Source organism: Tasmannia lanceolata, unplaced genomic scaffold (genome assembly GCF_043159265.1).
Source record: "Tasmannia lanceolata isolate RefF3 unplaced genomic scaffold, GAP_Taslan_0.1 ptg000023l, whole genome shotgun sequence".
NCBI lineage: Eukaryota > Viridiplantae > Streptophyta > Magnoliopsida > Canellales > Winteraceae > Tasmannia > Tasmannia lanceolata.
Window position 1 is genome coordinate 19,684,872 of NW_027518700.1, and position 72,089 is coordinate 19,756,960.

The 72,089-nt window shown below is 39.6% G+C and overlaps 3 protein-coding genes across 6 annotated transcripts in view; all 3 read right to left on the bottom strand.

The window, feature by feature from the left end:
* LOC143856300 (Pentatricopeptide repeat (PPR) superfamily protein) overlaps positions 1-294 on the bottom strand; it is a 3,305-nt gene extending 3,011 nt beyond the window's left edge. The window contains exon 1 of the mRNA XM_077366482.1: positions 1-294. This exon is cut by the window's left edge and continues 3,011 nt beyond it. Within this exon, the coding sequence (XP_077222597.1) occupies positions 1-187 (187 nt within the window). The 5' untranslated portion in view covers positions 188-294.
* A 6,127-nt stretch (positions 295-6,421) lies between these two features.
* ROS3 (RNA-binding (RRM/RBD/RNP motifs) family protein) lies at positions 6,422-50,400 on the bottom strand. Of its 4 annotated transcripts, none has more exons than XM_077366189.1 (5): positions 49,980-50,400; positions 49,431-49,678; positions 15,306-15,524; positions 13,706-14,197; positions 6,422-8,061 (listed from the first exon to the last, which is right to left on the bottom strand). In XM_077366189.1, exons 1-5 carry the CDS (start codon positions 50,368-50,370, stop codon positions 6,883-6,885), a joined length of 2,529 nt encoding a protein of 842 aa, XP_077222304.1. In that variant the 5' UTR covers positions 50,371-50,400; the 3' UTR covers positions 6,422-6,882. The 4 variants fall into 4 exon arrangements, with proteins under 4 accessions (XP_077222304.1, XP_077222306.1, XP_077222308.1 ...); XM_077366191.1 differs by having other exon boundaries at positions 49,431-49,754; positions 49,980-50,399; XM_077366193.1 differs by having other exon boundaries at positions 49,431-49,775; positions 49,980-50,399.
* Positions 50,401-64,793: 14,393 nt separating this feature from the next.
* LOC143855920 (protein FAR1-RELATED SEQUENCE 5-like) lies at positions 64,794-65,867 on the bottom strand. The gene has a single exon (XM_077365969.1). The coding sequence runs from the start codon at positions 65,865-65,867 to the stop codon at positions 64,794-64,796; it is 1,074 nt and encodes a 357-aa protein (XP_077222084.1).
* Positions 65,868-72,089: the final 6,222 nt, after the last annotated feature.

Consider the following 72,089-nt stretch of genomic DNA (forward strand, 5'->3'; position numbering starts at 1 on the left):
CTGTTAATATGAGGCTTTTAAGAGAAGAGGAAATTTGGGTGTTTGGAGGAATGGTAAGAGATGGGTTGAAGCAGATGAAAAACTTGTTGAGACTCATGCTCTGAAGAAATTTTGATGCGTTTGGAATCAGGAATAAGATGTTTGTATGTAGAGGGCATTTCGAACATTTTTTAAAAACTAGTGGCATTTCAGGAATAGAATTTTTGAATGGTAAGGCATTTCAATCATATTTCAATATATCAGAACCAGAAAGTGGGGTCCATGTCATTTTGACTTCGGGGTAATCGACTGGATAGTCGTTAAAACGTTGAGGATTATTTTGGGAATGGAGTTGAGATCAGGACCGTTGCTCTGATGGGCCATCAAAAGTGGGGTCCATGTCTAATGCAAAATGGATATAAGGCATACGAAGATCAACTGTATAAATACAACTTTAGAATGACTTTTTCATCATGATTGATCAAAGTTCTAGAATCATCCGGTGAGAGTGGGACTCGTGCTGGCTGGCTGGCAATATTCACAGGCCCTACGCCTTACACGTGGCACATGCAAATATGCAATGGGTCAAAAAGATATTTCCTGTGTGCGCGGAACTATCAAGAAAAGTACTGCATACAGATAGCTTTTCAACTTTCCACAAAAGAAATGGCATGTTGGCTCTTATTATCAAAATACGCACGAATCTAGGGAAAAATACCCTATTGTCTTTTCTGACACATTTAGAGCCTAACGTCAATCATTATTTTTTTTTTATTTCCCATGTCTCTTTTGAATATTTTATTTTATTATTTCTCACATTTCTTTTAGCTAAGAAGGGCTACGTTATTAGTTATACCGTTAATTTTTTCAACTTTTCACAAAATAAAGGGCATGCTGGCTCTTATCATCAAAATACGAACGAATCTTGAAAAGGTGGAGAGAAAAATACCCTATTGTCTTTTCTGACACATTTAGAGCCTAACGTCAATCATTATTATTTTTTTATTTCCCATGTCTCTTTTTAATATTTTATTATTTCTCACATTTCTTTTAGCTAAGAAAGGCTACGTTATTAATTATACCGTTAACGTTCATCGGCCAATCATATCAAAGAAACATCCATCATTCAAACATATCAAATACGCCGCCAGAATATAGAGTACACCGTTAGAGTCTCGAGTACGCTGCCGGAATCTATAGTACGCCGCCGGAATATCGAGTACGCCGCCAAAATATCAAGTACGCTACCAGAATTTATGAGTTCAAACATGTGCTTCAAATATATCGAGTACGCCGTCGAAATCTCGAGCACGCCGCCAGATTCTAGAGTACCCCGCATGAATATCGAGTACGCCGCCGGAATATGAAGTACGCTACCGGAATTTCTCGGTTCAAACATGTGTTTCAAACATATCGAGTACGCCGCCGGAATATCGAGTACACTATCGGAACATCTGAAGTACATGAAAATATATTCACTTGTCAATGATAACGGTCTCTGCTTATTGCTGAGGGCAAAGATTAAAACGAACCCAAAATTTTTTGAGTTCAAACGAACCAAAGGATAAGAGCTAAGGTGAAATACATTAAATGCAGTCCTAGTTTCTCTCGAAGATAATACTAAAATATAAAAAAGGTAATTACTAAGATAATCATGACAAGTACCGATTCTGTCAGGAAGGGCATTAGGCTTTTCTAATCACTTTTTGAAGAATCGTGCGTATTTAGTAGATGAGATGGAAGGTATCCGAGATTCGTAGTATGTGGCAATCATTATCCGTATTCCGTACTTCTCTTGGAACTATCTAAGGGGTGACTATCAGTTTCCATTTTTAAAGCTTTGTAACAGTTGCAGTTCTCCATAGTATAAGTGAACTTTTCAAAGGGAATGAGATGCAGACTGTGGCCCACACGTGGTCAGTTTCCAATTAAAAATATATCTATTTTAGGATTTTGCTACCCAGTGCCCTAATGGTCACTTGTTAAGCATCATATAATTACCTTTGGGAACTTGAATTTACGCATGCTTTTAGACTTCTACACATGTTTTGAGATTTTTCCCTAAAAGTATGGGTAAATTCAAGATCCCCGGGTGATGCAGGTGCATCTCGCCGATGAAAAAAATCAACGGTCAAGATCGTCAGAACCTTGATCAAGATCAGATCGGAAGATATAAGACGGTGTTTCGATCAACAGTCCACGTTGATTACTACAATTCAAGACTTTTAGAGTTAATAGGATTTTTAATTTTTTTTTTTTTTTGTTATCTTGAATTGGACGTCCTAAAGTAGAGAGAGTTTTAGGATTTCTAGGAAATTTAGAGAGATTTTAGGAAAAGATTGGATTTACTAGTTTTTAGGAAGTTGGAGTTTTAAGAGTTTTATGATAAGTTTTACTTCAAGTTGTTTATTGTTTTTTGAAGTCTTTGGGCTTGTGAATTCTTTAGAATTTTTAGGAGATTTAGATACTTTTAGCTATTTTTTAGGATAGAGATTTATTTTGCTTCAACTTCCATACGTTTATTACTGTAATTCAAAGAGGCCACATCCTCTATAAATATGGAAAATATGGAATGGAAAGATAGCTTTATTGATTAAAATTCTTTGCCTTCCCGTTGTTGCTGTTACCGCGAAATTTTTTCGCTAGAGAAAGAGAGCCACCTGCTACTATCTCTACAACAAGCCATCTGCTACTTGTTTTTACCGCCTCAATTCAACCACCGCTGTTGAATATTTCAAATACAAGCTTCCGCTATACGCCCTACGTTATTTGGTATCAAAGCTTTTGCTATACGCCCCTACGTTACCGGGGCAATTAAATGATGCTTAACAAGCTCCCTTAGGGCACTCGTTAGCAAAACCCTTTATTCTAATAAAAATAGGGAAAATGACCAAAAATATGGGATTTTTTCCTGAAATATCGTGTTAGAGGGGCTGTTTTCTAAATGACCAAAAGAGGGTAAAACATGCCTTTTTCAGCTGAGGACAGAAATGCCCTTATGGCTTATTGAAGTCATCTTCAACGGATATTTCACTTTTGCTTTACATTTTACACAGGAAGTGATATAGCTTGACCCATTTTTACTCGGGACAGACCCCTCTAGTGTATTTATGATTTCTCTTTTACACTATAAGGGGATGCCCCAAGGAAAAAATAGGGGGTGAATATATCATTTCACCTTTCTTTATGTTTACACTAGGAAGTGATATATTCGCCCCTTTTTTGCTTGGACAACCCCCTCTAGTGTATTTATGAATTCTCTTTTACATTACGAGGGGATGTCCCAGGTAAAAAATAAGGGGCGAATATATCATTTCACTTTTACTTTATGTTTTACACTTGGAGGTAATATATTCGCCCCCTCTTTTACTTGGGATGGCACTATCTAGTGTATTTATGAATTCTCTTTTACACTATAGCTGGTTGTCCCTCTGAACGACTATTTGGAGCTTCTGAACCATTATTCAGTCAGTTTGAACCAATGTTTAGATAGTTGAACCACTATTTGGACCCTCTGAACCACTATTATACCTATTCATATAGTTTGAACCACTATTTAGACAATCGAACCACTATTTAGTTAGTTTGAACCACTGTTTATAGCCTCTGAACCACTATTAGACCTATTCAAATAGTTTGAACCACTATTTAGACAATTGAACCATTATTTGAGGTATCTGAACCACTATTAGACCTATTCAGACAGTTTCAACCAATATTTAGACAGTTGAACCACAGTTTGAACTAATATTTGGAGCCACTGTTTGGAGCCTCTGAGCCTCTGAACCACTATTAAACATAGGGGTTTTTGCAAAAAGAGTAACCTACTATGCAATATTTGCAAAATGAGTAACATAGTTTGCAAATTTGCAAAAAGAGGAATGGCATTTGGCCAATATTTTGCAACCAGCGTAAAGTTGACGTCTCTTGCCAGTAGGGCTGCAACTTGGGTCGGATTTTACCCGACCCACATCGATCCGACCCGAAAATAGTATGGGTCAGGTTTAGAATTCATGGGTCTTGGGTAGCATAGGGTTTTAAATTGGAAAACCCGAATCAATCTTGGGTAGGGCTGGATTTAAAGAAAAAAAAACTCGAAACCCGAAATCCGACCCGACTCATATGGGTGCGCTGTGACTTTCTTAAATATCTCTTGAATAACATACGAAATTATTTTCCAATATATGGGTACAATTGTTTTGATTGAGGTGATCATGTCTGTTATATGAGAATATAGTGTCCTTCTTAAAGTTATACACTTGATGACATAAATTAAGAAATTTTTGGTGTGAAGATTTTTATTTTTTTTTCTACAATCTTTAAAATTAGTCCCTATCCTACGCTAAAAAATGAAAACCCGACCCGAGATAATTCTCGGGTAGGGTAGGGTTTTGGAAAGCCCAACCCGATCGTTGCACCCCTACTTGCCAGAATTCAAAAGGAAGAAGCTTTTAATTTGAAAATGACAAAAATACCCTTTTATCTAAAGAATATTAGGGCTGGCATTATGATCTTCCCACACCCCCTTGTTTTTAGAGTTTTTTTTTTTTTTGATGGGTTAGCTGTGGTTTTTAGAGTTTTTATATGGTATAAGCACAGTTCAGTATTTTTCAAAACACCATAGGATGGCATAGGTTGCGCCCCAAAATTCATTTTCATAAGATGATCCAAGATTTCCGATCTACAGAGGAACTGCATGTTATGGAAACCTCTATAGATCGGAAGGCTAGGATCATCCTATGGAAGGCTAAGATCATCCGATGGAAATGATTTTTTCCACAACCAATTTACGTTGTGGCCCATCATAATATGTACGGTTTAGATCATCCTATGGTGTGGGCCGTACAGTACTTTTTGAAAATATTGAGCTAAATGGGCTTACACCATATAAAATTGTTGGCTTTTAAATAAGTTAATTTGCTATGGTGTTTCGAAAAATACTGAACTATGCATGCTTATACCATATAAAAAGTCTAAAAGCAAGGGTTGGGGGAAGATCATAATCATAATGCCAAATATGGCCAAATGCCATTCCTCGTTTTTGCAAATTTGCAAACTGTGTTACTCCTTTTGCAAATAATGCACTGTAGGTTAATCTTTCTGCAAAAATCCCTTAAATACATCACTTCCTTAGTTCTTGTATAAAACGTAAAGAAAAAGTGAAATGACTGGCTGAAGATGACTTTAATAAGGCATAAGGGCATTTCGGTCCTCAGGTGGCAAATGTCGGTAATATTTACCCTTTGGTCATTTCGAAAACACCGCCTCTCACACCATATTTAAGGAAAAAGTCAATTTTTTGGTCATTTTCTCATAAAAATATAAATTTTAATATTTCTATTTAAGTTTAATTTTTCTTAAAAAATACGGCGTGTTCGGCAAGGCTTCTCATTCTTGCCAGAATAATCGGGCAGAAACATGATAACAAGAATCTTCCGAAGAGGACCAGAGTCCGCTTCAGAAAATCTCATTAATCCAAAAACGGGCAGAACGGCCCAGTTGCCAAACATTTCTTCATAGGTTTTCAGGATTTCTGATTCGCCACATGGAAGAATTTACGAACAACACCTAAGGGAGCATTCTACTCATTTTTTCATTGCGGAAAATTGAAACAAATGATATTGATGCTCCCCAAAACTGCCTCGTCCCGCCCATTTCTCTCATTTCTATCTTTCAAGCGAAAATTTGCAGTGATTTGCAATGAATTCTAGAAGTAAAGTGAAGAATGAGAAGCTAAACTCAACTCAACTAAGCCTTTGTCCTAAACTAGTTGGGGTCGGCTAATGAATCTTTTAGAAAATGTTCATGAAGAAGGTGAAAGAGTCTACCCGGCTCAAATTGACTAAGTCTAATCCTGACACTAGCTGGGTTCGTCTACATGGATCATTTTCTTCCATTCTCTCCTATACAAGGTCATGTTCTCTGTTACTTTCCTAGCCATCAAGTCTTTGTTCACTGTTTCTACCCAAATTGTTTTCGGTCTGCCCCTTCTTTTTACTCCAACAACTTGGCACGAGTTACTTTTTCTCACTGGAGCATCCAAAGGCCTACGTTGGATATGCCTAAACCATCTTAAGTGGGTGGCGCTCTCTCTTCTCTTCCTCAATTGGTGTCACCCTGACCTTTTTACGGATGTTTTCATTTTTAATTCTATCTAACATTGTGTGGCCGAACATCCATCTAAGCATTTGCACCTCTGCTACACTCATCTTATGCACATTCTGTTTCATATAGAATGAGAAGCATTGAAAAAAAAATCTTACACCCGACTGAAAATCAGGTGTAAGAAAAACAAATTGGGCTCTCTAAACTATCAAAGCAGTTATAAGAAAAAGGTTGCAGTTAATTTTTCCTTGCAGCTATTTTCTGGACCAACATGTGGCATGTGGGCATGATCAGGAACGTTGATCTTACCAGCGAACAAATAGCACTGAAAGACTGATTCCCAGGAAAAAATAATTTCTGGATTGAAAGAGCATTCAGAAAGATCCTGACCACAGAAATGAGCTTGATGGTGACTGAAATCTATTGTCTTGTGTCCTTGTTTTTGCATTGATACTAAAATAACTTTCCTGATGATTTCAGAGAAAGGAACCATGGCTTCCAAAAGTAGCAGCTCAATTACATTCAGAGCTCTTACAAGTAAGGTTCCCATTAATTACTTCACGAAAAACCCACTAAGAATTGTCCCTGCTTCACATCAGCCTTTTTTTACAAAATCAGCAACTTCAGACCTTGACAAAACAGAACTACCAATTCGCTCCTTGCCTCTTCAGTTCTTCAACTTCGTTCTTAAAGAACAATATCTAATAATGATACAAACTATAGAGATAAACTTGATCAAAGTTTTCCTTTCTACGATGCCAGTTTCGGCACTGTTTCAATGCAGAAAGGTCCATGCTTTCAGAAATCACGACTTGACGTGCCTCTGGAATTCTTGGAGGTACTGTCTTCCTTACTTTTCTTCTTAAGCAACCCGCTTAGAGCTGCTTTTGCCTTCGTCCACTCCCTCTCTGAATCAGCGCTCCTCATGAAGGTGCAAACTTCGCCGATACCAACAGCTGCTATAGATGTTTTCAGTACAGAGTCATCTTTCTTTTCAGGTTGTTTACCGCTTGTATTCTGTAAACTCTCTTTCGGAATACTCTGCTCGCCTTCCAAACCAGATTGGACCCTCTCTTCCTTTTCTAATGTTTCCACATTGGAGTTATGGGCAGCAATGGCCGTATCTTTATGGATTCCTGGCTTCTCAACTTCCAAATGTTTAGAACTGTCTCCATTAGGTAGGTTTCCTGTATGCTTTACTGAATTCTGTCCTTTGTTTCCAGCGGACATTACATCAGAATCGCTGGACTTTGGTAATTTCTCAGGAGCAATGTGCGGCAAAATATGTGAGATACTGAATGAACTGTTGCCTGTCTCACCAACGAGTTGTTTCCATGAGGACTCTTGAACCCACGAATGACCTTTGCTTGATTGATGGGTACCAATGGGTTGAGTTTCTGCACGGCTCTCCGGCTTTTTGGAATGGATTTCTGAGCTCTCTTTCTTTCCAGGTCTGGGCAATGCAAACTCATCTACGTTGCTTTCACTTGCCAGAAGTGAAAGTGCACGGGCTTTCTTGTTAGGCCTAGGTTCTGATGTGGACATGACAACATTAGAATCATTGGGTTTTGGTAATTTCTTGGAAGCAATAGTCGGCATAATCTGTGAGATACTGAAAGAACTGTTGCCTGTCTCACCAACAAGTTGTTTCCATGAGGACTTCTGAACCCAGGAAACACCCTTGTTTGATTGAAGGGAACTACCAATGCTTTCAGCTCCGGCAGAGCTCTCCAGCTCCTCTGAGGGGATTTCTGAGCTTCTCTTCTTTCCAGGCTTGGTGGATGCAAGCTCTTCTTTGTTGCTTTCATCAGCCAGAAGTGAAGTTGCACGGGCTTTCTTGTTTGGCATAGGTTCTGAGGAATTTTCCTTGGCAGGCTCCGAGACATTAGTGGAACTGATATTCTTCCTTTCCTGAGCCATTCGCTTCTTTCCAGAAGACCTGTCGTTAGAAGGTTGGAATTTGCTGTATGTTGATCCCTGGAGACCCAAATAAGGAAAAGGAAAGTTGATGACATGCAAGCAGATGAAAGAAAAAGTACTTTATGCCCTGTACAATATATATATATATATATATATATATATATATATATATATATATATATGAGAATAGAGTTCCTGAGCTCGAGCATAGAAACAGGGGGGTGGAGCCATTGGGGGGGTGATCCTAACCAATCATTTGGAAGGCCCCATCATGGATGGGGGCCCTACCAAAAATCAGCTCCATTGGATCACCAATGGGTGTCCATTTGTGGGGCAAAAAATGGGCAGATACTGTTTGTCCACAAATCTGTTCATTTTTTGCCCCACAAATGGACACCCTAAGGTGATCCAATGGAGCTAATTTTTGGTGGACACCCTACCAATGAATGGGCCCGTCAAATGAATTTGGATCCCACCCAAAATGTGGCCCCACCCTGTTTCTGTGCTCGAGAGCAAATAAGCCTATCTGCGCTCGAGCACAGGAACTCTCTCTCTCTGTGTGTGTGTGTGTGTGTGTGTGTATATATATATATATATATATATATATATATATATATATACATATGAGAAAACAGTTCCTACACATGTGTAGAGAGTTCTCTACACACTAGCTTAAAATACAGTGGGGGCCCACATTGTTTGGGTGATCCAAGCCATCCATTTTAAACGCCATCACATAGATAGGGTGTCTACAAAAAATCAGATCCATAGGATCATCCCAACCCTACGATTTGTGGAGGTAAAATGGATGTCTTTAAACCTTCACAAATTAGTCCATTTTTTGCCTCCACAGTTCGAATGGTTAGGATGATCCTATGGATCTGATTTTTTGTGGACACCCTATCTATGTGAGGGCCTTAAAAATGAATGGTTTGGATCACCCAAATAATGTGGCCCCCACTGTATTTTAAGCTAGTGTGTAGATAACTTATCTACACATATGTGTAGGAACCGTTTTCCGTATATATATATATATATATATATATATATATATATAAGAGTATGTGTATCAGATTGAGCTTGAGGGCAAGTCAAAAAGGAAAAAGTTGGAGGTGGATGGAAGGTGGAAAACGAAATCTCAGAGGCAAGGGGATTGGTTTTGCTCATCCTGTGCTTATTATAATTTCAAATGGAGGAATAGGTGTCGATGGTGCCTTCAGAGGAAGAAGGTTTCATCATCCTCAGTGTATTGCCCGGTGGCTATGGTTCAGGACGGAACTAGAATGTTTGATCAGTTCTGGAGACAGCGGTCATGCTCGTCCTGTAATTATTCCAATTTTAAACAACGGTCTAAATGTCGTTGTTGTCACCTGGATCGAAAACAAAACCCTTCATATCCATCCCCCACCACATCAGGGGCTGGAGGCATGATAGCTCCGGAAGCTGATCCATGGCATGATTCTGAGGTAATTTCCGCCTCTCTGGTGGAAGATGGATCTCCGTCGATCTCTATTTCTGGAAATGAGGTAAAAACAAGAATGGATTCTCTAAAGGCATGTTTGGTGGGTAGAAGGAATGATTCGCCTGGATCCCTTCAGGATCTTTGGGAGTGGGCCAAAAAGTCCTGGAATTCTCCCACCCTCCCTTGCCCTTGCTTGCTCTCCAACGAAGAGAACCTTTTTGCTTTTGATTCCGAAGAGGTGGCCTCAAGGGTTTTGGATTTGGGAGTCGATAACTGGGAAGTATTCCTATCGTCTCTTTCACCTTGGTCCCTAGATTACACCCAGGGCTCTGAGACATTATGGGTTAACTTTTTTGGTATTCCATTACATGTGTGGGCCTCATCGATGGTGGAAGCCCTGGGAAATCTCCTTGGGCAGGTGATGGAAGTTAAAATGGAGGGTCTCCATAATTAGCGTAAGTGCTTTGTATCGGCCAAAATCTATGCCCCACGATGGAAGTTTTCTTCCTCTGTGAAGATTCGGATTTCCAACCATTGTTACACAGTTGGAGTTTCCATTCAGGGTTCCAGAGGCCCCTTTTTTATCCCTGGAGTTGGTCAAAGAGTACCGTCGTTGAATGCCCCACCGGTTAATAGGCTGTCGGTGCCCCCCTTGAGCTTCAGACTAGGTGGTCAATTGGTGCACTGGACCCCCATTGTCAGAATTCAAATTTCAAATTTCCAAGGGTCAGATTTGGAAATTTGCAAGGGTCGCTTCCCGAGCCTGGTCTGAAAGGACATCTGAGTTTCAAATCAGGACCGCGAGAGCAGGGTCCTGGATTAGCTTAGAATAATAGATTGAGTAGTGAGTTATATTTGCCCAGGTTTAATCGAGATCCTGGAAATTTTCATCAATCCTTAGAAGAGGGTGGGCCCTCATACGTGGCATGTTCGGTATAAGAGCAAGTTCCTGGGGCAGTCCTTCTTCCTGACATTTAGATTTATTTGATGATTCTGGCGTCTCTCTTTGTGTAGCTATCAAAAAGAGGTTGTATATTGGTGTAAAAGTTTAAAAGGATATCTTGGAAGATTCAGTAGACTTGTCAATCCCAGGAGTTTAAAAGTTATCTTTTTTCCTGGGGAAGTAAAGGGCCTTATGGAATTTTAATTACGGGGGCTTTATTAATGTGTAGCTGTTGAAACGTAATGATGGAGGTGATTGGGAAGTGTAAAAGACATTTGTCGTTTCGAAGTTGGCGGTGGCTCTTATACTGAAGGAAGAAAGTATGGGGTTTATTTTTCCACCAAAGAAAAGAACCAAGGGCAAGTATCTCACTAAAAATGGATGCCCAAGACAGGGATTCATATGATACCCCTTCCCTTCGTCTTCAAGTTGCAGGAAGCGCCCCTTGGAGGTGCTAGAAATTGCGGAGGTTTTATCAACTGTAAAAGCTATGGTCTACAATGAAAAATTGGCGGTTGTGTCCCTACCAACCCCAAGAGAAAAAGTCAATATATTTCTTAAAAGACAGTGGAAATCTTTTAAAGAGGCTGCCAATAGGAGGCCGGCTACATTCTTCGAAATTTCAGGTATGCATAATGTCAAGGAATCATACTCGCCATTACATAAACACCCCCTGTTCACCAAGCTTCTGGGAGATGAAAGGACAGAGCAGTCTCTTCATTGGGAAGAAAAGAGGGTGGCAGGGATTAAGAGATTAAAGGCTTTGATTAGCCGGAAACGGGTTGCCAACGTTGAGGATCGAAAGGAGGATGATTCTGCGGACTCCTTGGTTGAGGAGCAACTAGAAAATGATCTTAGGAAGTGTGCTGAGTAGAAGGGAAGTTTTATTTTTTGGCCCTGCACAGTTGCATGGATTATTGGCGAAGGAGTTTTTTGGGATTTACGTCAAATTGCATTATCTCTATGGGTGATGGGGGGATGCTATATATTTGGGTTACTAGCTGGAGGAGGACTTGTGTTTAGGTTGGCCATAGGAATTGTTGGAATATATAGGGTAGATAGGTAATGGCACCATGGAATATAATTTCACCTTGGTTTTGAATGAGTCCGGTTAAGTATCCTTGTCCCGGTTCTGGGTATGCGGTATGCCCAGTCCAATTCACTGGTATTTTGTAATGCAGGACGGGACCTCTGGTCCCTAATGCCTTTCTAATATCAATGAAAATTGTCATATTTCAAATATATATATATATATATATATATATATATATATATATATATAGTAGAAGAGAATAGGAGAGAATTATTTGAATTTCTCTCAAAATTCTATGAGAATTACACATCACTTTTTTTGACTTTTTTTAACAGAGGCACCCATTCAACCCACATATTTTCAATCCTACCCCCTCCTTTATGATTTTTAACGAAGGCACCCATTAAAACGACATAATTTCAATCCTACCCCCCTCCTTTATGCTTTTTTAATTATGGAAACCTCTATAGATTGGAGAGCTAGGATCAGCCTATGGAAATGATTTTACGGGCACAACCTATTGATGTTGCGTTCCATCACATGGACGGTTTGGATCAACCTATGATGTGGTCCGTACAGTTCTTTATCGGCCTGTGCATCGCACGGGGTTTTGTGGGGTTTTGTACAGTTCTTTGTCGGCCTGTGCATCACACGGGGTTTTTTACTAGTCTAATACTATATAGCATAAGAGAAAAGGGAGAATTATTGTCCATTTAACACGTCAATGTGGATGATTTTGACGTTTTTGCCCCTCCCCACATATCTGTACATGCTATCTATGTGAGGGTAAAATCGTAATCTACATACGCAAAGTACAGACACAGGGTACCTGTCTATGACAATTATGGAAAAAAACTACCAAGAAGAGGTAGAGACATATGACAATGACGAAAGAACTACTTTATATTACTCATGCAGGACACTTGCAAAATATTGACGGATTTCGGGTACCTGAAGAACAACAACAATTATGCAAACCTCTATCGATTGGAGGGCTAGGATCAACCTATGGAAATGATTTTACGGGCACAACCGATTGATGTTGTGTTCCATCACATGGAGGGTTTGGATCAACCTATAAAGCCACATAATTTCAATCTTACCCCCCTCCTTTATGCTTTTTTAATAAAAAATCTATAGGGTGATCTTAACCATCCGATTTAAGAGGAACAACATATTATGGAAACCTCTATAGATTGGAGGGCTAGGATCAGCCTATGGAAATGATTTTTGGAGCACAACCTATTTATGTTGTGTTCCATCACATGGACGGTTTGGATCAACCTATGATGTGGTCCGTACAGTTCTTTGTCGGCCCGTGCATCGCACGGGGTTTTTTACTAGTGTGTGTGTGTATATATATATATATATATATATATATCAATTGCATCAAATCAAATTTTCTGAGAGTTCCAAAGAAGATATCAGAAGAAACAAAGGTGTTGATCATGTGGAAAGATAGAATTACTGATATTTCCTTTTTGCGTGTAAGGGGAAGTAGAGGAGGCTGACTGTTTAATTCGAGAGGGTAAAAATTCAGCACTTAGAGTGGGCCCTTCTTGTATCGTGTTTTCCTTTAGGCTCCATTTCTTTCATCATAAAAATGGACGTAAAATTTGTTTTATGTTGTAAAAATGTACCTAAAACAATTTTTACATCCATTTTTACATAGAAAGAAACAAAGCCTTAGTAAAAATTATTATAGCTTGGAAGAAAAAAGGAATTTGGATGAATCAATCATTTATAAATGCTATGTAAATAATCATTTATAAATGCTACGTAAATAAATCAAGAAAGCTAAAGATTTTTATAAAGAAAAGAAAAGGAGGCATTCTACTCACAAACATGAGGTTTTCATACACGGTGTTGTGAATCTAAACAAGATATCTCGTCCTTTCAAGTAGATAAAAAATTAAAAATAAAAGATCTTATTGCTAGTTTGAACACAAAGAAAAGAGAAGAGAAAGGAAAAATCCTTTGCCCTAGTGAAAGTTTTTATCCATTTTCTCAGTATTTTTACCTTTTTTTTTCTTTTGAATGATAATCATCTTCTCAAAATTCCAATAGAGAAAGTACTGTGTTTAGAGTAATATGCAAACATTTTGCATTCATTTTCATAAAAGAGAATTCAAACCGAGAAAAATGTGCCAGCAGTATTTGGGTCCCCTACAGAGCCTTTAGGCATCTCAAGAAAATCATCAATCATGCAACTCCTTATCCACAAGCAAGGAAAGAAAATGCTTCAACATTTTAACTTACATACCTGATCCGCTGAAGCAATTCCCCATCTATATGTATGCATCAAACCCAAATTAGGGTCATTTCCTGCCATCACTATGTTGGTCACCAGGCCATCCACATCTTCAGCCTGAGTTGCTTCCTTCTCATCATTAGATGCATCATCAATATGGGACTCGGAGTTGTTTCCATCCATAGTTGGCACTATCTTGCTACCTGTGGCCTCAATATGGGACTCAGAATTGTTTCCATCCATAGCTGGCACTATCTTTCTACCTGCGGCCTCCGTATGATCTTCTCTTTCAAAGAGCTTGTTCATCACAGAATTCATGATATTTAATTCTTCATTGTTTATCACTCCAATTTGGGTCTGGAATGAAAGGTCCGCCCTGCCTGAAGTTTCAGAAGCCGCACAATGCTCCTCACAGTCGCAGAAATGGACTGGGAGGGAATGAACATTAATACGTTGAAAACTGTACTTGTGTTTGCCCGTTCCACTGTAAGGCAATGATTTCACCTGTATTACAACTTACAAGCTTCAGTGTTTGCTGCAGAAAAGCTCTAGTCCCAACTATGGTTGTTACAGGTAAAGTTTAATGAGATTTTTTTTTTTCTGGATGATACCGGTCAAGTTCAAAGTTGAAAACCAATTAAGAACATACTTCAAAAAATTTAAAAAAAAAAAAAAAAACAGAATTATTACATCAACCCATAAGGAGCATCTTCGAAGTCAGCGACAGTTTTTTAATCAATCTACAGTTTTACAAGCGCTAACTTAGTGATGGAACCCATAAGCAATGTTTGGAATGACAGCTATTAATTCCTTTTTTTAATGGTGACAGTTATTAATTCCTTTAAGGAGAAAAACTACCTTACTCAAATTTTCATGTTACAGAAATTTTTTTTTTTTTTTAAATATGTTATAGAAAAATCAATGCTTAAAAACTTGAACTCGACTTAAATCTCTCAAATTCCATGTTCAATTAGGCCAAGTCAATTAAAGAGAACCGCCATAATTGATTGACCTAAGTATCGAGAGGATGCCTGTTCCAGTTCTCTAAAACTTATAACCATGCGAGAAACGGATTGATGAGATCTTGGGAGCGACTCCGAGTCGCTCCGTAGAATCCCATCTTTTTAGGGTGTAAAACGCGCAAAAAAGTAAGAAAATTTAGAAACAGGCTTCTGGTGGGTCCGGTGAGTCGAACAAGATTTTAGGGATTCCCATTTTTTTTCGTTCTCTACCCCTAAAAAAGTGGCGAAGTCATCTAGATGGTTGCCGAATGCAACCATAGTTTCTCAAGTGGAGAGAGCGAGGTAGGGAGGGTGAGAGGAGAGACTTGAGAAGGCATGAATGAGTAGAGGGTGAAAGGTTACTAAAAGTAGGGAAAAATAAATCAATCATACTTTGAGTGGAGTTATTTTGTTTCCTTGTTTTTTTCAGCCTTTTCTTACTCCTCCTGCAGTCCCTCTCATGTCTCTCCCTCTCCCAACCTCCATCATTGGGTAAGCTAATATTCCACAGAAAAAGAATTCATAGCAGCCAAAAATGCCTTAAAGTAGGCTCACTCGATTCTGAAACAAGAAGCAGTATATGTTGAAAATCTGTGCATCAATAAGCTTACCTTTCTTAATCTCGGAAAGAAAATCTGCAGCTGCATCTTTTCCTGTGTCATGTGCTTGGAATTTCCTGACGAACCCTTAATTTTATCTGAATGAAGAGCATCAGGTTTGCCCTTTATGGGTTCGGCATCCTCTGCCCACTCCCGCCTCAAGCGGACAAGGTAATGTTCTTTAGCCTTCTCAAGTCTCAGCCGCCCACCTTTCCAAACACAACCATTATACTACACCAATAACAAGTAAAAATTAAGACAACAGCCATATCCAACACACATGAAATATAAGAATCAACCTAAAAATCCTCGAAATATCTACTGAACTCTGTCATACATTCATCAGTAAAACAAAGAAAACATAAAACAATGAATAATGGCATTCATTGAGACCTTTTTTTTTACTTAGCATAATAATGCCAAAAATAAAACAACATTTTCCAGTTGGCTGATTGTGAATTGTGATCATAAGTGCATTTTAAAATTAAAGTCTTGCCAAAGGCACCACCTGCGTATATTCCTAAGAGTGAGTTTGGATGACCATGAAAATAAATGGATATGGAATTTATCACGCTTTAAACTTGGACTTGGATGAGAAACTTAAACAATCAAACCGAGTTGACTCAGGTGAGTCAAAGGATTTTTTATTGACTCGGTGGGGAGAAAATCAGAATCAGACAAGAAACTAGCCCAATGAGAAACTAGTTTGAGTTGACTTAGGCAAGACAATGATTGATTCAGGGAGTATTAAACAACGCAATTTACATAGCAATATTTACGTACATGGGAGGGTTGCTTGACTGCAAAAATACCAAATTTTGAAGGGGAGCACAGTTGCTTCTGCAGGGCACCAAAATGACAGTGCCACATGGGTCACAATATATAATGAGTCCACAATATGGTGGTCTCATCTTGCACACAACAAAAGAAATCTCAGTATTGGGGTTTCTTGGTTATAAGGGTCTATTTGAGGCAATGATCAACTAACGGCATTCTTGTCTTTAGCATTTTCCTTTCGGGAGAGGATAAATCCACCCCATTTTTTCACTCCTACCCTTTTACCGATTGATATTAACAACTGGTAAACCAGTTAAAAATAAAAAGAATTAACTCTCAGGTGCCGCTACAATGAGACAGAGAGAGAGAGAGTAGGTGGTTCAATCAGAGGCAGTTATGTGCTGACGATTGCATCGACACCACATTCCCTGCGTTTTCTAACTTTGCGGGTAAAATTCACCACTATTCATTGTAATTGTCACATCTGACAGTATAATAAATGATGTGATTCATAGCTGCAGGCCCTTCTTAATTTAAAGAAAAAAGGTAGTGGTGGTCCCCCATTCTAAAGCTAAAAAGCTCTAGATTGTTCCCTCCAATAAATCTCTTCTTACTCATTTGATTCAAACCTAGGGTTCGCAGGTTCTTTTAGAGAAATTTAGCAGCACAAAGTGTCTAGAGTTTCAATTAGACCAGCACATTTATTCCACGAACAGATTTAAACATCTAAAAATCATCAACTAGCAACTAGGGTTAGCAAAGATTTATAACTCTTGAATCATTACACAGATAAGTTAAATTCGCCCAAGTATAATTTGCAAACATACAGTCATATTAAGGAAATCAGATCTATAAATGAGGCAAGAGAATAATTTACCAAAAGGTCCACAATGTGAAATAATGTAACATAAGTAAACTAGGGCCCAAAAGGTACTACAGTAAAGGTAGGGTGGTCAAGGTAAAAGTATGGTGGATGAAGGGCTGATCAAAATGAGTAGGACAGCAAAATATATATATGAAAATGAGTAGGCCTGATCTCACACGATCATGAGTGCTTCGACCTAAAATCCCAACATGTAGGAAGTCTCAAGAGGAACAAGAGCACGAACAGCAGCTATGATTCGCCCCAACTGTTGTACCAGCCACCAGTAATGAAGAGCTAGGGAGATGGATGAACGTGCAAGGAAATCAGCAGAGGTATAGGCAGCAACCACAAGGTGATGACGAAGCAAAATAACCGTTGTGACTGCAGTTTTCATAAAGGTTTGTTCCAATCGCCGTAAATATCGTGTAAAACAAACTAAACCCTGTGTGTTCTAATCGATATAGCTGTCTGTTTACGTGGTAAAACTATTTCCGAGAAAATCTTAGTAAAACTTTTACAAACCCGTGCTTTTAACCCACGATCTCGTTTCATTGCCTCTTTTCCCCTCTCCAGCTGTCACACCTTTGCTCATTTTTTATTGTCTTTCTTTTCTTTCTTTTTTTTGAATGGTCTCTTTCTCTGTTTCCATAACTTATCCATTTTAGATTGATCTGATCCGTCTCCAGTTTCATTCCAATCTATAACTCCAGTTTCATTTTCGGTCGTTATGATCTCGTCTCCAGTTTGACGCAAAGGAGAGAAGGATATTTGTTTGACTGTAGTTTTGTGAATGGATTTTGGGATTTTTTTATTTTGGATTTGGATTTTGTGGATGGAATCGTTTGACAAGGGTTTTGGCCCGGTTTCAATTTCATAGTAGATTGATTAATTTAAATGCTCGCATCCTGCAATGTCCACCATCGCATCTCGCTTGCTTTCTTCTATTTTTACTCCACCTTCACAATAATCCTCAAATTACCCTAGACTTGAGATCTATCTGTACCCAACCTAGATTTTTGATGAACACAATTCACAACCAAAAGCGTGATCTGAAATCTACACCATTCATTAAGTGCTCCGTATTGTAGATAAACCAAGATCCATAAATCTTTTAGACGAGAGGATCCTAGCCCACCGGAAAAAATGATCATACAAACAGACGGCTCAGAAAAGTTCGAGTTAAGACGTAAAACTATTGGTCAATGGATCAAAGGAAAAGAAAACCTTTACAATGATGTTCGCAACATATTTCACATGCATGAAAAAGAGAATCACACACATAAAATAAATTGGGATCAAATTTCCCTCTTGCGAGAAGAGGTTTTATTAATTTAGGTAGGGATCGTACACTTCCGGCTCTGTTGGCCGTTAATTACATTTCTTAAAAAAGAAAACACCTCTGATCATCCATCAAGAGGTTCCCTATCTAAATACAACTTTTGATTATCATCCTAAAAAGAAGGTCCTGGAGAGAGAGAGAGAGAATTTGACTCTGATGATTTTTGTTTTAGACTCTTTTGTAAAAGATTCTCCCGGAAGAGATAAACCTTTGAGTCATCCCAGATGATTTTATTTAAACTCTTTTGTAAGAGAGTTCTCCGAAAGAACTCTTTTGAGTCATTTCATCTTTCTCCCGGATCCCAGCAGAGAAAGGTCTTCTTTTCATCTTTCTCCCGGATCCCGGAAGAAAAAGGTCTTCTGGCATCTTTCTCCCATACACCAAAAGAGAAAGGTCTTCTTTTCATCTTTCTCTCGTACACCGGTAGAGAAATGTCTATTTTCATCTTTCTCCCGTACACCAGTGGAGAAAGGTCTTCTATCTTTTCATCTTTCTCCCGTACACCGGTAGAGAAAGGTCTTCTGGCATCTTTCTCCCATACACCGGAAGAGAAAGGTCTTCTGGATTTTCATCTTTCTCCCGTACACCGGTAGATAAAGGTCTTCTGACATCTTTCTTCCATACACCAGAAGAGAAAGGTCTTCTGGCATCTTTCTCCCGTACACCGGTAGAGAAAGGTCTTCTGGCTTTTCATCTTTCTCCCGTACACTGGTAGAGAATGGTCTTCTGGCATCTTTCTCCCGTACACCGGTAGAGAAAGCTCTTCGTTTCATCTTTCTCCTATACACCGGTAAAGAAAGGTCTTCTTCCAGAGACTCAAAAGGACTTCTCTCCTTTTTTAGATGTAGTCTGCAAAAAAATGGTGCATGGGAGAAAGATGCCAGAAGACCTTTCTCCACTAGTGTACAGGAGAAAGATGAAAAGCCAGAAGACCTTTCTCCCGCACACCAGTAGATAAAGGTCTTCTGGCATCTTTCTCCCGTACACCGGTAGAGAAAGGTCTTCTTTTCATCTTTCTCCCGTACACCGGTAAAGAAAGGTCTTCTTCACCTTTTGAGTCTTCTGGAAGAGACTCAAAAGGACTTCTCTCCTTTTTTAGATGTAGTCTGCAAAAAAATGAAAAAAAGAACTATTAGTTTTGGGAAATCTTTAGCTTTCCTTTCTTTCTCCGCTTCCTTCTTTTCCTCTTTCTTTGCGTCACTTCTTTCCTCTAAAGGATGCGATCCTTTTTCTCAAAGATCGGATATCTATTTATAAAAAATCTCTTGAAGTGGTTGGCAACTGCCACCTCATCCCTCATCCCTCAACTTCACGATCTTCACTTCCCCTTTTGTGGGGAGTTACATAACTTCTTGTTTTTTTTTTGTTGAAAAGTAAACGACTCACTTCTTCCTTCACGAAAGTTACTTTATTCCCTACAGTTTAGGGATTTCTCTTCCCTTAGTCGTAGGCTCTTTTTTTTTGTTCTCTTTATTAAAGTACTTTGACTTTATACTCATCATTTTTTCACTTTTGGGGAATAAGTTAACGTGTACTCACCCCTTTTTTCTCTTCTTGATTTACTAAGGGAATTTACTATATTCCCTATTTTATAAAATTTCAAGTCCATCATGCAAAATTTTTACTCTGAAATTTGTTTACGACGGTTTTACTGCGATTGGAACGGACCCTAAAGGAAAATCAAGTAGAGTGAAAAGGAGAGAGAAAATAGGGCTGGATCTGTTGCAACTAGCTGAAATACAACAGAATGAAACGGGACAAGAATAACAATGACTGGTTGTCAAACGGATAGAAGTGAAAACAGCAGATCATTAAGAGCTAAGATCCTTTGTCCCCGGACTGAAAGATGGCCTTTAGCCTTGAGGCTCAGGGATGAGAAAGCGGAGGGATTGGACTTGTACTAAGTGTAGGTATCATAACTTTAGACGGCGAGAAAAATGCCGATGGTGTCCATAAGAAAACCAGATAGTAGGTCTCCCGATGGGTTTGACACCATCCATTCCCCAAACGCCAAAGTCACCGTCTAAGGATGCGGAAGGAATTTGGCCCGACTCAGGTGAGATCATAACCAGTACTGAGGAAGGAGTTCCGGTCATCTCAAAATCGGGAAAGGAAATAGATGAGCGACGACAAATCTTAAACACTTGCTTGATAGGAAGGATAAAGGTGGAGGAATGGAATTTAGATGATCTCTGGATCTGGGCTAAAAACTTCTGGGGTATCCCATCCCTTATTAGACCTGTGTTCTTGCAAAAAATGAAGTCCTCTTCATGTTCGAACACGCGGATCTAGCCTCCAGAATCTTGAAGATGGGAGGAAAGGCCTGTGTTATTTACCTTCTTTCCCTTACAATGTGGGATCCAGAATACCAACAGGGGGCGAAAGCAATCTGGGTCAAATTTTATGGAATTCCTCTCCATGCGTGGGTGACTTCGACTGTTGAAGCATTGGGAAGAATCTTTGGACCGGTACTGAAAAATGAGAATGGAAGGAAGCCATGGTCAATGCATGAGTTATGCTTCGGCAAAAATTTACGCACTGGAATGGAAACTGTCCCGGCCATTTGCTACTCATCTCCGAATTCAAGATAATTGGTTTACTGAGGAATATAAATTCATGACACTCAGTCATTGGAGAAGAAGATGCCTCAATGGGGGAAAAGGCTAAGCCGGCGAGAGTAGATCCACAGCCGGTCGGTTCCAAAACACGCTGGAATCTCGATCAGGTGCGATCTGCGGTGGGGCCGAAGCCAAATCAGGATCCTATAGCTGTCAGGGAGGTAGCCTGTGAGAGGACCATTGATCAAAGGAAACGACAAAATTACTCTGAACTCAAGACCCCATCGGAACCCACAGAGATTTCAAAATTCAAATTTCAAGCTCAAGCGAAAAAGAGTGGTGCGTATCCCAAGGCAGCACTGGAAGATCAATCAGAAGATATCCCTAATCTCTTCGTTGGGGGTATCATGAGGCCGAAAAACAATAGAACTACGCCCAATTGGGTGGAAAGGAGTAGCCCCTCACCACGTCAACATGGCCCTCCCCATGCTGGAAAATACTTGGGTGTATCTGAAGGAGTAAATGCTGGGCAGGTGAAGCACATTCTGGAAAAAAAATCTGGTGAGATAGAGCGAACAGCCCGCAGATTGAAGGCAAAAGTGAAAAGGCACGTGGGATACTCAAAAATGGTAAAGCCGGGGTTAATTCTATAGGAGTGGTCACAAAGGTAAGAAAATCTCAAAAATCCAAGTGGAAGCAGAAACTTGATCATCATCTGTCGGGCTAAGATTAGGGAAAGTGCCTTCGGAAAGAATAATTCCAATCGAGCAAGATCGGACCATAGCAAAAGGGGTCTCCCATCTGACCATCCTAAAGGAAAAATTATTGATTGGGCATCTGAAAGGGTTGATCCTTTTGACCCTTTCAAGAAGGTTGAGGTCCTCTCTTGAGAGGAGATACTGGTCATTGGGAGTTTTTTAATCTTCGCTCCCAATGAAGCTGGGATTCTGGAACATAAGGGGATTGGGGGAAGACAGGAAGATCCAGGCAGTCAAGGATTTTGTCATTCAGCGAAAACTTGACCTGGTGGCAATTGTGGACTAAAAAATAATGGGTGCCACGGATAACCTCATCAACAAAATATGGGGCAGAAACCATCGGGAATGGGTTGCTAAGGAAGCTGTGAGATTAGCGGGAGGAATTATAGTAGTCTGGAAGGAAGGCAGGTTCCTTATGAAAGAACTCAAGGTTGGACGTTTCTCGATCTCGATAATAATCACTTCATCGGGCTGGGATGTGAAGTGGATGCTAATGGTGATTTATGGCTCGGTAAGGGCTAGGGAGAGGAATGAACTGTGGAATGATCTATCTTCTATCCGGGCAAGATGGCAGGGGGTATGGATTGTCGGTGGAGATTTTAATACGATTCGTTTCCCATCGGAAAGGAATACTTCTATTAGAATCACAACAAGTATGAGGAAATTGTCAAGCTTCATTCAGGATATGGACTGCTTGACTTGCCTCCGCAAGGAGCGAGATTTACCTGGTCAAATAATCATGACCGATTAGCAGGCTAGATCGAATTATTATATCTGGTGAGTGGGAAGAGCATTTCCCTCTTCTTAATCAGAGGGATTTCCCCAAAATCCTATCTGATCACAACCCAATTATGCTGAATATTTCTCTGGAGGACCGCGACCTTTCAAATTCGATCTGGATCTTTTAGAAATCCAAGGATTTCACAATAACTTCAAGAAATGGTGGGAGGAGTCTATTGTTCAAGACTGGAAGGGATATATTTTGTGCAAGAAATTGAAGGCGGTGAAATTGAAAATAAAAGAATCACAAAAAATAGCAGATGAGGGTAATAAACGTAGCAAGGAGGAAATTTCTATAGCTCTAGAATTCTTGGAGGGTAAAGAAATTGAGGGCTCCTTTTCGGCTAGCGAGAGAATTGAAAGGTTGAAGCTTCTGGAGGCGTATGAGGAAATTCTAAGGAGAGAAGAAATTAGGTGGAGACAAAAATCAAGAGTCACTTTGGTTAAAGAAGGCGATCTCAAATCAAAATTCTTTCAGCGAGTGGCAAATGGGTGACGTCGAATTAATACTATTATACTTGCTTGAAGGAGGGGGATTCGTTGATAGAAGATATTGACTTAATCAACAAAAGAATCATTGATTTCTACTCAGGGCTATACACAAAATCAGTTGAATAGCGTCCGAAATTAGGGTGTTTACAATTCAAATCAATCAGTCTTGGTCAACGAATTTCACTGGATCGAGATTTCACTAAGGAAGAGGTTGAATAGGCCATTTTCTCCATGAAAAAAGACAGCTTCGGGACCGGATGGGTTCCCCATGGCTTTTTCCAAAGATACTGGGGTATCATGAAGCAAGATATCATGGCTTTTATCTATGAATTTCAGGAGAGAGGAGTTATTAGTGAAGCAGCAAAAGCTACATTTATTGCGCTAATTTCAAAAAAGCAGGGGTGATTGGGATTAAGGATTTCAGACCGATCAGTTTAATTCACAGCGTTCCAAATATTGTATCCAAATTGCTTGCTCGAAGAGTGAAAAGTTGTATGGGGGGCATCATTTCCCATTTTCAGGGTGCGTTTGTCGACTCAAGGCAGATACCGGACAGGGTCCTAATAGCTAATGAGATTATTGACTCTGTCAACAGGGAGGAAGCCCTGGCCTGGTCTTTAAGATTGACATTGAAAAAGCATATGACCATATAGATTGGGAGGTTGTTGATTTTATACAAGAACGGATGGGTTTTGGCATGAGGAGATTTTCGAATTTTGTACTAGAACTGAAAAGTTGAAATTTTATCGTTATAGATTTTGGTCTTGAAACTATTTTTAATAGATTCCAATGGGGGTATTCCGTTATTTACATGTAAAATAGTAAATACATTTACTTAAATGACTTTACATGTAAATATTAAGAACAGTAAAGGAGAAGAGACAAGGAGACAGTTATGATGTAAATTCTTGTGACTTGTATGAGTCCTAAGACTTCGAGTCAACTCAGTCCGACTCGTACGAGTCACCACACGACTAGTAAAAGTTCCCAACACAAGCGAGTCAACCTTCCGAGTTGACTGGAAAAACATATGACTCGATTCGTGAGTCGACTCTTACGAGTCAAACGAGTTTGACAGCTATGCCCGTCACCCAAGCGTCTATGATGTAAACTCTAGCAGTGGAAACAATGAGGAAAGGCTCTGACAAATCTCCTAATTGTCTCCCCGGAGCTGGTCAACAATCACCCTAAACTTCTCATGGCGAGCTCGTAGTCACTTTAACACCACTTGTTACATCTACTTAATGTTATATTGTTATGAATGAGGTCCTCGGCTTCAGCACTACCTCGACTAGGGTAGTACGAAGGTACGAGGGCTATAAGGTAGAGAATGGAGGAGCCAACGATGGTCTCCAAAGGGGTACATCCAGGGAATGGGTAATGGGACTACGGTAAGCAAACTCAGCTTGAGGTAGAATTAAGTCTCATTGATGATGTCTCTCGGGCTCTCGCCTGTTAAGCATCTCAAATAATTCCCATGGTTACGATTGATCACTTTCTATATGTCCATCCGTATGGGGATGATAGGCACTACTAAACTGGAATGTAGTCCTCATTATGCTCCACAAAGTTCTCCAGAAATGACCAAGAGTATCCGAGCTACACAATGATGGGGACCATCCTTAGGCCCATATTCTTATTTGTAAGCGTCTTTTAGGTGTTTTTAAGTCCATTAAGTTAGAGGAGGGGTAACATGGTCTTTTTTCATCAAAATCACTTAAGTTCTTTAAGTTATGAGTATTTAAATATGCACCACACATCTAGTATGATAATTTTAAGTCATTATATTATTAGAGGATATTTTAGTCCAAAAGTGAGTTTTTTGTATAGGACTTTACAATTTTCTAGGTCCCTTTCTTTTTCTTACATATATATATATAGCAGAAGAGAAAAGGTTTGAATTTTCTGAATTATTTGAAAAAGCTGTGGAATTAACACGTCGACGGTAATTTCGAGTCATTCTTTCCTGTCGTTTTCGTTTTTATAGGTATTTGCTAGCCACCTTCTCCAAAGGCTACGTCTCGCCCATCCTTTGCAATTGTATGTGTTCAGAGATTTGTCTTATTAGACGTGGTGAATAGACGTGGTGAAAACTGCACGGAAATACTATTTCTTGAAAGGTGGCTAGCAATAATAAGTACCGAAAGAAGCTACCAATAATAATCATTAGGTACTAAAGTTTTGGAGGAAAATTACAGACAAAGTGCTTGAAAGTCGCAAAATTATGGAAAAAGTACCGAAACGGGTACCTGTATATGACAATTACGGAAAAAACTACAAAGAAGAGGTATAGAAATATGACAATTACAAAAAAACTACTTTTTTTGAATAATTTTTTGAGGATATTACGAATTCAGGATACCTTTAAAAATATTTACGAATTCCAGGCACCTTAAGAGGAAAAACATATTATGGAAACCTCTATAGATTGGAGGGCTAGGATCAGCCTATGGAATGATTTTACGGGCACAACCTATTGATGTTGTGTTCCATCACATGGACGATTTGGATCAACCTATGATGTGGTCTGTACAGTTCTTTGTCGGCTCGTGCATCGCACGGGGTTTTTTACTAGTGTGTGTGTGTGTAGATATATATATATATATATATATATATATATATATATATGAGGAATATGTTGGTGCGCTTAAGTGGTTATAACGCCTCCCATTTGTTTAAATGTTTGGGTCCCGCTTAAGCGAACCAATGAGAGGCGTTATAACCACTTAAGCACACCAAAAAAATGGTGCGCTCAACACCTCTCTCTCTCTCTCTCTCTCTCTCTCTCTCTCTCTCTCTCTATATATATATATATATATATATATATATATATATATATATATATATATATATATATATATATATGGGGTTAGTGTTTCTAGTCTGCCGGCTAGAAAACGTTGTCTAGTTTGTCGGCTAAAAACACATGGGCCCACATTGTTTGGACGATCCATCATTTAAGAGGCCCGGACATAGATAGGGGGTACCCAAAAAATCAACTCCATAAGATCATCCTAACCCTTCGATTTGTGGAGCTAAAAAATGGACAGATTTGTGCAGGTTTAGGGCCGTCCATTTTAAGCTCCACAAATCGTAGGGTTGGGATGATCCTATGGAGCTGATTTTTGGGGCACACCCTATCTATATGTCAGGGCCCATCAAATGAAGGGTTTGCATCACCCAAACAAGGTGGGCCCCCGCTGTTTTTTGGCCGACGGACTAGAAAAGTGTTTCTAGTCGGCAAACTAGAAACACTTTTCACTATATATATATATATATATATATATATATATATATATATATATATATATATATATATATATAATTATATATATATATATATATATGAGAATGGTGTTCCTGCGCAGCTACTCAGATAGCTTATCTGAGCAGCTGCTTCAAAAACTCATGTGGCCAGCCATCTGAGCAGCTGCTTCAAAAACTCATGTGGCCCCACATTTTTTGGGTGATCCAAAGCATTCATTTGGAAGGCCCTTCCATGGATAGGGTGTGTAACAAAAATGAGCCCTTTAGGATCATCCTAACCCTGCCATTTCTCGAGGGAAAAAAAGGTTAGAAACAGTGTCTATCCATTTTCCCCTCCACCTTTGATTGGGTTAGGATGATCCTATAGGGCTGATTTTTGGTACACACCCTATCCATGGAAGGGCCTTTCAAATGAATGCTTTCGATCACCCCAAAAATGTGGGCCACATGAGTTCTTGAAGCAGCTGCTCAGATAAGCTATATGAGCAGCTGCGCAGGAACACTTCTCTCTCTCTCTCTCTCTCTCTCTCTCTCTCTCTCTCTCTCTCTCTCTATGTATATATATATATATAATTATATATATAGAGAGAGAGGAATAGATTGTGCGCTCAAGTCATTATAACGCCACCCATTGGTTCCTGTATGTGGGACCCAGACATTTAAACCAATGGGAAGCGTTATAACGACTTGAGCGCACCAACACTTTTCTGATATAAATATATATATATATAGGGGGGGCGAAGTTTCTGAGGGACACCTCAGAGAAGCTCCAATACAATCGATATCTAACATAACCCAAACAACATAGCTACCTACCCTATTTATATGAGCTTGCTCAAATAGCTATCTGAGGTATCGCTCAGAAACACTTTACTAATATATATATATATATAGCCTCATGGCACTATTCTAGGATGATATGCAATGGAATGAATAAGATTTGAAGCTCTCTCTCTCTCTCTCTCTCTCTCTCTCTCATAAATAAATATGCCTTTTTTTGAATGGTAGATGTAATGCCTTTTGAAGTGTGATGCTTCGTATTAGGCCAGTTTTCTATCCATAAACTCTCTTCCTTTATCTTCTCCTTCTCTTTTCTCCCATCACTTTTCACATCCTTCCTGTTTGGGTTTATAAACCGCTCTCTTTCTATCTCTATCTTTCTCCTTTTCCTGATCTTGATCGCTTTTCTTGATCTTGATATTGATCTCTTTTCATGATATTGATCACTTTTCTTGATCTCGATCCCTTTTCTTGGTCTTGATTCCCTTTTCCTGGCCTTGATTCTTTATTTCCTTTATCTATCCTTCTCTTGATTGTTATAGATTCACATTAATGTGGTATTAGAACCTACAATTTACATCAATTTGGTATGAAAGCCTAGGTTTGAATAGCTACTTGGGATATCAGGAGTATGATGGGAAGATCCCAACCCATTGGTCGTAATCAATACACCTATGAGGATTAGAGGCATACGAAGATTTTCTGGATTTACTAAAAAAGAATGTCTTGATTGGGTAGAAGTATTGGACTCATATTTATGGCTGCATAACCCAAGCGATGACCAAATGATTTCCATTACCAGGACAACTCTGGTCGGCATACCTTAGACCGGTGGCTAGCACTGACGCAAAAACGACGTGTAATGGAAAAATTACCTATCACTTGTTGGTGTGACATGAGGGATCTAATTTGGGAAAAGTTTGAGCCTAAGACTTTTCACGAATGTAAAATAATGCGAGTTAGAATGATTCGAAAGGAACATTTTGAAAAAAAATGATTCAAGAGGAAAAAGCCAAGGCACAAGCAGTGAAGCAATCCACATATCTGACGATCGAGAAACTTGGCGAAAGTACCGGACTAAGCAAGTGTACAAGAAACAAATCACTTTAGCCATCCAGATTCAGGCTTCTGTGTGAGGATTGATAGCGCAGGAAATGCCCGACATCAAGCAACACACTAGAGCTACAGTCATCATCTATAGTCAATTCGGATAGTATGTCGCTCACTCACGATACTTAAGGATACAGAAAGTAGTCATCATCAATCAAAGTGGGTTCAGTTAGAAGATAGCCTGTGAATATTACATGGGGATCAAGAGGGCAACAACCGGCATCAAACTTGCTTGGAAGAGGAAAGTTATTGGCGATAATAAGCAAGAGCTTCGGATCACTCCAACAAAGTCATTAATCATAGTATTTGGAAGCCTCTTGGATTCATGGTTTTAAATTTCGGCCGAAATGAAACGAAATAGCCGAAGTTTTGGCCACGGCCGAAACGAAATTTACATGAAGTCACTCATTTTTAGCCCTTCGTATCCACCGAAATTTTAAAAAAAAATCCGCTAAAATTTATGAAATTTCAACCAAAATAGCTGAAATTTCCACCGAAATCGCCGAAATTTACACCGAAAGTTTAGACATTTCGGTAGAAGTTTTTATAAAATAAAAAAAAGCGAAATCATTATGATATGTTTTTTACATGATTTCGGCCGAAGTGGCCAAAACCGACACCGAAACCGAAATTTAAAACCTTGCTCGGATTTTTGCTACTTAATCGGGTCAGCACTAGCGAGCATCTACACATCTAAGCAAACAGAAGAATCATAGGGTTTCCAGCCTATGTTGTCACGGTACAAGGAGTCCATCGAAGGTGGACCTTGTGATCACATTACTTCAAACCTACAACACAATTGCCCAAAGCTTATCGTGGGTTCAAAATATTTTGTTCTCTAGAAAAGACACCCGTTTATAGATTGTGCGAGGATCAAAGCCAATAAACCCCCACCTGTTGTGCCAATAATTATATTCGATAGGATCGAATCTTTACAAGCCGGGGACTGTGATGGAGACCATCCTAGGGCCCATATTCTAATTTTTAAGTTCGTTGTAGGTATTTTTAAGCCCATCAAAATATAGGCGGGGTACCACACTCTTTTTCCATCAAAAGCACTTAAGTTCTTTAAGTTATGAGTATTTAAATAGGCCCTACACATGAATTATGAACATTTTAAGTCATTAAGTTAATAGAGGATATTTTAGTCCAAAAGTGAGTTTTTTGTTTAGGGTTTTAGAACTTTCTAGTTCTCTTTCTTTTTTTAATATATATATATGTAGTCTCAGAGCATTTCTAGGATGCTATGCAATGGAATGAATACCGATTTGACGTTCTCTCTTGTGTGGATGTAATGCATTTTGACATGTGATGTTTTATATTAGGTCAGTTTTCTAGTTTTCTATTTTTAAGCTCATCTTTCTCTCTTTCTTTATCTTCTGCTCATTTCTCCTATCACTTTGCTCACCCTTCCCGGTTGGGTTTATAAACCCCTCTTTCTCACTTTCTCCTTTTTCTTGATCTTGATCTCTTTCCTTGATCTTGATTTCCCATCTTGATCTTGATCTCATTTCTCAATCTTGATTTCACATCTTGATCTAGATCACTTTTCTTGATCTTGATCTCTTTTATTGGTCTTGATTCCTTTTTCTTTATCTTGATTCTATAATTTCTTTCTCTCACTCTTGGCTATCAATATCACGTATTCACATCAATTTGGTATCAGAGCATAGGGTTTACATCAACAAATATGTGTGAAATGAGACTTCTCAAAGACACTAACAACAATGGCAAAGATGGACTCAGCCCTTGTAACAGTCTTGATCAAAGATGAATCACATCACATCCCGACGGGGGCTAACAACACCAAGTAACAGATAGGTCATAGGACCAAATAATGGAACTATAGAGTACAGGTACACAAGAAATCCAAAAGGAAACCTCTGACAAGCCATGACAGGCCATAAAAAACTGACATCGACACTTAAGTAATGTTAGTCTCTCACCAAGGAGTCTAGCATCTACATTCATTGTCGCTAAAGATGTCACACATCCTTCTATGGACTAAGGGCATCCCTTACCGGTCTTGTCGTCCTTAATGAAGGAATACGTCTTCTTTTCACCATCAAGTGTGGGCTTACAATCAAATTGCCAAGAGTGCCCTAGTAGAATAATACACACCTCTAATGGAGTGACATCACACCAAACCGAGTCTTTACAAACATTTCCAAAGGAAAAGTTTACAAGATATAAGTTTTGACCGAGACCTTGACCCCGCCTTTGATCCATGCGATGCCATATCAACGGATTAACATCTCAGTCTTAAATTGTAACTGTTCTACCATCATGATAGAGACCAAGTTATCAGAGCATCCACTATCAATAATAATAATGCATATATTTCCACCTGTCATACAAGTGGTGTGGAAAAAATTGTTTCTCAACAACGCATCCATGCCTAGGTATGAGGGGATAAATCATCACGATGAATCACACAAACGGCCTCACATGATCCCCATCCAGGATAGCCTCATCATGCTCTCCCACAAACTTGTATGTCAGCCCTTGTCGAGCATTTTAATCATGGGAAGCGTGTTCTTCTTCAAACTTGATCTTATCCTCACCATCTACGAGTTCTAAGGATTGAATGCCCTAAGTGGGCAATCAGATGACCTTTGACCTGTGGTTCGCCAAACTTAAAGCATTTAAAGGTGTTAATAAGTGGTGTGGGTCCTAGAAGCCCATGTCCCACGTTTGTCTCACCTACATGAACTTTTGTAACATTGCTCTTAGCAAGAAGAGAAAAGTTTAGCCGACTAGTCATAGGAACCCTAGCAGTCGAACTAGAGAGGCCTCTATCGGTGTCCTTTAGTTTAATGGGTCATCTTCTCAGCCTTTAGGGCAAATCAGAAGGTGTCATCAATGGTGAGGAGGGTGTAAAGGGAAACCAAATCCTAGATCTAAAATAGCAGCCCATTGATGTATCGACCAGTAGCCCACTCTCCATCTTCAACCAATGTATTACGGGCTGTCAAAAGATGGAACTCTTCCGTGTCTTTCCTCACAGGTGGGGCTCCTTGCTTAAGGCCGAGCAATCTCTAGTAGAGGGTGACCTAAGATCAGATAGCAAGTACGAAATGCATAAACCAAAATCGTAAGTGTAATAATCATATACTACATTAGTATGTATTATATAATTATATTTAAATGAAGTGAATCCAAAATGTGGTGCATGCATCATTTATAAATATTTATATGAATTACATGTGAAATTTGGCCGGTACTAAATTGTTTGATATGTGCGACAATGCATGTCATTACGTATTTGATGGTTTTAAACCATTATGGATGGTTATCTTGCTTATAGGATGATTTCTGAGTGTGTATTTCTGCTTATTCTAGCCTTTCCTGAAGTTCATCTTCAAATTCCATCATTTGCATATGTTTTCATATGTTTCCTTGATTTTACAGGATTTTCCACCAAAATTTCCAACCAAAACCGAAACATTTTCCGTGACAACCGAAATCGAAGCCAAAACTGAAATTTAAAACCTTGAGGACAGGCCACACAGGTTGACTAATCCTACAACTTTTGACACAAAGAAGCTATGTTAGCTAAGAAGCTAAGTACGACAGGTGTATACTATTGGTATATCTTTGGGTAAGTGCTGAAGGTTGTATCATACGATTTGAAGCTTCTAAAGGGTACGTTTAACAAGTGCTACAATTATAATCATACACAAACATGGTTTAAAATTTCGGCCAGGGCCGACACCGAAAGTACATGACTTCGGTGTCTGCCTGGATTTCGGCCGAAATTTCAGCATTTTCTATTTTTTTAATTTTTCTGAAAATTTTGGGTTGTTACAGGACAGGAATTTTTTTTCCGATGACTGAATTTCGGCCGAAATGTCAGTTTCGGCCACTGCCGAAACCGAAATTTTAAACCCTGTTCACAAAAAGCATGCTGGAACCATAGAATTAAAACCAAACAAGAAATTGATTATTACAAAAGAATTGCATTAAATTAACACCTACAATTGACACCTTAAGAGTGCCAAATAAGGATTTAATAGAAATGGATTGGAAACTTCATTGATATTCTAAAAGTGTAGTCCCCTATAAAGTTTAAATAGTAAATCCAAATTAGACTTGCAGTTCACAACCTCAAATGGAGAGCAAACAACACTCCAATATGGAGGATTTGACCTTTCAAAGGCAAATTCCAAGGGAAAAAGTTAAAATTTAGGGATTTTAGCTTTAAAACAATTAGCTAAAAGTAGCAATGGATTTGCGAGGCAATTTCGAGGAAAGCCGTTTTGTGGCTTACTTTTGCAAAACAGAACAGCCACCTCATATGAATTAAATGAATACGACAAAATCTGCCACAAGGTGGTTGTTGTCTCGTGCAAAACTGAGACGGGAAATGGCTTTCCACAAAATTGCCTAGCAAATCCCAAGTAGCAAGAGGTTTTTAAGAAGGCTTAAAGATGATCCAAAATTTAATTTTGAAATTTATTTTCAATTTGGGGTGGATTTGACAAATTGGGGTACAAGGGCGAGCCTTGGCGCAGCGCTAAGGTTGCTCCATTGTGACTTGGTGGTCACCGGTTCAAGTCACGGAAACAGCCTCTCTGCAAAGGGTAAGGCTGCGTACATCTAGCCCTCCCCAGAACCTGCAATGGCGGGAGCCTCGTGCATTGGGCCGCCCTTTTGATAAAAAGGAAAGAACGGGAGAAGATTAGAAGAAAACATTTAAGAAAGATAAGAATGAATTTTGACCAAATTGTGAGTTTGAAATCAAGAATTTAAGAAAGATAAGGAATATTGAAAGAGAAGATAGAGACGTGATTAAGAAATACATGATTTCACTCAAAAATCCATGATCTCAAACCAAGGAATCCTGGGTTCCATACCAAGAAATCTGCAAAGAGTCACACCCTGTAAGAAAGTGAGAGGTTCACCCAAAATTCTATATTCCTTTCATCATTCCAAAATTGTACAATGATTTCTCTTTTTATGGGATGGGGAGTTTTGGTAGTTACATAACTACTTGAGACTTTCCTTTTAAAAGAAAGAATGCCACATAGAAATGAGTGATTTTGGTAGGAGATAATTGTGAGAGGATATGCCCTAAAAAGCAGTAGAATGACATTTATTAATTAATAAAGGTTTATTTCATGACATGTAATTATATTAATGAATGTGTGTGATGTGCTTGTTTATTGACACATGTTCGTCCTTAGATAGCATAGTAGAAATGACATGCTCAAAGGATTCACAGATCCAAGGGAGCAAGGAGATATGGCATCTTGGTTCTATGCAAGCCTTAACAGTTCCTAGTTGGGAAAGAGACTGGACATATCTTTCTGTATACAACTAGCATCAGTCTTGCCTACATGTACATGTCGTGAGGTGACTTATCTCGGTCATCTGGGTAGTAGACCCTAAGCAAGAAGAGTGGGTGCGATGATTGGATCGCGCAACCGAACCGGATCAAATAAAGAACAACTTGTGGACAAGACAGTATAAAATTGTTCTTCCAGACAGGACCCTTCACATGTCCTTAAACCTGAGGGATCTTATTGGTCTGTCGGCCCGTTCTAGGGTCTTAGTCTATTTTATAGTGATTCTATTTTAGAGTCACATTCGGATAGAGTTATATCCTAGAGCAAACCCTCGAGACCCATAGTGATACTCAACAAGGGATTCTTCGCCCTAAAATTTAGGGATTGACATCTACAATTTTGTCAGAGCGGTAGGCCTATTAAATAGCCTGGCCAGGCGGATTTGATAAAATGTTTATCGGAAAGTTTTATGAAACATTGAATTGTTTTCAAAGGATTTTACAAATGCATTTGGAGGCCGAACACCGCTTGACCAAAATGGTATACCAAGAGTGGGCCAAGGTGGTAAATGGTGTCCACCTCCTGTATGACTCAACTCAGTAGATGTAGTTACAAAGAAAGGACTTGCACATACATGATGTGATTAGAGGTAGGATGATCTGATGGTCATCTTCAGGGTTACGTCTCGATGGAGGCCACAGACCTAATGCGAGTGTAATTTAACTACAAAGCGAGATCGTTGTGGGGCCCACCATAGGGTTCTGCAGGATTTACCGTCGGATCCCTGCGACGATCCCACTCATAACTCGAATGACCCGATAACATCCAAACAGATCAGGGTTCCGCATTTTATGTAATTGCACGAACGGATATGATCCGTTAGATTAATATGGATATTAATTAATTATATATATATATATGTTGAAATATGTATATATACATGTCTTTGTTAAGTAAGTAACAAGAGACAATAAGAGAATTTTTCGAAGACAAATTGGAGCCGAAACAACTCCCATTGGATGTGAGTTATTAATCAATTAAATTGTTAATTAATTATTTAATTATTATACATTATTATGTATTATTAATTTGATTAATAATAAGCATAATAATGTGTAATCCAAATGATGATAGTTATTCCCAAACCGGTTTTGCAAAAGTTGCGGAATTGGAACAGAATTAGGAATTGGGATAGGACTACACATTTGGATAAGGTTTGTGGGGCCCACCACACTCCCAAATCAGTTGGAGAGCTGAGGAAAAGAGTCCCAATTGCTCAAGGACTTTGAGTTGCACTCAAATTCCTTGTTGGATAAGAATTGCTAAATTGTAGGATCTTCAAAGCAGGCAATTTGTTTCCAACACCAACTCTTATGAGATAAGGCAACAAGGGCTGGAGAGAGACTTCATACACGTTCTCCCATGTATCTTAGGTGTCCCCACATAGCCTTGGAGGTTTGGGAGAGTCCCAATGGCTCGAGGAGTCTCAATTCAAGTTAGTTTCTCAATTGGATAGGAATTGGGAAGAGAAACAAGGATTTATGAAACCAAAACTCTATTTTCTATAAATGAGAGAGGGCTGAACGAATTTTATGTGAGGAATACTCCAAAATTCGTTCTCCCTTGCTTCCCCCTTTGGAAAATCGTTTTCCATCTCTCTCTCTCTCTCTCTCTCTCTCTCTCTCTCTCTCTCTCCAAATTGAAATAGTTTCAAAGAGAAAGGCTTCCAATCAATTTCTCTGTTTTCTACAACAAATTACTGATTAGATCAGACCTTAAGGGTGCGTTTGGATCGCTGGAATTAGGAATAAGAATGGGTATCCCAATCCGTCTCCCCAGATTCAATTGTTTGGGTTGTAATTTGGTAACGAAATGAGGAGGACGGGCTGAATTTTCGCGGGATGATCCAGGGGATTACGATACCCACCCCAAGAGGTGATATTCTGATTCCCGTCTCTCTCTTCACGCGTATTTCACCGAAAATCACTCTCCATCTCAACGTCATCGTCCCCAAAACCTAACCTTGAAAAAATCAGAGTCCCCAAAACCCATCTCAGAAGACTCTTTACAAAACCCATCTCAGGGCCAACCCAAAACCCATCTCAGAAGACTGTTTAAAAAACTCATCTCAAAGGCCAACCCAAAACCCAAACAAAGAGGACTAGAGAGGATCAGAAAAAATATTGTTCAAACCAAACCCATCATGGAGGCCATCTTCTTCTTTGGTTTGCACATCAGCTTCTTCGTTTTGCCCTGAAAAAATGCATAAAACCCATCTCACAGTGAAGGAGGGCTAGGGTTTGTTGTTGTTGTTGCTGTCAGTGTTGTTGTTCTTGAGAATGGTGTTATTGGGGTTTTAGATATTAGGCGTAGAAATGTTGTTGGGGAATTTGAGATTGGGTGTATAAATGGGGTGGTGAAGATGGGAGGAGATGATGGCGATGCGAAATATGGTGGTGAAGATACCGTCCATTGCCTCTACATCCCATTCCTAATTCTTACCCAAACATTAGAATAGGAATCGAGATTCCCTTTGACATGAGAATTGGAATTGGAATTGGAATTGGAATTGGAATTGGAATGTGAATTCCGATTCCTTATTCCTGCAACCCAAACGCACCCTAAAGAGGTGAATAAGAGTTATTCACATCCACAATAATCCGAGCAAAAAGAATCAATCGATTCAACTTGCGGGGTTCGCGGCATTCAGAACGATCGCAACCGTTCTAGGAGTAGATCAAGCAGCGTGGCTCATTGATTTCTTCTTCAAAGAGGTATTTCTTTATGTTTGATTAACATAACTAACTAATCTAGACTCTTGGATCTTGGGCAATTGCAAGATCGAAAGGAAAAATTTAAAGTTCTATGCGATTTTTATTCCGCTGCGTACAGCAATCTTGCCGGAAGGGGATAACCTTCCTTCAGTAACTACTTAGGTAACTACTTAGGCAACTACTTAGACTCTCTCATTTAAAAGAGAGAATGACACATGCCAATGGCAGTTTTTGTACAACATAGCTACATGGGCAACTACTTAAAACGCTTTAAAAGAGAGTATGACACATGCAATGGTAGTTTTTGTAGGAAATAACTACTTGGGCAACTACTTAGGACTCTTTCTTAAAAGAGAGAATGATATGTGGCCAAGAGTAATTTTTGTACGATTTAACTACTTGTGGTGTTCTCTTTAAAAGATAGAATGACACATGACACCTCATAATTGTCTCAATACCAAATTACAAACTTACAAAATAAATAAATAGATAAGACATCAAAAAAACATTACAACGCACGGTGTCCTAATAGTAGCCTAACACAAATAATAAATAATCTAATGATCTATGAAACTATGAACAATTGTATTTTTCTTTTTCTTGTGTTAGCAGGCTGGGCTTGGAGTGGTTTGATTACCTCCCGCCGTAAATTGTATTTTTCTTTTTCTTGTGTTTAACCCTTCTGTAATGTTTGTGGACCATCTCGGTTCCCTTTAATTCAATATATCACTATTTCAAAAAAATGAAACTATGGACAATTTGTTCTACGATCCATCTCAATCAAAGCTTGGAAATCCATCACCTCGAACCAAAAGGAGGTAATGGTTGGATATTGGCACCCCCATCTACGCTGGTATACTCGAAATCCTAGCTGGATGCCCTCATCAACTCTCCCTGATTTGGAGAGACTCACCTCCGGTGTAATAAAACTCCAGTATCACTCGTACAAATCGGGGTTGAGTCGTTGAAGCTCGTCTGACATGATTCTCTGGTTCTCCACTCTCCTTGAGTTTGGCAAATGATTAACTTCAAATCTCCATATACGTCAAGATTCTCTATGCCTAAGGCCAATGCGGCCTCAAGCCCAACAATGCATGCTTCATACTCTGCCATATTGTTGGTGCAATTAAATTGTAACTTAACGGCAAGGGGAACATGCTCATTTCGGGGTGACACAAGCAATGCCCCTACTCCTTGCCCTGTTTGGTTTGCTGCACCATCAAAATACTCCATGCTCATCCACGCCACTTCACCAAGAATTTCCAGTAACTTCCAGCACGAGCGGTGACTATTTGCTCAACAAGGATATACTCAATTTTTTGTCTTTTCTTGGGGAATGTGGGTAGAAGTGATAAAGGAGATGGGGCTAGTAGTGAGAAGGGAGTGGGCAGATTTGATGTGGTAGCTCCGTCACCATGAGTTGATCCGCCAGTGAAAGAATTTAATGGAAGAAGGGTAAGGTTTAAACAAGCAGTTTAGAAGACTACACCAAGATCAGGTGCAGAAGGTGGTCCCTTGAAAGATACTAGGTCCTGCACATTAAAAATGGTGTTGATGCCTAATTCTGAAGGTTGTTCGAGGACATGCATTGGCACTAATCTTCTTTAACACTTAAATGGACTTGCACTTTGGGCATGTAGCTTCTTTACTGTGCCCATAGGGAACCACTCGAGTCAGCAGGGGAATCATTACCATGTCACCTTCTTTGAACTCATGACGCATGGGGTGTACATCTGCAAAAAAATTGTAATATTCGTTGCTAGCAGATATCTTCTTCTGATTTCAGCATGCAATTCATGAATGTGTCAGGAAAAGGATTATGCTGATTCGGATGGCCTAGAGCCAGGTGAAATAGGAATGAGATCAGAGGGTTTCCTATGTTGATATTGTAACTATCTCTAAAGGGCGGCAACCTGTAGACCAGTTGACTGGTAAGCGAACTCGGAAGTAGGAAGGAGTCATGTGTCCCGCATCGCTTCTATCACTTGCTTCCCACTCTGGCAACTATGGGAAAGACATGATCCCGGGTAGAAACATGATCACCCACAAGACATTTAAAAAGATCCCTGACACTTCGGTTAACGACCTCTATCTGGCCATCTGTCTTGGGATAGAATGCCAAATAAAATTGAAGCTTGGTGCCTAACTAATGGAGAGGAGCAAGAAGGAAAAAACACGTCGGTTAACGACCTCTGTCTGGCCACTGTAACTATCTCTATTTTGTCATCTCTTGCTTCAACCATCAGATTGTTGCCGCGCCTTCCTCTAGGTCTTCTTGCCGCCATGGAAGAAAGACAATGAAGAAACGCCGCCCAAGAACTAATCTCAACCTCCGATACCAAATAATGGAGAGAAGAACAAGAGGGAAAAAAACACACAAGAGAACTTGAGGAAGGAGGATCAAATAATGGGAGTCAACCACAATATTTTCTTTACTTCATTCAAATATTTTCTTCAATGGTTCAACATACATAGATCAACCCCCTTTTACATATTTTTCCACTACCTAAACAATTTACTCCAATTACAACTTTGAACCATACTATTAATAACCTAAGACTTTGAACCTACTTTTTTTTTTGAAAGGTAACAACTTTATTGATTAAAAACAGAAAGAGGGGACAAGATGTCCCCTACAATACAGAGACCGATCAGCCCAGAACATATAACAACTAATTCATAATGTAAATCCTACCCAGCCCCCACCCCATTACATTTCACGGGATAATGATGCACATTGAATGTAAATCCTACCCAGACTTTGAACCTACTTGGAAACTATAAAAAAAAAACAACTTTCAAAACACCTTATAACTCTAATCTCCTAGGTTCCAATGCAACAACTTCCAAAAAACTAATACTTTGACCACAATTATAACACTAAAATCAAGATCCACCATTCTAGGCATGCATGCATGCCACCATTTGAGCTACATCACTAACACTTGCCACAATGTCTTTCAAAAATGACAGGTGAACTTGGCATCACGGTCTGATATCATGGTTTTAGGCAATCCATGTTACCGAACAACCTCCCAAGAGAAAAGTTTCTATGCCTGAACCGTCGGAGGTTTTGAGCAAGGGATGAAATGGGGCATTTTAGAGAAACGATCAACAACCATAGTTGTCAAACTCTTACCACTCATACGAGTCAACTCCAAAGTCGAGTTGAGTCGTTGGGCTTTCGAGGAGAATCGCATGGGTGACATGCCTCTGTTGAAGACTCTTTAGAGTCGTCTGGTGACTCAAACGAGTCGCTACAAGTCGACTAGAAAAAATAAGACTCTTACGAGTTGAGTCGCTGGGCCTGGGCTTTCTTGTTTTGATGGTTGAAAACTTAGAATTTGGAACTTAGAACTTAATTTTTTTTTTGTATGCAAGTTACAAGCATATAGTTATTTATATTTTTAGCTTAGTGCTTCATTTGTGTTGTCGGGCTATATTTTCTACATGCTCCATCTTTTGATATATAATTATATTTTTTCAACTAAATTTCTATTATTATCAAAAACTCTTACGAGTCATGAATCGAGTCAAGTTACGAGTCATAAAATTAAGAAATCGAGTCACGAGGGGAGTCACGGGTTGACAACTATGTCAACAACTACAAAGATAGAGTCATGATCCCATGAAGTTCTAAGAAGGCCTAGAAGGAAGTCCATACTCACATCCTGCCATGTTACCTATGGCACAGGCAGAAGAGAATATAAGCCGGTATTTTGTTTCCTCTGTTTGGTACTTTTGGCAAGTACAGCATTGACTAATAATCCTGGATATATCTCGTATGAGACTAGGCCAATAGAATCGATGTTTTTTTCCGTAGGTAAGATGGGATCAAACCTGTGAGCTCAAGGTTGAGAAACAAAGCCTCAACCATTGAGCTATAGGCCCGACCCCAAATTTTTTAGAATCGGCCTTCTACCACGGCAATTGTCTTATCTCTACCAAAGTGGCCAGCAACAACATGAAGCTCCCACACAACAAAGTCTCTAAGGGAGGAACTGGGTAGACACAGTCTGCTGCCCCTAAACAAGAACCAACATCAAATCAAATAGTCATAGCCCAGACCGGGATGACCCTCAATCAAAGAAGTGTGTTCTACACTCATGGAGTCTCTGAGTGTGGACATCCGGCTAAATGCATTGGCAGGTTTATTCTCAATACCAGCTCGGTGTTTGAGAACAAAAGTATATTCTTGTAGAATTCAAATCACTTCACGTGCCTAGGGCTTAATTCCTTCTTGTGAGTTGAGATAGTTTAAAGCTTGATGGTCGAAGGATATCACAAACTCATGGTGACCAACAATGAACTACTGATGAGCAAAGGAAAGTGTCCCAACCTGATTCTTTGGGTTCAAGGCTTTAAGTCTTGTCTTCCTTTAGGAGCTTGTGATGTGATTCTCGGAAGATATTGGCTGAGAACTCTCAGACAGATTATGTGAGACTTCTCCAAGCTATCCATGGAGTTTTATCATAACGGAAAGAGCTACACGATACAAAGCAAAAAGGCCACTGATGTGAAAGGGATTGGACTATTGGAGATGAAGAAGTCATAACATGAGAAAAGGCAAGCAAGGATTCCTCCTTCAACCCATCGGTTCAGAGATGACTCACGAAGATCCCAAAATGGATCCAAGCTTGAAGAGCTTGCTTGCTCGATTCAAAGATTCATTTTCAGAACCCCAGGGGTTATCACCGGTTCGGACACAAGATCATCAGATCCCTCTTCACAACGACAGCAAGCCAAAGTTCAAGATAAAGTTGAGATCACATTTTCATCTGATATCTTTCTTCTGATTTCAGCATGCAATTCATGAATGTGTCAGGAAAAGGATTGTGCTGATTCGGATGGCCTAGAGCCAAGTGAAATAGGAATGAGATCAAAGGGTTTCCTATGTTGATATTGTAACTATCTCTAAAGGGCTGCAACCTGTAGACCAGTTGACTGGTAAGCAAACTCGGACATAGGAAGGAGTCATGTGTCCCGCGGTTAACAACTTCTGTCTGGCCATCTGTCTTGGGATGGAATGCCAAATAAAATTGAAGCTTGGTGCCTAACACTTGCCACGATGTCTTCCAAAAATAACCGGTCAACTTGGCATCACAATCTGATATCATGGTTTTAGGCAATCCATGTAACCAAACAACCTCCCTAAAGAAAAGTTTTTCTATGTTTGAACCTTCGGAAAGGGTAAGGTTTAAACAAGCAGTTTGGAAGAGTACACCAAGATCAGGTGCAGAAGGTGGTCCCTTGAAAGATACTAGGTCCACCACATTAAAAATGGAGGACACCTAATTCTAAAGGTTGTTCGAGGACATATGCATTGGCACTAATCTTCTTTTAGACTTTAAATGGACTTGCACTCCGGGCATGTAGCTTCTTTACTGTGCCCATAGGGAACCACTCAAGTTAGCGGGTGAATCATTACCATGTCACCTTCTTTGAACTCATGATGCATGCGGTGTACATCTGCAAAAAAATTGTAATATTTGTTGCAAGCAGATATCTTTCTTCTGATTTCAGTATGCAATTCATGAATGTGTCAGGCAAAGGATTAAGCTGATTAGGATGGCCTAGAGTCGGGTGAAATAGGAATGAGATCAACTGGTTTCCTACGTTGATAAACTGTGACTATCTCTAAAGGGCTGCAACTTGTAGACCAGTTGACTGAGCTATTGTAAGCGAACTCGGCCATAGGAATGGGTCATGTGTCCCGCATTGCTTCTAGCATTTGCTTCCCACTCTGCCAACTATGGGAAAGACATGATACCAGCTAGAAACATGATCACCCACAAGACATTTAAAAAGATCCCCAGGACTTCGGTTAACAATCTCTGTCTGGCCATCTGTCTTGGGATGGAATGCCAAATAAAATTGAAGCTTGGTGCCTAACACTTGCCACGATGTCTTCCAAAAATAACCGGTGAACTTGGCATCACGATCTGATATCATGGTTTTAGGCAATCCATGTAACCGAACAACCTCCCTAAAGCAAAGTTTTTCTATGTTTGAACCTTCGGAGGTTTTTGAGCAAGGGATGAAATGGGGCATTTTGGAGAAACGATCAACAAGACAACAACTACAAAGATATAGTCGTGATTCCATATAGTTCTAGGAAGGCCCAGAAGGAAGTCCATACTCACATCCTGCCACGGTACCTATGGCACAGGCAGAGGAGTATATAAGCCGGTATTTTGTTTCCTCTGTTTGGTAACTTGGCAAGTGCGGCATTGACTAATAAACCTGGATATATCTCGTTTGAGACTAGGCCAATAGAATCGATCTTTGTTTTCATAGGTAAGCTGTGATCAAACCTGTGAGCTCAAGGTTGAGAAACAAAGCCTCAACCATTGAGCTATAGGCCCAACCCCAAATTTTTTAGAATCGGTCTTCTACCATGGCAATTGTCTTATCTCTACAAAAGTGGCCAGCAACAGCATGAAGTTCCCACACAACAATGTCTCTAAGGGAGGAACTGGGTAGACACAGTCTGCTGCCCCTAAACAAGAACCCATATCAAATCAAATAGTCATAGCCCAAACCGGGATGACCCTCAATCAAAGAAGTGTGTTCTACACTCATGAAGTCTATGAGTGTGGACATCCGGCTCAATGTATTGGCAGGCTTATTCTCAATACCAGCTCGGTGTTTGAGAACAAAAGAATATTCTTGTAGAATTCAACACACTTCACGTGCCTAGGGCTTAATTCCTTTTTGTGAGTTGAGATACTTTAGAGCTTGATGGTCAGAGTATATCACAAACTCATGGTGACCAACAATGAACTACAGATGAAGAAAGGAAGGTGTCCCAACCTGATTCTTTGGGTTCAGGGCTTTGATCCTTCCTTTACGGGCTTGTGATGCGATTCTCGGAGGATATTGGCTGAGAACTCTCAGACCGATTATGTGAGACTCCAAGCTATCCATGGAGTTTTCTCAAAACGGAAAGAACTCCATGATACAAAGCAAAAAGGCCACTGATGTGAAAGGGATTGGAGAAGAATAAGTAAGTCATAACACGAGAAAAAGCAAGCAAGGATTCCTCCTTCAAGTAATCGGTTTAGAGATGACTCGTAAAAATCCCACTATCGATCCAAGCTTGAAGAGCTTGCTTGATCAATTCAAAAATGCATTTTCAGAACCCAGGGGGTTAGCACCGGTTCGGGCACAGGATCATCGGATCCCTCTTCACAACGACAGCAAGGCAAAGTTCAAGATAAAGTTGAGATCACATTTTCAACCAATCCATGACTTGCCGTATTTCAAGGATCATGGAGTTGTGCAACCCTTGCAGCATGCCATACTTGATCATGGGATGGTATATCGAGGTAACCACATCGTCAACTAAGTTTGATTCAATGGGAAAGTGACAGCAAAGGTGATGAGACATTGGAGAGATTTGATGAACGTATGGCCAAATTTCCAAATGTGAACAATGGTGACAAGGTTCCTCTTTAAGGGGCAAGGAGGGATACGTTTTTATCTTTGCTACTTGGGTTGAGTTAATTAGATGGGTCTCCAAATAATGATAAGGGTTAGCTATTTAGATAGGGATAAGTTAGTGTCTTGATATGACTAAAGTCTTATTGCTATTTTGTTGTTTCAGTCCGAGTCCTATTAGGAGAAGTCTTCTTATTTCAGTTGGTCTGGTAGTGTTGTTCTTTCTCTATAAAAATAGTACAACAGAGATGTTTTAAGGGGAGAAGACAAAACTTATTTGCATCTTCTTTTTCCATAGAAGATTTAGAGGCAGCTTTCCCCTCAAAGTGACCCATTACTCTGTTTCTCTTTACTGTTAAATCGTTCTTTTTGGTTTGGCTCGGTATCATTGAACGGGAAAAAAAGGTTATTACACATTATCCATAGATGCATAAAAGATATATTAGAATCATAAGCTCATGCATGAAAGATATATGAGTCTGGTGAGTAAAAAACAGAAGTCCACATAAAGATGGGTTTTGCTAAGCATCATTTAATTGCTATAGGGAACATGATTTTACACATATTTGGATACACTTACACATGTTTTGAGATTTTTTACTCAAAGTATGTGTAAATTCATGATCCCAAGGGCAGTTAAATGATGCTTAACAAGTGCCCAAATATCATATTAGAATTCTCAACAGAACGGGATCTGACACGGTGTGGTATTGCAGGCCAATGAAGAACTAATTGTGACATATAATGTAGTTAGGCTCTAATCAATTACTATTTGATTATGTATAGAGAGAGAGAGAGAGAGAGAGATTGAAATACCGTGCTGAAGAGCTTTGAAAGAGCTTTTTCGGAAGAAGGAAGGAAATCCATGTAAGCAAAGCTCCGCCCATTAGTACGGACGATCTCGATCCCTTTGATTGTTCCCAACGAGGAGAAGGTTTTCTCCAGATCGGATTCAGTTACACTTCCGCCCAAACCTCCCACGAAAACCCTCGTTCCGCTTTCTGCTCCCCCTTTCTCCATCTCCCTCCAAAACCCTACTGTTTTTTTCCGAGGCCTCACTGTAATACATAGGCACGCATCACGCATGGATTGTTTGTGGAGGGACCCATCTTTTTTTATCAATTTGGGACCGTTCTAGAAGAAATCCAAGGTGAGCTGAAACAATTAGATGATCCGGATAAACTAAAGGTGGGGCCACCTATTTACAAGACACGCATGCCTCATCCTATCTATCTATCTATCTATATATATATGAAGCTTCGATATATATATATATATATATATATATATATATATATATATATATATATATATGAGAAAACGGTTCCTACACATATGTGTAGAGAGTTCTCTACACACTAGCTTAAAATACAGTGGGGGCCCACATTGTTTGGGTGATCCAAGCCATCCATTTTAAAGGCCCTCACATAGATAGGGTGTCTGCAAAAAATCAGATCCATAGGATCATCCTAACCCTACGATTTGTGGAGGTAAAATGGATGTCTTTAAACCTTCAAAAATTAGTCCATTATTTGCCTCCACAGTTCGAATGGTTAGGATGATCCTATGGATCTGATTTTTTGTGGACACCCTATCTATGTGAGGGCCTTAAAAATGAATGGTTTGGATCACCCAAATAATGTGGGCCCCCACTGTATTTTAAGCTAGTGTGTAGAGAACTCTCTACACATATGTGTAGGAACCGTTTTCTCATATATATATATATATATATATATATATATATATATATATATATATATATATATATATATATATATATATCGAAGCGTCATATATCTATAGATAGATAGATAGATAGGATGAGGCATGCGTGTCTTGTAAATAGGTGGCCCCACCTTTAGTTTATCCGGATCATCTAATTGTTTCAGCTCACCTTGGATTTCTTCTAGAACGGTCCCAAATTGATAAAAAAAGATGGGTCCCTCCACAAACAATCCATGCGTGATGCGTGCCTATGTATTAAAGTGAGGCCTCGGAAAAAAACAGTAGGGTTTTCGAGGGAGATGGAGAAAGGGGGAGCAGAAAGCGGAACGAGGGTTTTCGTGGGAGGTTTGGGCGGAAGTGTAACGGAATCCGATCTGGAGAAAACCTTCTCTTCGTTGGGAACAATCAAAGGGATCGAGATTGTCCGTACTAATGGGCGGAGCTTTGCTTACATGGATTTCCTTTCTTCTTCCGAAAAAGCTCTTTCAAAGCTCTTCAGCACGGTATTTTAATCTCTCTCTCTCTCTCTCTCTCTCTCTCTCTCTCTCTCTCTATACATTCCTTAATCAAATAGTAATTCATTAGAGCCTAACTACATTATATGTCACGATTAGTTCTTCATTGGCCTGCAATACCACACCGTGTCAGATCCCTCTTCACAACGACAGCAAGCCAAAGTTCAAGATAAAGTTGAGATCACATTTTCATCTGATATCTTTCTTCTGATTTCAGCATGCAATTCATGAATGTGTCAGGAAAAGGATTGTGCTGATTCGGATGGCCTAGAGCCAAGTGAAATAGGAATGAGATCAAAGGGTTTCCTATGTTGATATTGTAACTATCTCTAAAGGGCTGCAACCTGTAGACCAGTTGACTGGTAAGCAAACTCGGACATAGGAAGGAGTCATGTGTCCCGCGGTTAACAACTTCTGTCTGGCCATCTGTCTTGGGATGGAATGCCAAATAAAATTGAAGCTTGGTGCCTAACACTTGCCACGATGTCTTCCAAAAATAACCGGTCAACTTGGCATCACAATCTGATATCATGGTTTTAGGCAATCCATGTAACCAAACAACCTCCCTAAAGAAAAGTTTTTCTATGTTTGAACCTTCGGAAAGGGTAAGGTTTAAACAAGCAGTTTGGAAGAGTACACCAAGATCAGGTGCAGAAGGTGGTCCCTTGAAAGATACTAGGTCCACCACATTAAAAATGGAGGACACCTAATTCTAAAGGTTGTTCGAGGACATATGCATTGGCACTAATCTTCTTTTAGACTTTAAATGGACTTGCACTCCGGGCATGTAGCTTCTTTACTGTGCCCATAGGGAACCACTCAAGTTAGCGGGTGAATCATTACCATGTCACCTTCTTTGAACTCATGATGCATGCGGTGTACATCTGCAAAAAAATTGTAATATTTGTTGCAAGCAGATATCTTTCTTCTGATTTCAGTATGCAATTCATGAATGTGTCAGGCAAAGGATTAAGCTGATTAGGATGGCCTAGAGTCGGGTGAAATAGGAATGAGATCAACTGGTTTCCTACGTTGATAAACTGTGACTATCTCTAAAGGGCTGCAACTTGTAGACCAGTTGACTGAGCTATTGTAAGCGAACTCGGCCATAGGAATGGGTCATGTGTCCCGCATTGCTTCTAGCATTTGCTTCCCACTCTGCCAACTATGGGAAAGACATGATACCAGCTAGAAACATGATCACCCACAAGACATTTAAAAAGATCCCCAGGACTTCGGTTAACAATCTCTGTCTGGCCATCTGTCTTGGGATGGAATGCCAAATAAAATTGAAGCTTGGTGCCTAACACTTGCCACGATGTCTTCCAAAAATAACCGGTGAACTTGGCATCACGATCTGATATCATGGTTTTAGGCAATCCATGTAACCGAACAACCTCCCTAAAGCAAAGTTTTTCTATGTTTGAACCTTCGGAGGTTTTTGAGCAAGGAATGAAATGCGGCATTTTGGAGAAACGATCAACAAGACAACAACTACAAAGATATAGTCGTGATTCCATATAGTTCTAGGAAGGCCCAGAAGGAAGTCCATACTCACATCCTGCCACGGTACCTATGGCACAGGCAGAGGAGTATATAAGCCGGTATTTTGTTTCCTCTGTTTGGTAACTTGGCAAGTGCGGCATTGACTAATAATCCTGGATATATATCGTTTGAGACTAGGCCAATAGAATCGATCTTTGTTTTCATAGGTAAGCTGTGATCAAACCTGTGAGCTCAAGGTTGAGAAACAAAGCCTCAACCATTGAGCTATAGGCCCAACCCCAAATTTTTTAGAATCGGTCTTCTACCATGGCAATTGTCTTATCTCTACAAAAGTGGCCAGCAACAGCATGAAGCTCCCACACAACAATGTCTCTAAGGGAGGAACTGGGTAGACACAGTCTGCTGCCCCTAAACAAGAACCCATATCAAATCAAATAGTCATAGCCCAAACCGGGATGACCCTCAATCAAAGAAGTGTGTTCTACACTCATGATGTCTATGAGTGTGGACATCCGGCTCAATGTATTGGCAGGCTTATTCTCAATACCAGCTCGGTGTTTGAGAACAAAAGAATATTCTTGTAGAAATTCAACACACTTCACGTGCCTAGGGCTTAATTCCTTTTTGTGAGTTGAGATACTTTAGAGCTTGATGGTCAGAGTATATCACAAACTCATGGTGACCAACAATGAACTACAGATGAGGAAAGGAAGGTGTCCCAACCTGATTCTTTGGGTTCAGGGCTTTGATCCTTCCTTTTACGGGCTTGTGATGCGATTCTCGGAGGATATTGGCTGAGAACTCTCAGACCGATTATGTGAGACTCCAAGCTATCCATGGAGTTTTCTCAAAACGGAAAGAACTCCATGATACAAAGCAAAAAGGCCACTGATGTGAAAGGGATTGGAGAAGAATAAGTAAGTCATAACACGAGAAAAAGCAAGCAAGGATTCCTCCTTCAAGTAATCGGTTTAGAGATGACTCGTAAAAATCCCACTATCGATCCAAGCTTGAAGAGCTTGCTTGATCAATTCAAAAATGCATTTTCAGAACCCAGGGGGTTAGCACCGGTTCGGGCACAGGATCATCGGATCCCTCTTCACAACGACAGCAAGGCAAAGTTCAAGATAAAGTTGAGATCACATTTTCAACCAATCCATGACTTGCCGTATTTCAAGGATCATGGAGTTGTGCAACCCTTGCAGCATGCCATACTTGATCATGGGATGGTATATCGAGGTAACCACATCGTCAACTAAGTTTGATTCAATGGGAAAGTGACAGCAAAGGTGATGAGACATTGGAGAGATTTGATGAACGTATGGCCAAATTTCCAAATGTGAACAATGGAGACAAGGTTCCTCTTTAAGGGGCAAGGAGGGATACGTTTTTATCTTTGCTACTTGGGTTGAGTTAATTAGATGGGTCTCCAAATAATGATAAGTGTTAGCTATTTAGATAGGGATAAGTTAGTGTCTTGATATGACTAAAGTCTTATTGCTATTTTGTTGTTTCAGTCCGAGTCCTATTAGGAGAAGTCTTCTTATTTCAGTTGGTCTGGTAGTGTTGTTCTTTCTCTATAAAAATAGTACAACAGAGATGTTTTAAGGGGAGAAGACAAAACTTATTTGCATCTTCTTTTTCCATAGAAGATTTAGAGGCAGCTTTCCCCTCAAAGTGACCCATTACTCTGTTTCTCTTTACTGTTAAATCGTTCTTTTTGGTTTGGCTCAGTATCATTGAACGGGAAAAAAAGGTTATTACACATTATCCATAGATGCATAAAAGATATATTAGAATCATAAGCTCATGCATGAAAGATATATGAGTCTGGTGAGTAAAAAACAGAAGTCCACATAAAGATGGGTTTTGCTAAGCATCATTTAATTGCTATAGGGAACATGATTTTACACATATTTGGATACACTTACACATGTTTTGAGATTTTTTACTCAAAGTATGTGTAAATTCATGATCCCAAGGGCAGTTAAATGATGCTTAACAAGTGCCCAAATATCATATTAGAATTCTCAACAGAACGGGATCTGACACGGTGTGGTATTGCAGGCCAATGAAGAACTAATTGTGACATATAATGTAGTTAGGCTCTAATCAATTACTATTTGATTATGTATAGAGAGAGAGAGAGAGAGATTGAAATACAGTGCTGAAGAGCTTTGAAAGAGCTTTTTCGGAAGAAGGAAGGAAATCCATGTAAGCAAAGCTCCGCCCATTAGTACGGACGATCTCGATCCCTTTGATTGTTCCCAACGAGGAGAAGGTTTTCTCCAGATCGGATTCAGTTACACTTCCGCCCAAACCTCCCACGAAAACCCTCGTTCCGCTTTCTCTTTCTGCTCCCCCTTTCTCCATCTCCCTCCAAAACCCTACTGTTTTTTTCCGAGGTCTCACTGTAATACATAGGCACGCATCACGCATGGATTGTTTGTGGAGGGACCCATCTTTTTTTATCAATTTGGGACCGTTCTAGAAGAAATCCAAGGTGAGCTGAAACAATTAGATGATCCGGATAAACTAAAGGTGGGGCCACCTATTTACAAGACACGCATGCCTCATCCTATCTATCTATATATCTTTAAATGAGTATTTTTCAAGCATTTTTTAAGGGAAAATAGCCCCACAATTCCTAATACAGCCTTTAAATGAGTTTTTCTCAACCATTTTTGCAGAAAATAGTCTGAAGAAACTTACAGAGAGAGATGACAGAGAGAGAGAGGCCCGATTGAAGAAAACCCCTCGCTGGGTTTTCCAAAATCGTCGTCGTGAGAGAGAGAGAGGGTGGAGATGATCGATTCTCTAGGGTTTCTGAAAACCCTAGAATCTGTGTGTGTGTGTTTGAGAGAGAGAGAGCGAGAGAGACACAGCGAGAGAGAGGGTGAGATGGCTGCTTCGTCGAATGAGGGTTTTCCTTGAGAGAGAGACAGCGGCAGCGAGAGAGAGAGAAAGAAACTGATTCCGTCGTGAGATGGCTGCTTCGTCGAATGAGGGTTTTCTTTGAGAGAGAGAGACGACGGCAGCGACAGAGAGAAACTGATGATTCCGGGTTTTTCACATGTACGGGTGAAATCAGATTCAACTTCATCCAATGGTATTTTATCAGGTAGAGTAGAAAACGTTTTCTAGGGCCGACTAGAGAAACTTTTCTCATATATATATATATATATATATATATATATATATATATATATATAAAAGGAAAGAGTCTCTAGTCTCTCTCCTAGATAGACCTGGCAAAAAGTGACCCGGACCCGCGGGTCCACCCGGCCCGCCCCTTAAATTACGGGTCCGGGTCACCGATTGATGACCCGTTTGAAATTGACCCGCGGGTCCACCCGGCCCGTCAAAAGTGGGCCGGGTCGGGTGGACCCGCGGGTGCCCGTAGAAAAGTTAAAAGCGGTTTTTTTCTTGGTAATTGTCATATTTTACTACACCATTTTGGTATTTTTTAGGTAATTTTTCTACTTGTGTCCTTTTTACGGTAATATTTCATTTCAAACTTAGTTAATTCTGAGAATCTTGCAAAATCCGTAATGATTACTTCTCTTACAAAATCCCTAATGATTACTTCTCTTATTGCTAGCAACCTTTGCCCCAGACGGTACTTCACCCAATCTTTGCACCAAAGGAGAGGCTACAAGCCGAAAAATAGCCCAGGAGAAGGTGGCTAGCAAATCCCTAAATAAATAAAAAAAACTCTTTAAAAATACGTAAAAAATCCGGGTGACCCGCGGGTCGACCCGGCCCGTACGGGCCGGGTGCGGGTCCAATGTCAATGACCCGTAATATTTTCCGGGTCACTTTGACCCGGCCCGTTTGACCCGGACCCGTACGGGCCGGGTCAAATCCGGCCCGACCCGCCCGTTTGCCAGGTCTACTCCTAGATAAGCTTATCTACTCCTCCCTTTAAAAAATCACAGTGGGCCTACGCTGTTTCGATGATCCAAAGCATTCATTTGATAGGTCCTAACATAGATAGGGTGTGCCCAAAAAATCAGCACCAAAGGGTCATCCTATAACTTCGTTTTGTGGTGCCTTGTGGTACCCAGAATGAACACATATAAACGTCCACGTTTATATGCGTCCATTTTGGACACGGTGTGCCCCACAAAATGAAGTTCTAGGATGATCCTTTGGTGCTGATTTTTTTGGGCACACCCTATCTATGTTAGGACCTATCAAATGAATGCTTTGGATCATCTAAACAGCGTGGGCCCACTGTGTTTTTTTAAAGGGAGGAGTAGATAAGCTTATCTAGGGGAGAGACTAGAGACACTTTCCTCATATATATATATATATATATATATATATATATATATATATATATATATATATATATATATATATAGAGAGAGAGAGAGAGAGAGAACGGTTCCTACACATATGTGTAGAGAGTTCTCTACACACTAGCTTAAAATACAGTGGGGGCCCACATTGTTTGGGTGATCCAACCCATCCATTTTAAAGGCCCTCACATAGATAGGGTGTCTACAAAAAATCAGATCCATAGGATCATCCCAACCCTACGATTTGTGGAGGTAAAATGGATGTCTTTAAACCTTCACAAATTAGTCCATTTTTTGCCTCCACAGTTCGAATGGTTAGGATGATCCTATGGATCTGATTTTTTGTGGACACCCTATCTATGTGAGGGCCTTAAAAATGAATGGTTTGGATCACCCAAATAATGTGGCCCCCACTGTATTTTAAGCTAGTGTGTAGATAACTTATCTACACATATGTGTAGGAACCGTTTTCTCTCTCTCTCTCTCTCTCTCTCTCTCTCTCTCTCTCTCTCTCTCTCTCTATATCTATATATATATATATATTAGAAAACATTTCCTACACACTTGTGTAGATAAGTTACCTACGCACTACCTTAAAATACAGTGGGGGCCCACATTGTTTGGGTGATCCAAACAATTCATTTGAATGGTCCTCACATAGATAGGGTGTCCACAAAAAATTAGATCCATAGGATCATCCCAACCCTACGATTTGTGGAGGTAAAATGGACGTGTATAAACCTTCACAAATTAGTCCATTTTTTGCCTCCATAGTTTGAATGGTTAGGATGTTCCTATGGATCTGATTTTTTGTGGACACCCTATCTATGTGAGGACCATTCAAATGAATTGTTTGGATCACCCAAACAATGTGGGCCCCCACTGTATTTTAAGGTAGTGCGTAGGTAACTAACCTACACAAGTGTGTAGGAAATGTTATCTCAACTATATATATATAGTAAAAACCCCCGTGCGATACATGGGCCGACAAAGAACTGTACGGACCACATCATAGGTTGATCCAAACCGTCCATGTGATGGAACACAACATAAATAGGTTGTGCCCCAAAAATCATTTCCATAGGCTGATCCTAGCCCTCCAATCTATAAAGGTTTCCATAATATGTTGTTCCTCTTAAATCGGATGGTTAAGATCACCCTATATATTTTTTATGAAAAAAGCATAAATGAGGGGCGTAGGATTCAAATTATGTGGCTTTAATTAGCTCCTTTGTGAAAAAGCATAAAGGAGGGGATAGGATTGAAAATATGTGGGTTGAATGGGTGCCTTTGTTAAAAAAAGTCAAAAAAAGTGATGTGTAATTCTCATAGAATTTTAGGAGAAATTCAAAGAATTCTCTAATTTTCTATATATATATATATACACACACACACACACACTAGTAAAAAACCCCGTGCGATGCACGGGCAGACAAATAACTGTACGAACCACATCATAGGTTGATCCAAACCGTCCATGTGATGGAACACAACATAAATAGGTTGTACCCCAAAAATCATTTCCATAGGCTGATCCTAGCCCTCCAATCTATAGAGGTTTCCATAATATGTTGTTCCTCTTAAATCGGATGGTTAAGATCACCCTATAGATTTTTTATGAAAAAAGGATAAAGGAGGGGGGAGGATTGAAATTATGTGGCTTTAATAGGTGCCTTTGTTAAAAAGCATAAAGGAGGGGGTAGGATTGAAAATATGTGGGTTGAATGGATGCTTTTGTTAAAAAAAGTGAAAAAAAGTGATGTGTAATTCTCATAGAATTTTGGGAGAAATTCAAATAATTCTCTTATTTTCTATATATATATATATATACTAGTAAAAAAACCCGTGCGATGCACGGGTCGACAAAGAACTGTACGGACCACGTCATAGGTTGATCCAAACCGTCCATGTGATGGAACACAACATAAATAGGTTGTACCCCAAAAATCATTTCCATAGGTTGATCTTAGTCCTCCAATCTATAGAGGTTTCCATAATTCCTCTTAAATCGGATAGTTAAGATCACCCTATAGATTTTTTATTAAAAAACCATAAAGGAGGGGGGTAAGATTGAAATTATGTGGCTTTAATGGGTGCCTTTGTTAAAAAGCATAAAGGAGGGGGTATGATTGAAAATATGTGAGTTGAATGGGTGCATTTGTTAAAAAAAGTCAAAAAAAGTGATGTGTAATTCTCATAGAATTTTCAAAAAAATAAAAAAAAATCTCTTCTTTTCTCTTCTGCTATATAGTGTATAGATACTAGTAAAAAACCCCGTGCGATGCACGGGCCGACAAAGAACTATACAGACCACGTCATAGGTTGATCCAAACCGTCCATGTGATGGAACACAACATAAATAGGTTGTGCCCCAAAAATCATTTCCATAGGCTGATCCTAGCCCTCCAATATATAGAGGTTTCCATAATTCCTCATAAATCATATGGTTAAGATCACCCTATAGATTTTTTATTAAAAAACCATAAATGAGGGGGGTAAGATTGAAATTATGTGGCTTTAATGGGTGCCTTTGTTAAAAACCATAAAGGAGGGGGTAGGATTGAAAATATGTTAGTTGAATGGGTGCATTTGTTAAAAAAAGTCAAAAAAGTGATGTGTAATTCTTATAGAATTTTCAAAAAATTCAAAAAAATCTCTTCTGCTATATAGTATACTAGTAAAAAACCCGTGCGATGCACGGGCCGACAAAGAACGGTACGAACCACGTGATAGGTTGATCCAAACCGTCCATGTGATGGAACACAACATAAATAGGTTGTGCCCCAAAAATCATTTCCATAGGCCGATCCTAGCCCTCCAATCTATAGATGTTTCCATAATTCCTCTTATCTTATATCGGATAGTCAAGATCACCCTATAGTTTTTTAATTAAAAAACCATAAAGGAGGGGGGTAAGATCGATAAAAAACCCGTGTGATGCACGGGCCGACAAAGAACGGTACGGACTACGTAATAGGTTGATCCAAACCGTCCATGTGATGGAACACAACATAAATAGGTTGTGCCCCAAAAATCATTTCCATAGGCCGATCCTAGCCCTCCAATCTATAGATGTTTCCATAATTCCTCTTATCTTAAATCGGATGGTCAAGATCACCCTATAGTTTTTTAATTAAAAAACCATAAATGAGGGGGGTAAGATCAAAATTATACGGCTCTAATGGGTGCCTTTGTTAAAAGCATAAAGGAGGGGTAGGATTGAAATTATATGATCTAATGGGTGCCTTTGTTAAAAGCATAAAGGAGGGGGGGGTAGGATTGCAATTATATGAGTTGAATGGGGGCATTTGTTTAAAAAAGTCAAAAAATGTGATTAAAAAACCATAAAAGAGGGGGGTAAGATCGAAATTATACGGCTCTAATGGGTGCCTTTGTTAAAAGCATAAAGGAGGGGTAGGATTGAAATTATATGATCCAATGGGTGCCTTTGTTAAAAGCATAAAGGAGAGGGGTAGGATTGCAATTATATGAGTTGAATGGGGGCATTTGTTTAAAAAAGTCAAAAAATGTGAGGTGTAATTCTCACGGATTTTTCAAAAAAATCGAAAAAACTCTCTTTTCATCCCGGCTTATTATAGTAGACTAGTAAAAAACCCGTGCGATGCACGGGCCGACAAAGACCTGTACGGACCACGTCATAGGTTGATCCAAACCGTCCATGTGATGGAACACAACATAAATAGGTTGTGCCCCAAAAATCATTTCCATAGGCTGATCCTAGCCCTCCAATCTATAGATGTTTCCATAATTCCTCTTAAATCGGATGGTTAAGATCACCCCATAGATTTTTTATTAAAAAACCATAAAGGAGGGGGGTAAGATTGAAATTATATGGTCAATCATGAGAATTTCAAGTAAAGAAAATAAATAAATGAACTATATTTCCAGCACATGAGTTTGGCATTCTTCTTATCTCTGCATTGCTTTCTTACTACTCTGTTTTTTGCACGGGATGCAAAAGAATTATGATTTTAAAAAAAATGCATTCATATAAAGATGGAAATTGGAAATGTAGCTTCTGCCTAAAAATATGGAAAAGAAGACACAGTTCAACAGTTATAGTGTGCAACAACAGTATCTATACCGTGAATATAAGACTTTTAATATGGAATTCATTTTAAAGCCAAATCATCCTAATTCGACAACTTCGAGACTCCATGAGTTGGGCATGTAGCTCAATGGTGAGGCACCGTTTCTCCACCCTGTGGTCGTCCCAGCTTACCTATCCAGAAATAAAAGAAAAAAAATTAGAAAATACGCCCTCACAGCTTAATTGACAATTTATTTGGGCATCTTGCACAAAAGTAGAGTACAATTCTAAAATTGTCAAGATTTTATTTTCAATTTTAAGTCACCTTCTAACCAATATTAGGAGAGAAGAACACTATCTCATACTATTAATTGGTTGAACACTATCTGAAGCTATTAACTACAGTTTCGAAAGGGTTGGATAATGATCTAGTGGAAGTAAGAAAATGCATGGAACATATCAAATTTGAGGAGCTCAACTTTATCTAATTGGTTCAAGTTAAAATTTAAAGAGGCATCTAATTCCTGTGTTTCTGATATAGATAGAGCCATTGTCTTGAACTCATTGGTTTAAAGAATTAGTGAGGGGAAGACCTATCTTTTAGATGCTTCAAATCTTTTACATTTGATTTACTTGAATATAAAAGGAAAAAAATAACAGCAAAAGTTCATGAAACTCCAACAAAAAAAGGATTAGGGAAAATATTTTAAAAGGAATGGAAAAAGAAAACATGAAATTGACCCAAAATCCACTGAAGGCTTAAAATTCATGAATAGACTCCCTGGATGATCAAAAGATCATACAACCCCTATTTCTATTATCTGAAGCCCATCAAAATTTCTTCACCAGATTAATATAAGGCTCAAGATTCCACCTAATGTTTCCATAAACCTATGTAAAAGCTTCAAATGAAAAGAAAAATTGAATGAAATACTTAATTAAAACCATACCCAAACGATGAAGAACTGAATTGATTACTTAAAATCCAGCAAAAGGATCAAATATTTGCAGGAAATTATTAAAAGAATGACAACGATAAACTACAAACCAAGAAGATTTAGAAAAATGTCCAATATGAAAATATTAAAACATCCAGTAGATCCGAAGCTCACCTATATTTATACAATTGCATCCAAAATCCAACCAAGCTGCCCTGAAATCATAGAAGCTATATTCAATCAATCAGATATATATTTAAATATGTATATGATACACCTGTAATATAGAATTACGACAATGTCTAAGATTGAGGAAATATGCATTCAATTATTTTCTTTTAAAACAAAAAAAAAACAGAATTTATGTGTGAAGGGCAAAAGAAAAAAAATAAAAGCAAAATTTCATTAAACTAAAACCACTAAAGGCTTCAAAAGATCAAATTTCTATTATCTCAAACCCATCAAAGAGAACAAATTTCTTCACCAAATTAACTAAAGGCCTAAAATTCCACGAAATGATCCAAAAACCTATCTAAAAGCTTAAAATGAAAAAAAAAAGTAATGAAAATCATACCCAAATGATGAATAACTGAATTGATTACTTAAAATCCACCAAAAAGGATAAAATAGTTGCAAGAAATTATTATAAGAATGGAAACTAAAAAGAAGCATTAGAAAATGCCCAATATATTAGCCCCATAGTGAAAGAAATACAAATAAGGCATCAGAGTTGGCAATTGAAAATGGAAATCATATAGTTAGTCTACATTGGTCAAGGATTCGGTACAAATCACTCTTATTATTGACCTTTTCTCATTGGCAGATGTGATGATGTCACATAATAGAACTCCAACACAGGCATTGATTTTCAGACCCTACAAAATGTTATGAGTCAAAGAGCCATATTGCACTAAAGAATTTATAAGTTCTTAGCTTCATCTAAAGAAAAGAAAAAGGAAAAAAAAATTCTTATCATACATTTCCCACGTCACCGTAGTTACTTTTTTTGAAAGAAACACATGAAAATACCTCAAACATAACATAACCGATTGGAGTTGCATCTTCTCTTGGGGCTGTTGATGACAACATCGACAATAACTTGAATGAGTTAGGGGGTTTTAGTATTTAGGGTTTCATTAGATGGCCTTTTATGTATTTGTTTAAATGGATGACCTTTTATACGATTCAACATTAATAAATCCATCTTTTATAAAATCCAACGTATCTCCTGCATGTATTAATGAAGGACGATGTTGAGGAGTTGCAACTAATGTAATTGGAAGCGTAAGAAACCTCGATAATTCCAGAGTTAAGGAAATTTGGGAATTTGTAGATAAGAAAGAAAGGAGAAAAAAGCCCAATCATTCTAGATTAATTGAAATCTCTTCAATAAACATGTTATGTTACGTAATTGGGGGCATAAGAAACCGCAATCATTCCAGTTTAAAGGAAATCAGGGAATTTGTAGATAAAAAATAAAGTTAAAAAAAAAAAAAAAACCCATTCATGCCAGATTAAATGAAATCACTGTAACAAACATGCTATCCTTACCTGTGATCAAATCTGAACATGTAGGAGCTGTTGATTGCCTTTGTAGACCTTGAGATCAATATTTGTGGGAAAAAAACCCAAAAGCTAAGGTTCTGGATGAGTAGAAGAGAAACTGAAATAGGTAGATAGAAATGACTTAGTGGGACAGAAACTAAGTTAGGAAAAAATACAAAAAAAAGAATGGATTTCTGGGTGGAATCTCTGGTATGGATAGTGGAGACGAACTGAAATTGGGAAAAAAATCCCAAAACTTCCGTCCTTTGGATGAGCATAGAGATCTGACGGGGAGAGAAGGGTGAGAAGAAGACATAAAGGAGGGGGGTAAGATTGAAATTATTTGGCTTTAATGGGTGCCTTTGTTAAAAGCATAAAGGAGGGGGGTAAGATTGAAATTATATGAGTTGAATGGGTGCATTTGTTAAAAAAAGTCAAAAAATGTGATGTGTAATTCTCATGTAATTTTCAAAAAATTGGAAAAACTCTCTCCTTTTCATCCCAGCTTATTGTAGTAGATAGATATATATACACACACTAGTAAAAAACCCCGTGCGATGCACGGGCCGACAAAGAACTGTACGAACCACATCATAGGTTGATCCAAACCGTCCATGTGATGGAACACAACATAAATAAGTTGTGCCCCAAAAATCAGATCTATAAAGGTTCCATAATATGTTATTCCTCTTAAATCGGATGGTTAAGATCACCCTATAGATTTTTTTATTAAAAACCCATAAACGAGGGGGGTAAGATTGAAATTATGTGGCTTTAATGGGTGCCTTTGTTAAAAAGAATAAAGGAGGGGGTAGGATTGAAAATATGTGAGTTGAATGGGTGCATGTGAGTTGAATGTGTGCGCTCAACCGTTTCTCCCAAACATGCGGTCGAAGAGAGAGGTATGCTCTGATTGGCTGAGAAAGTGGGCCCAGGCCGGGAAGAAAAAGACGATTGTAAGTTTTCTTTTCGTACCCGTACGAAACCAAAACCCAAAAAAAATTCAATTTTGGATCTTCTTCTTTTCGTAACCGTACGAAACCAAAAACCAAAACCCTTATCTCCTTCCTCTCTTCTCTCACTGAAAGAAAGGTTTAACCTACGATGCTCGGTTGTCGGAAAATCCTCGCTCGCCGTCACCCTCGTCTCAGCATCCGACCCTCTGCAAAACCCTTCTCTGGCCGCCCCCTAAGGTTAGTTTCTTATAACTTTTCTCTTGTTTTCTTTTTTTTTTTTTGCTGAAAATGAGAAGCAAATCATGTATGGAGAGGGTTTCCCCTATTTTTCCCTCATTGTAAGAGGGTTTCATCTGGTTTTTAGTAGGGTTCTGTGTGCATTTTTTTTTTCTGTTGAAGAGGCATTTCAGGAGGGTTTCATTCCTCTGGAAAAAAAAAAAGAAGAGAAGATGGCCTCCATTTTCTTGTCATAATCTTAAATGAACAGGTAAATGAGAAAAAAAATTTGGAACCAACCCACCTTGTTGTTCTCTTTATGAGGAGGGTTTCATCTGAAGTTATTTTTTCCCAGTTGAAGAGGGTTTTGAGGAGGGTTTCATGTCCTCTATATTCTTGGAAATTTTCATGATTTTAGGAAAACGAGCTTTCACTGTATTGTCTGAGGGCACTTTTGAAAATAATACCCAAAAAATGAAAACGAGCTTTCACTATATTCTTGGAAATTTTCATGATTTTGAGGAGGATCAACCTATTTATACATATTTTATACATGTTTGATCTATTTTGATGAGGGCACTCCTCACTTTATTGAAAGTACGGTAAGGCCCGCACCATAGAATGATCCAAACCGTCCATTAGATGGGCCACAACCTAAATAGGTCGTGCACCAAAAAATATTTCCATAGGTTAATCCTAACCCTCCGATCAGATCGGAGGGTTAGGATCAACCTATGGAAATGATTTTTTGGGCACGGCCTATTTAGGCTGTGGCCCATCTAATGGACGGTTTGGATCATCTTATGGTGCCGGCCATACCGTACTTTCAATAAAGTGGGAGTGCCTTCATCAAAATACAGTAGTGCTGATAACATTTTCCAATATTTAATAGCTAAAAGGTGCTTCACATTTATAATGTTTCAAATGACTCTGAGAGCCACCCAAGTTTAAAATAGAATTTGTTGGGCAATTCGGCTGAATGTCATTACGTGGCCCACTTTTGCATAATAGTACAGGCGTACATGCTCAATTTTTAGCAATTTTTTGTCCTATTCATTTCATGAATGGTTGTTTGTTTTGCATGTAAGAAAAACCCAAGAAATGGCATCATCTAGTAACTACAGCAGTACCTCACATAGTGTGTGGCCAACCGCCTAGTTTTGTCAGTGTTCTGAGCCAGCAGTTAGGAAAATCACCCGCAGTAACAAGAATGGTAACCAAGGACGCCCTTACTACACTTGCGCTCGGAAGAATGTGAGTAATATTCATTATTGCAGTCCTCTTTTTTCTATCTTCTCCAAATTGTAACGTTTAAACATTATGCAGGGCAAGAAGTGCGAGCATTTCTATTGGGCTGACGATGACTTAGACAGGAACGAGCTAGGCAGTGAGGCAAGGTCGTACAATGGGCGTTAAGTTGGTGGCGGACGTGAAGTCTTTAGCGAATATAGGATGTTGGAGGAGCGCATGAGAGCAGTGGAGATTGATAATGCCATGCTTAAAGTTTTAGTTCTTATAGTGATTTTGCTTCTTATTTTAGCATACATCAGTAATTTTGCAAGCAGATGAGTCCATTAGCTTATTTAATGGTAGATGATGAACTATTTATGTAATGATAACTCTTAGCTAGAGAGGGACTTGATATGGCTCTTTTACTCTTTCTACAATTGGCAATTAATCCTTTTTTTTTTGAAATGGCAATTGGCAATTAGTCCTTTCCCTGTATTTGTAATTGATGATCTTGTTCTTTTGCATTTGTGCATTTTTGCTTTTGTTGCTTTTTTTTTATGGGTATGATCAGGTATTTCACATCAGCTAAGAGAGGGGACCAGGAATAAACTGAGTCCAATAATCTGTTTTGGACTCAGTTCGGTTCTCAAAATCCAAAAGTTATGCCCCATTCATGTTAGATTATCCAGGGATTGTTTTCCCCATGGAGAGTAACTCCAGTTGATAAAATTACTCCAGGGATTGATATCCTTGAGGTGAACAATTACAAAATAATTCAAGATAACCTTATCTAGGCAGGATCAATTATCCCAGGAATAGCTTATAAAGAGATTTCTTTCCCCATGAAGAACAGCCCAAGAGATTCCTTTTTGTCTATCAACGAAGTGTGTTTTAGGACTTGTATCTATATTAAAACAACAAGTCCTGTATTTAAGATGAAATACATGCGTTCCATATAACAATCACTAGGAACCTGTTTGGAAACCATGAAAAATTATTTCATGGAATATTCATGGGTCCATCTGTAAAAGAGGAGCTGAGGAGGGAGGCAGGGACTCAAAGGGCAAGGGTAGAGAACATTGGGAGAGCAAGAGAAATCCCTAAAAACAGTGAAAACAAATACTCTTTCAGGGGTTTTCGTGCTCCCTTCTCTCCCACTCGCAAGTATCGCTGGCAAACGGGCAGGCTGGGCCGGTTTTGACCCGGCCCGTACGGGTCCGGGTCAAACGGGCCTGGTCAAAATGAGCCCAAAAATTTTAAGGGTCACTATGTATGGACCCGGACCCGACCCGTACAGGCCGAGCCGACCCGCGGGCAGCCCGGATTTCTGACATATTATTTTTAAGATTTGTTTTTAATAGGGATTCGCTAGCCACCTTCTCCGAGTCTACTTTTCGGCTTGTCCACATCCTTTGCTGCAAAATCCGACAAAAGTACGAGTTGCGCAAAGGTGGCTAGCAATAAAATAATAGCACTTTATAATAATCATACGATTCCTAAGTTTTAAATGAAAAATTACGGAAAAAGGGAAGCAAAGTAGAAAAATTACCAAAAAAATACCAAAAGAATGTGTTAAAATATGACAATTACAAAAAAAAAACTACAAAGAAAATTAGAAAAATATGAAAATTACGAGAAAAAAAGTCCAAAATAAAACTTTTGTAATTCTCGTAATTCTCTACGGGCACCCGCGGGTCAAGTTGAAACGGGTAACAGATTGGTGACCCGGACCCGAAATTTACGGGCGGGTGGACCCGCGGGTCCGGGTCACTTTTTGCCAGATCTAAGTATCGTCAGGTCCGCCCATTTCTTGCAACTGGCCCCACTAATATTCCATGGAATATTTTTCATGGTTGCCAAACATGTAACCTTTTCATATGAGGAAGTGAGTGTTTTTTTATTGGGAAGTAAAATATATGCCCCCTTTTTTCCTCTGGGCCCCACAGCACACACTACATGTGGGAGGCTGAAGGAAGAAAAATGGCCAAATATACCATTTCCTGGTTGAAAATGTATCGTGAAGTCAATGAACAACAAAAATGCACCACATACTAGGTCAGGTATTTTGCAAAGATTAGGTAGCTGGAGGAGGCTAGTCAGATGGAAGCATTCACACCCTCTTCAAGGTGATGAGAACTTTTGAAAAATAACACTATGATAGTCTACAAGAAATGGAAGTCTCTGCCCATTTGCCGATTGATGGCTTCTGTACCTGTCTCATAGGTGGGAGAAGTGAACTTTAAGGGAAAAGACAGCTCAACTTAAAAGCCAAACGATATGATATAATAGAACTCTCATTCATACAGTAACAAAGTTTCATCCAAATGGGGTTGGGCCTATCTTCTATAGCCAATAACAATTCAAAATAGTTTCTTTCTAAAATACCACACATCAGAAATACTACATAGTGATGTCAACATGCAAAATAACATCCCAGCAATGCCTACCATCCGATATTACAGCTTCAAAAACCAAAGAATCACAGCTGCCATAATCAGAATGAAGCCCAACATGCAGCAAATGCAGGTACAACCGATATTCATCGCACCAAATGAACGATCGATAGTGGGTCCACAAAAAAAACAAAAACAAAAAAAACACCAAGTTAGTGACAATGGGCAGTGAGAAATGGCACCTTCTAAATGATGTTTTTTTTTTAAATGACGATTTAAAATTTCTTGTAAATGATGTAAACTTTTTTAAATGACAATGGGCAATGAGAAAAACACCCATAATCCAAGGACTCGTGATTTAAACTTATGTAACAAATAGTGAAAATGGGCAGTGAGAAATGGCACCTTCATCTAGAAAGCAAGTGTCTAACTCTCTTTATCTTACTCATTTCCATCTTGGTTATCGGCATTTTGCTGCTGATTTGCAGGCACCTATTAGCAAGCACAATAATAGAGATTTAAATCAATAAGAAAAAAAGCGGAGCATAATAAAATGACAAGAGCAATAATAACGTTTCCAAACCTTAGTCCTCTTTTGACAGCTTGTTCTGTAATGTTCATATCCCCCACATCTTGAGCACTGGCGTTGTTTTTTGTTTGCTTGAGCAGCCTCTATGCTAGATACATGACGTGTTGCACGCTTGGGCCTGCCCTTCATCCTTACAACTTCGGGGTCGCGAATTGTAAACCCAGGTATTTGGCTGGAATCAATGTTTGACTGAGGTATTTGACTGGGACCAATGTTTGACTCAGGTATTTGACTGAGACCAATGTTTGACTGCACTTGGCTATCAAATGTTGCCAAGTCAGTCTGCGGAGAGACAATCTCCTTCTCCTTCTTTTCAACTTCTACAGCAAGCTCCGTACAAAAATCAGTCATCTTCTTGAAGAGAATCTTGTCATTACCAACTTTTTCAATCAGTTGCTGCCATGTTGACATTAGACACCACATCTTCAGTCCATTCACGCCAATAGTATCTCTTTGGGTTACAGATGTTGTGCCCCCAGCTCGATACCTTGCATCAATTGACCATCTCTTTAATAAATAGCGTTTGGGGATAGTAGGTACTTGCTTTCTATCCATAACGTGAAGGATATGTCTGCATAATATTCCTTCCCTCTCAAATTTAGCACATTGACATGTTGCAGTTACATCGTTAGAATTGTCAAACAGAACCCTGAAGTATTTCTTCTTGTCATCTGTCCTAATTCCTATACTGTATTCCACAACATTACCGTTCTTTCCCAACTTGTCTTTCCATAAGGCAAAATTACCCATCATCTCATCTTGGAATATGGTGAATATCTTCTTCGTGTAGAATTCTCCAGCCTTTAGTTCCAATTGGCTGGTTGTGTTCATTTTGGCAATTGTATGTGTAGACTTAAAATCTTCTTCGGATTCAGCTTTACGCCGCTCAACTAGTGCCTTATCGTATTAACCCAAGAATTCAATTAAGAAGGTGTTCTGGTTAACATAACCATCAAAGAAAGAATTTATGCTTTCACTCTGTTGACTAGATGTCATTCCTGCTGTGAATGTGTCTTTCCAATAGGCGGGGACCCAATGCTCACGGAGATCCCACATTTTTCCTAACCAATGACTTTCATCAATATTATATTTACCAACCAAAGTTTTCCATTCTGTCTCAGATTCCTCTATTTCCCTCCTGTAAAACCGGTGATTGTAATCCTTGTAGAACTCAATGTCGGCATCTCTCATGTTCGCAACATGCTCAAGGAGATGCTTCTTTATGTGCCACGAACAAAACCGATGCCTGGTATGTGGAAATACTTTTCTAATTGCATTTCGCATAGCCTCGTCCATATCAGTTATTATAGCACCTGGAGCTTTACCAACATACACGTGAGCCATTGCTCAAATAACCAGGTGAAAGTCTCCTCTGTCTCGTTGGCAAGAAGTGCACATCCAAATAAAGTCGACTGCCTGTTATGGTTAACTCCAGTGAAAGGTGCAAACGGCATTTTAAACCTGTTCGTTTTATAAGTCACGTCAAATATGATCACATCACTAAACGTAAGGTATGCTTCTCTCGCCCTGGAATCAGCCCAGAACATCGAACGCAAAGTCCCATTCGCGTCTAACTCCAACTCAAAATAGATGTTCGGGTCTTCAGACTTTCTCTTTTGGAAATGATTCGCCATTGTCACCGCTTCTTTACCCATATTGTTCTCCCTAAGTGCCCTCAAATGGGCAATAACTTGATTTGTTGAGACGATGGGAGCATTGGAAGTAGAGTTAATGGCATTTTTTATCTGACCAGGCTTGAAATTGCTTCCACTGAGCTCTTCAATCAAATTCTTACAGCTTTTGTTTTTATGGAACTGACTATGTGAATGAAGCATTTGCCTTTTAAGTGGGGAAGTAAGCTCATGAGAATGGTTGTCGTCAAAAGTTGTAACTTTCCACTGTTTATCTCTCAACTTGATGATCATCCTCGCTTTACAATTCATCCTGGCAAGGCGACGCTCCCTCAACTCATTAACATCATCTTTCTTCTCCTTAGCTTTTTTCTCCCCCTCTTTGTTACATACAAACGTTCTAGATATCACCGTCTTTGTTAAATTTGAGATGGTAGTACTAGATTTTCGTAGTCCAAAACCAGTGCCATATGCATAAGCATTGTAGAACTCATATGCAGCTTCCCAAGTTTGAAAAATCTGATCCTCAAACGGCTTATTCACAGTACTATCCTCGCCGACAACCTCGTTGGGAGTAGTAACTGTATGACTACAACCCTCATCTCCTTCTTTCCCATCAGTAGCCTCCCATACTAGATCATCATCATTGAGATTAAACCCATCCCATACTAAATTATCATCGTTGAGATTAAACTCATCTTCCTCAATTAAACCATTTACATGTACTTCGTCAATAGATGGATCCATTTGTTATACCTAAAAATACAACATACACATGGCCCATCAGCATAATAAGAAATGGTAATATAAGAAGAAGAACAATCTTGAGAATTCTAAGAGAAAGCGAGTGAAGTACAAGTTTTCTTGTCTGAGGGTGAGAAGTAAGAAATCTGTATGCAATGCACATGAAATTTGCTCTTATATAGTGTCTCCTCTCTTCAATTTTTATGAAATGGCTTAACTAACCTTGTTTTATTTTGCAGACACCATATAGATGGTTCAGAATAAAAAATTCAGGAAAATAGCCCAAGAAATGCCTAAAAATAAATCCTAAAAAGAAGATGAAACCATAAAAATAAACCCTAAAAAGAAGAGATTTGGAGTGAAAAAAAGAAAATACACTTGGGCCCTATTCCTTTTGGATTTTGAGAATAGATTGTATGTCAAAATCCTATTATCGGACTCAAAAGCGGATCCTTTGGCCTTGTCGGGGTCCACTGACAGAACCGGATGGGATGTGGAACTCTTTGAAACTGTGAATATCAATCCCCTTTTCTACCTGGGACAGCCCCAACTATATCATTTTCCTTTATTATTTTATGACGACTCTTTTACACTAGAAGGGGCTGTCTCAAGTAAAATAATGGGGTGAATATATCATTTGCCCTGCAATTTAACAGCATGACTGAAAAAAGAACAGGAGAAAAAGACTAGGAACAAAATATATAAATTAAATTAGCCGCCATTACTCCCATCTACCAACAGAACTACCAGATTACAGGCTAGCAAAAAAATACAGAGTATAGATGAAACTAATGGAATAATAAACTAGAAGAGGAGAATCAGAATAGAGAAATGAAGTTCATTTTCATTGAAGAAAAAGACAAGCACCTTGAAACTTTAACTGGGTTTATGGTAATTGGGTATTTGGCAGAAAATCATAAAAATTTCCAATTAAGATAGGGAAGAAAAGACAATACAGTGAAAGCTCGTTTTCCTTTCTGGGTAGAAAATCATGAAAATTTCCAAGAATATAGAGGACATGAAACCCTCCTCAAAACCCTCTTCAACTGGGAAAAAATAATTTCAGATGAAACCCTCCTCATAAAGAGAACAACAAGGTGGGTTGGTTCCAGATTTTTTTTCTCATTTACCTGTTCATTTAAGATTATGACAAGAAAATGGAGGCCATCTTCTCTTTTTTTTTTTCAGACGAATGAAACCCTCCTCAAAAGCCTCTTCAACAGAGAACAAAAAATGCAGACATAACCCTACTAAAAACAAGATGAAACCCTCTTACAATGAGGGGAAAAAATAGGAAGCCCTCTCCATACATGATTTACTTCTCATTTTCAGCAAAAAAAAGAGAAAAGTTATAAGAAACTAACCTTAGGGGGCGGCCAGAGAAGGGTTTTGCAGAGTGTCGGATGCTGAGACGAGGGCGACGGCGAGCGAGGATTTTCTGACAACCGAGCGTCGTGGGTTTAAACCTTTCTTTCAGCGAGAGAAGAGAGGAAGGAGATAAGGGTTTTGGTTTTTGGTTTCGTACGGTTATGAAAAGAAGAAAATCCAAATCGATTTTTTTTTTTGGGTTTGGTTTCGTACGGTTACGAAAAGAAGAAGATCCAAAATCGATTTTTTTTTTGGGTTTTGGTTTCGTACGGGTACGAAAAGAAGACTTACAATCATCTTTTTCTTCCCCGCCTGGGCCCACTTTCTCAGCCAATCAGAGCATACCTCTCTCTTCGACCGCACGTTTGGGAGAAACGGTTGAGCGCACACTCTTCTCTCTCTCTCTCTATATATATATATATATATATATATATATATATATATATATACACACACACACACACACACTAGTAAAAAACCCTGTGCGATGCACGGGCCGACAAAGAACTGTACGGACCACATCATAGGTTGATCCAAACCGTCCATGTGATGGAACACAACATAAATAGGTTGTGCCCAAAAAAAAAGATCTATAAAGGTTTCCATAATATGTTGTTCCTCTTAAATCGGATGGTTAAGATCACCCTATAGATTTTTTTATTAAAAACCCATAAAGGAGGGGGGTAAGATTGAAATTATGTGGCTTTAATGGGTGCCTTTGTTAAAAAGAATAAAGGAGGGGGTAGGATTGAAAATAGGTGAGTTGAATGGGTGCATTTGTTAAAAAAAGTCAAAAAAAGTGATGTGTAATTCTCATAGAATTTTGAAAAAATTTAAAAAATTCTCTTCTTTTCTCTTCTACTATATATATATACTAGCAAAAAAACCCGTGTGATGCACGGGCCGAGAAAGAATTGTACAGACCACATCATAGGTTGATCAAAACCGTCCATGTGATGGAACACAACATTGTTAGAATATGTAACTTGCCTAAGGGCATTTAGGACTTGGTACATTCCTTTATGTTTTAGTATAAAGATATGAGTCGGGGGGAGATTACCCTAACTCATTCAATTCTCGCTCTAAACTCTCGGTTAACATGGTATCAGAGCTTTAGGGTTTTCTGATCCCTGAGATTCTCTATCAGCCTCCACCTTCTCTGCCACCCTCACATAGTCGAACCCCCCCTTCCCTCTCGTCGCGGAACCCTAACCCCAATTCCGGCCAAACTTTCATCAGAGGCACAACGATACGCTGTCTTTTTCCTGTTGAGAATGAGTCGTCTCCATCGACCCGACGGTATCAGCCCTCCCTCGCCACTATCTTTTTCTTCCCTGAGCATACCCCCTGGTTCTCCCTTTGCTCACCCCATTGCAGTCACCCGCACCTCCTGGCCGGAAATTTTTTTCCAGGAACGAGGATTTGCACCCCTCCAAAAAAAATTTCCAGGAAAATATTTTCTGCCCAGCCCGGAAAAGTCTGCCCAGACTGAAAAATATTTTCTGACCCCCCCACAAATTCACTTTCCCAGAAAATAGTTTCCAGTGCTGCAATCCGCCCCGCCCTGATTTTTTTTCCAGCCCCCCCCCCCCAAATTCTTAGGTTTGCAGGTAAGCTCCCTCACCCCAAGTTTTTCAACCCACATCATTTTTCCTCCTCTTCCTCTCATCCCTCGGTAAAGCCTAAAACTCTTTTCTCCCTCTTACTATGTGTTAGATCTTCATCTCATATCCTACTTGGATTCTTTTTTGTCTTTGCGGCTCCTCTATGTGCCCCATGTCTTCCCTCTTGTCAAGCTTCGTCGATGCCCATCATTCTTGGAGCCGCGTCTAGCTTTCTTGGCGTGTCCTAGTTTGCCCACCTATTCAGTTATCTACTATTATTCGTCTTGATTTGGCTTGTCTGTTTCTTTCTTGCTTGTTGTTATGGAGGAGGTGCTTGACAATCCTTCCACAGGAGTGGCTCCTGGTGTTTGTCTGACACCCTCTTTGGCGTCTTCTTCGTTATCATCTCTCTCTATGGATGGACCATTCCCACAGATCACTACTGTTAAGTTGGATGGGGCAAACTGCGTTACTTGAAAAACAGCCGTCGAGAAGTATCTTATTGCCCGTGGGAAAGCCCACGTCATTCGTCGTGATCCTCCTCCTACGACGGATCCCACCTTTGATCGATGGGAATAGGAGGATGCTCTTGTTTGTACCCTTCTGTGGTAGAGTATGGCCCCTCACATCTCTGGGCCATTGATGCTTCTGCCTACTGCAAAACGGATCTGGGATCAGGTTACTCTTCTTTACTATGGCGTGGCAAACATTAGTCGGATCTGCTCTACCTATTCTGAGTGGGTGCGTTTCCGCCGTGGTGATCTCCCTCTTGCCACCCATTACAGCCACTTCGTTGGCCTATGTCAGCAGCTTGATATTTACATGCCGCTTACCACGGATCTCACAGAGGCTGCTCGTTAGAGGGATCAGATCCATGTTGTGCAGTACCTTGAGAGTTTGGGTCCAGAGTACATGCATCTTTGTCAGCAGATTATCGGTTCTTGCGATATTCCTTCCCTTACTGCGGTTTACTCCCGCGTCCAGCAGTGCTCTCCTGGTGATCCAGTGATATATGTTCCTATTGATGGTTCTGCTCTTTCAACCTATGATGGCAGTACTCGTCCGCCTCGTGATGGGGCCTCCTCTGGTCGTGGTCGTGGCCGTGCCGGCCGTGGTGGTGGTCTTTCTGGTGCTGGCCGTGGCCGTTCTTTTTGCACTCACTGTCAGCGCGAGGGACATTTATTGACCATTGCTATACCCTGCATCCCGAGCTTCGTCAGGTACGCTCGGCTCACATGGGTGCTACTACTGCTTCTGCTTCAGATTCTGCTCTCTCTGCTTCTGTTCCTGCACCAGCGGATTCCGCCTATACATTATCCCGTGCCGATTATGAGGAGTTCCAGCGTTTGAGGCTCAGTTCTCGTCCTCCCTCTGCAGGTTTTGCCCAGTCAGGTAGTTCACCTACTACCCTTCTATCTAGCTTAGGGTCATGGATCATTGACTCTGGCGCATCCAACCACCTGACTGGTAACTCTTCTCAGCTGCATTCTTTTCGCTCTTTCTCGTCTCCCTCTCAGTCTATCACTCTTGCTGATGGGTCCACTACACCTATCACTGGTGTTGGTCATATCTCCCCTCATCCTGCTCTTACCATATCTTCTGTTTTGTGTGTACCAAAATCACCATTTAGTTTACTTTCAGTTAGCCAAATTACTAAATCTCTTCACTGTTCTGTCTCATTTTCCCCTCTTACTGCTTGTTTTAGGATCTCTCGACTGGGAAGACGATTAGAACGGGTCGTGAGGTAGATGGACTCTATCATCTTGACTACTGGCCGCCTATTGTCTTATATAGCTCTGTGGATACATTTCAGTGGCATTGTCGCCTGGGGCATCCTTCACTTCAGCGGCTGCAACAGACTTCTCTGGTTCCCTGACCTTTTTCTAGTTTTCAGTGCGAGTCCTGTCAACTTGGGAAACACCGTCGTGTGTCGTTTCCGTCCCGGGTCATTAGTCGAGTGTCTAGTCCATTTGAATTAGTCCATTCTGATGTATGGGGACCCTCTAAGGTCGTGTCTAGTACTGGCTTTCGGTATTTTATTGTGTTTATTGATGACTTCTCACACATGACCTGGTTATATTTACTGAAGGGTAGATCTGACGTGTTCTTTGCTTTTCGTACATTTCATTCTGAAATTAAGAATCAATATAATTGCAATATTAAATGTCTTCGTACTGACAATGCTAGAGAATACTTTTCTGATACTAATGGCTTTCAATCCTATCTCTCCCAACATGGGATTCTACATCAGTCTTCATGTGCGTACACCTTTCAACAGAATGGTGTTGCTGAGAGAAAACTTCGTTATTTGCTTGAAGTAGGTTGCACTCTTCTTTTTCAGATGAGTGTTCCTAAGGCATACTGGAGTGATGCCCTTCTCACGGCGTGTTTCTTAGCAAATCGCCTTCCTCCGTCCTAGAGGGTGCTTCTTCTTTCGAGATTTTATCTCCTGGTAAGGAACAATTTCCTCTGACACCTCGTGAATTTGGATGTGTTTGTTTTGTTCATCATCTTGGACCTGGCCGTGACAAACTCGATCCCCAGTCTGAGCGTTGTGTCTTTCTGGGGTATTCCCGTACGCAGAAAGGCTATCATTGCTATAGCCCTCGTCTGCGTCGCTGGTTTGTCTCAGCCAATGTTACTATCTTTGAGTCTGAGGCATTCTTCCAACATGGCGCGGCATCTTTCACCCCTTCTCTCGAGTCTGAGGTCTCGCTTCCCTTACCAGATCTATCTGCTTCTCTTCCGTCATCTCTTGTTTTCGTGCAGCCAGCTTCTGCAGATTCTACTTCTTCTGCCACGTTAGAAGCCAGCTCCACCTAAAATTACACAGCAGTATCAGCGGCGCCAAGTTACAGATAAGCCGTGTCTACCTCCTCTCGCACAATCATCTTCTGAGCTGATGATCCCTCTTTCCCGCTCTCAGGTATCTTCTCTGCTGCCTTCATCTGTTGTTTCTTATTCTCCTATTGCATCTCGTACGAGATTCCATTCCACTGCACATCCTATTTCAAATTTTGTTTCTTATGATAAGCTCACCAGTACCTTCCAGAGCTTTGTTTCCTTCTTGTCTTCTATGTCTTTATCACAGTCAGTGGCTGAGGCTCTTGAACATCCTGGCTGGCGTGATGCTATGCACCTTGAAATAGGCGCTCTTCATAGTAATGATACATGGGATCTGGTTTCCCTACCCCTTGGTGCCCGTCCTGTTAGTTGTCGGTGGGTTTTCTCCATCAAATACCTCCCTGATGGT

Excerpts from the sequence above, each read along its gene's own strand:
- ROS3 (XM_077366189.1), bottom strand. The coding sequence starts at position 50,370 with ATGAAGTTGAATCTGATTTCACCCGTACATGTGAAAAACCCGGAATCA. Across the intron at positions 15,525-49,430 it reads TTTCAAAGCTCTTCAGCACT|TATAATGGTTGTGTTTGGAA; the intron begins GTATTTCAATCT and ends TTATTGGTGTAG. Across the intron at positions 14,198-15,305 it reads TCTTTCCGAGATTAAGAAAG|GTGAAATCATTGCCTTACAG; the intron begins GTAAGCTTATTG and ends GTTGTAATACAG.
- LOC143855920 (XM_077365969.1), bottom strand. The coding sequence starts at position 65,867 with ATGGATCCATCTATTGACGAAGTACATGTAAATGGTTTAATTGAGGAA.